Source organism: Micromesistius poutassou, assembly GCF_964030765.1.
Source record: "Micromesistius poutassou genome assembly, chromosome: 4".
Classification (NCBI taxonomy): Eukaryota; Metazoa; Chordata; class Actinopteri; order Gadiformes; family Gadidae; genus Micromesistius; species Micromesistius poutassou.
Genome location: NC_140274.1, coordinates 13,080,701 through 13,144,496, shown reverse-complemented (window position 1 = coordinate 13,144,496; position 63,796 = coordinate 13,080,701). Strand labels below are relative to the sequence as shown.

The 63,796-nt window shown below is 41.3% G+C and overlaps 1 protein-coding gene across 1 annotated transcript; it reads left to right on the top strand.

The window, feature by feature from the left end:
* The first annotated feature begins 3,720 nt into the window (after window positions 1-3,720).
* st3gal4 (ST3 beta-galactoside alpha-2,3-sialyltransferase 4) lies at window positions 3,721-43,440 on the top strand. The gene is made up of 11 exons (XM_084466296.1): window positions 3,721-3,969; window positions 19,857-19,917; window positions 20,066-20,147; window positions 20,592-20,681; window positions 21,724-21,821; window positions 22,219-22,279; window positions 22,434-22,529; window positions 30,069-30,258; window positions 36,232-36,369; window positions 41,809-41,958; window positions 42,040-43,440. Exons 2-11 carry the CDS (start codon window positions 19,866-19,868, stop codon window positions 42,127-42,129), a joined length of 1,047 nt encoding a protein of 348 aa, XP_084322422.1. The 5' UTR covers window positions 3,721-3,969; window positions 19,857-19,865; the 3' UTR covers window positions 42,130-43,440.
* Window positions 43,441-63,796: the final 20,356 nt, after the last annotated feature.

The following is a 63,796-nucleotide window of genomic DNA, read 5'->3' as shown; positions in this document are numbered from 1 at the left end:
TTGTGGGCCATCATACATGTAATTTGCGGTTCTTGCCACCTCTTCCTCATCCCAGACGCCCTAGTTCTAGTGCTACCTTCCACCACGTCTCCCCAACGTGACGTCATCGCCGAGTTGCGGTGGAAAAACAAAAGGACTAACAAAAACTGACTTTAACGCTATTTTGGAGACCTTTTATTAATGATATATTTATTTTGAGTGCTTTATGTACCCATTAATCGAAACTTTCAGTTAACCTGAAACATGGGCTTTAACCATCCATTTCATCACATCATTGAACACTAAACACTGCAATGTTGTTTACATTCGAGCTATTCCCCTGATAACCACACGGGGGAGCTAATTGCTCAAGGTCTAAGGCCGAGGTCGGCCGAGGTCAGCAACATGCGCTCTTCCACTTTCTTCAGTGGCTCCTTGTAGCTTTGAAAAAAAAAAATCAAGCTTTGAAATAAACAATGGCTGTTATTTTTTCTTTCAAAGGTAACACTTCTTATTTTGGAGATCATGGTGATACTGTGACACTAAAATAACAAGAAAATTTGTTTTAATATTTTGTCAACCAAAATAAACATCACATCCTACAACTACAAATTTCATAAATGCAAACTATAGGCTATTAGTTATTTCATATATAGTAAGACTATATATACAAATGTATTAATCAATAGTGAAGTAAGCAGACCCCTGGTCTAAGGGAAGCGCTTGAGGCTTGCCAGAAGCTTGTCTGGTCTGTGTCACAACTGATAACGACACAAACAATGTCAGTGCACTGGCGATGCCTTCACCTAGTGATCAGTAACTGATATTCAATGTATCACATTTATTATGTATATATACTTTTTATATTCATATTGTAGGCAACGCCTATATTTGGCTTGCTGTTGCACTTACTTTTGATATTGGTATTTAGGCTAGGCCTTTGTTTACAACTTGAAACTTAGTTTGAGTGCTTTGTTTACTTTATGCTTTGTATCCTGAAGGCTGGGCCTGTTTATTTTATTTGCTGTGTTTAAAGAGCACATTTGCTTTTTCTGGGTAACTAATTGAATTGGGGGATACTAGAATAGGTTTACATGCCGTGATTTTGAAAATACCCCTTATTATTCTCACAACGTTAATTTCTGCAAAGCCGCTTTCAGCATCTTTAAAAAAAATAAGTACAATTTGAAAGTAATTCATGTCATAATATTTACATTGAAAGCTATCTATCAATATTTTGTTTTTGCTTTGTTTTCTTTTAATATTGCACATTAGTATTCAACAAAATTTTATTACTGCAAGTTGAAACTTGATTTTTATTTACTTTAATTAATTAATACATTGTATACTGAAGAAGGAAAGGCCTATATTATTATTATTATTTGCTGTAACTGTTTTATCTTGAAAGCGTTGTTTCACATTTGGCATGCATTTGACATTTTAACATTTTTCGTGTGCCTTTCCCTGAGGTTGTTAATAAAAGGCAAAATTAACAGGTTGTAACTAAAAATGTTTAGATAGCTTTCTTAACAAAGCTATTAATTACATTTCCCCATAACTTGCTATATCATGATATATTGTTCATATGATATTTCTTTGTTTAAGTGGGGGAAACTATTTCCCCCACTTGAGAAATCCACACATCATGTGGTGTGCAGCAGTCTGCCATTTATCATATTATACAACAGAATAATTGAACAAAGTCAATACAGGGCTGAACCTCTCTGGAAATTAAGATAATAACCCTTAAAACATAATTAGCTTTTTATCAGCCTCCACCCATGAAACGGCAAGCATGTTAGAAGTGCAAACCTATAATGATACTTATCATTATAGGCTATCTTGGTTCAAATGTTCAATGAACGAAGTCCCAACAAGAGGAGTCAGGAATGGCTTGGAAGGAGCTACAGAGTTTGGAGTGAGGGTGGAGCGAAAGACCAGTCAACCAACCAAGTGATCTGCATGAAACTCTCTAGGTATGCAGCTACTACATATACCCAACTGATGTACTCAATTTGAAACGTTCCCTCAATTTAAACTTGTATATTTTAATATACAAGTTTAAATTGTACACCTTAAAATTAAATATGGAGCCTTAAGTTAGAGTTTCACACAAAATGTATCCAAAAAAATGCAACCCTTGTCCAAGCAAAATGTAAAGATACAGTATTCAAACTATACTGTTTATAGAAAGTGCAATATGACATTTAACATAATAGTAAATCCACAATACTGTACACCTTAGAATGAAATATGGAGCCTTAAGTTAGACATTCACACAAATATATCCAAAAAATGCTACTGTTGTCCAAGCAAAATGTAAACATACAGTATTCAAACTATACTGTATCTAGAAAGTGCAATATGACATTTAACATAATAGTAAATCCACAATACTGTACACCTTAGAATGAAATATGGAGCCTTACATCAGACTATATTCACACAAATATTATCCATCCAAAATGCAACAATCTGACATCAAACTATGTGATTGAAATAAAATGTGTGTGTGTGTGTGTGTGAGAGAGAGAGTGAGTGAGACACAAAGAGAGAGAAAGAAAGAAGAGAGTGTGTGCGTGTAACATCTGTATGAGAACTTGTAGTTTAATTTGATACCCTGGTCGCCACCCAAGCCTTAGAATTGATCTCAGTGCAGAGGATACAGCAGGTTAATCTCAATAGCGGAGTAACCGCGACAATTGGGTTCATTTTAGTTGTAACGCTAACACCTTAATTTGTTCGCGGATATTAGGGATATCTGGCGGAGTTGGACCACAATTTCGGGAAGATGAAATAGCCTAGGGCACTTTTACATAACAGCCTACCTGCCTTCCTACTAGTACTACTACTAGTGCCAACTTGCATAAACTAGCCTACTGCCAGAGACACTGAGACAGAGTAGACATGAAACGGATTTGGCCATGTCATGTGGCCAAGTAGTTAGGCCTACTACAGAGTATACAGACTCAATATAACGATATATGCTTTCCCTTTACAATTTCAAAAGGTTTCCCAGATAGGTTAGCTGTATAGCTAGCTGGTAGGCTATAGAAAATAAACCGAGTGGGTTTATTTTTTTTATATTACAGGTCAGTTAAAACGATGCTTGTTGAAAAGCTTTTGCTGGCAAACATATGCCTATACTTCAAAATGACACTACAAAACGAGATAACTGTTTATTTAGCATTATCAACTTAATGGTTTTGGAAACAACTGTCTGTGTCTGACTCTGTAGTGATCTTGCCCTGCGTTGTACCGTCTCTTAAAACAACAAGCGCATCTTGCAGGCAGGCAAATTGTGAAAGGTCACGTGGATAGCCTATGATGTCACCCAGCGGCAGCAGCGCACTGAGCGCCGGTAAACGAGGCTACAAAGTACAAACTTTACTTCTATATTATTACTTTTAGACATTTTTATTTTCGAATAATTGATTCACATGTTAATGTTTAGTTGTTCATGTGTAATTTTACAAAGCATTGAAAATGTAAATGACCACTCAAAAGGGCACTTTGGTCCTTCAGAGGGAAAAGGGCAGGGGCTCGGGCACCCGTAGCCCCCCCCCCCCCCCCCCGCACGTGCCTGCATTCAGGCTACAAACATAAGACAGCTTATGCACATTGTTTTTATCTTCGTAAACTGTGACACAAATTGGTACTTCAGAATGGCGCAGATGCGCATGCGTCAAACAAGGAAGTAACGGTGGTCGTCGAGCTTGCTTCAGTTCTTGGAAATTCCGTTCTCCGCTGAAATACGTGACTGTCGACTTGACAGTCTCACCGCAATTAAGACATGATCTGGGTGTGTTCCCTTGAGATATAATGCGTTTACAACCGTTTCACCGCTTTGTGAGCGCCTCCCACGCAGTGCGCGCTAACAGACGCCTATTCGATGTGGATCACCCTCATCCCCGCCAACATGTTCATGATCTTATACGCGTCTTCTGCTGAAATTGCGCCGTGGATTCACCACTACTGACTATACGGCTGGTAAGCACGTTTTATACATGCATGCAAAGGCATTGGGCATTCGTAAATTCGTTTTCACTCTTGCTATTGGTACCTAATGATGGATGGATGATAGGCTAGATAGACAGATCTCAAGGTTGTGGGTAAAGTGTCAGTGAAAAGTTACAAAGGAATTAAGCAACGTTTGGAAACGCTTAGAGAACAGCCTGCAGCGCACTGGGGAATTACTCAGTAGTTTCAGGGTGTCATATTTTGTACTAACGGTGTACCAATTCAGTACTTACCAATAGTTAGTTAGGCTATATGTAGGTACTTGTGAACCAGATGTGAAGTTACGGAATACAGGGTAACAATTCGGGGTTATATTGTTGTTATTTTCTAACTACCTATCCTATTTGTCTAGGGTTAATTCGACCTACTGAGCAATAATCCGGACGTTTGGGAGGAATTAAGAGAGAATTTGTAGGCCTACAGTAGTTATTATTAGCCTAACTATGGGTACGGCAAGGCAAGGAATCTTTATTTATATAGCACTTTTCAATCAAGAGGCAGTGCTTCACATAGAAACATCGTACAATAAAATAAAAATAGATAAGTAAATGAAAACAAGGCAAAGTAACAAAGTAAAGTAAAAAAATGTAAAATAAAAGTAAAAATAAAAAAAATGCATTGTAGATGCAATGTATTTAAGATTACGCAGAAAGCTTAAGACTTTTACTTTATTGTTGCAGGGTAAATACGACCTACTGAGCAATAATACGGACGTTTGGGAGGAATTTAGAGAGACTCTATAGGCCTACTGTTGTTATTATTATCTAGGTTATTATTTATAATAACCTATTATTTATTTATTATTTACTAGCCAATAACATGGAAGCGCCGGTTAAACTCTTAGGCTCTTAAGGGTCTGGAGGGCTTATTTGATGTATGTACATGCCAACAAGACCCTGGGATACATTTTCGCCGGAATTACACTTTAATAGTTTGAAATATTCACCAAAAATCTCTAAAAAAATTGGTGGGCTTTTACTTATTACGGGTCATTATTTGTTGACATTTTGCATTAAAGCGAATCAGGATGAAATTAATAGTTTGAAATATTCACAAAAAATCAATAAAGATACATTTTCTCATTCTTACAGTCATAATCGGGTAACTAAACGAATAAGACCTCAACAGGTAAAATGCATGTAAACACCTTTATCCGATCTACTTCGCACAGAAATCGGCACGTGAAAGGACAAGCTAAATCGGATAAGAACACCTAGATAAGTCATTCATAGTCTGGTCTCTACCTGCATGTAAACAGCATCGTTTCGGAGTTCACGTTCTGCGCATGCTCGAGATCTTTTCCGGGGGCCATGAGCTGGAAGTAGAAGGAGACGGTATACGTGTTGTTGTCGCCGTCGGAAAACGAGAAACTGCGATTTATTTAGAAAGGTGGAGCAGAAGATAAAGGAAGCCTGTGAATTTAGTTACCCTCTATAAGAAGTGTATCCCTGGCCGCGGGAGCGTGCATGGCATGCAACTCTGCCATGTATACTCGGACAATTGCAGTTGTCCAATTGCGGAGCATATTTGAACTATGGCTTTAATTGGATTGAGCTGTGCATGTAAACGTACTGAATGTTGCAGCCTGCTGCTCTCGCACTGCTTGCCGCTCAAGCTGAGACGAGACGAGGATACTGTCACCAAATATCCTTTATTACCGTAATTTCCCGCATATAGGCCGCATCGTGGATAAACTGCAAGCCTTTAATTTATGTATAAAAAAAACAGAATTGTGCATAAGCTGCACCCATATATAGTCCGCACAAGTTTCAAATGGGCTAATTATGTAATGAATAGGCATATTAAACCCTTCAGCCAAGTGGTCACTGCAAATCAATGTTAAACTTGAACTTGCTTTTCCCCCTTAACGTTAAGACCGACTAGGCCTACTGCTTGGCACACGCACATTTTTGTGCAGGAGAACGGCGAGAGCACATCAAACGCGCGTAGCAGCTAAAGGACCTGTCTTTCTTTATTGTCTCAGAGTGTGTGTCACTGTTAAACATCTGACAATGAGCTAGTTTACCATGATAAGACCGCCATATGAATGTGGAAAAAATTAATTAAGACAGCGAGGATGCAGGGAGTTCAGCAAGGCTACAGTTGAAGATGAAGGTAAATCGGTGCTGATTTATTTTTAACGTCAACATTAGAGGAATTGACGTGTTCCCCGATGGACATATTTAACTCACAACTGTTTATGCTGAGACTGTTGCTTGCTTTTTGCTACCTGTCTGTGTGCGGGCTTTGCACACCGTCAAGGGAAAGAGGCGGTGGTTGAAAAATTAAAAATATTTTGCAGTCAAAATATTTTGACTGCTTATTAAGTTCACGAGTTTTTGCAAGTTTTTGAAATTATTGGAAGCGAGTCGAGCTGACCTCGCCTGCTGTACCGTATATGTAGGCCTACTGTATATTGGTGAAACACAACACTGCCAATGTGGCAGTTCCATGCGCAATGGGGATTTCTAAAGGTTACTGTACAGTGGAGGAGACGAGCGTCAGGAGCTGAACCAGCACTATGGTAGAGCTAAGAAGGCTCTACGAGCGCTTCAGACCAACCTTACCAACGAACGATGTAAGAAAGAAATTCCTAGCAAAGAACGAATAACCTAATCGTTTTCCCATGTATTGGCCGCACCCATGCATAAGCCGCATAGCTTACGGAATTTTGGAAAATTTGTGTATAAACTGCGGCTTATAGTCGGGAAATTATGGTAAATGCAGTCACTAAATGTTGGAGTAGTGGCAGAAGGTCATGTAGACCACAGTTCTGTGACTGAGGGTGTTGGTTGTCATCTTGAAGCTAAACAAATCTAGTCTGGAAATAAATATATTGTTTTATCAACATAATGTATTGTGTATTTATTATATTATCAGTAAGTAACAACTCAAAATGTAAAAAAGATTCGGGACAGTTCTAGATGTTTTTCGGGACGTTAACGGGACGGTGGTGAAAAAAGTTTTAACCCCTGGCAACAACTAATGTTGGTGTGATTTTTGGTCAATACTGTGTCCTATACTGTCCTCAACATAATACACCCGTAATATAGTGCAATTGTGTTGATAAATCCGATTGCGAGATTAATCAGATTGCAAAATCAAATATCAGGCAAATATCAAACCTGCTGCTAACTTTTACCTGCTAGGATTCACCCACCGCCCCGAGGTGACTCTCCTGTGACTCAGTGGTGTAACAGGTTGAATTTGTGAGAGTTAAAGTCTTCTGCCTGAAAATAGTGTTCAACCTACAGCATTACTTCCCCTCGAGATGCAAGCTTACCTTTGAGCTCTGTAAGCGGTCTCCTTTCATCCCAATACATAAATACAAACATAGCAAGATAGTGGGTTCTTCCATGTTTTGAGGCAAGCCAATCAAAACTAACTTCTCATGTAGGTCTCTGTAGTAATATGTCTCTGTATATATATCAGGCTGGTCTCATACAACATGAGTGTTATATCTTGGTATACAACATTTTCATAAGTAAGAGTCACGTGATTGGCTGGACAGAGATGGCGGCTTAAAGTTTAGCTCCTAGCCCAACCTTGTCAAATAGTTGTTTTAGTTGGTTCCAACTTCAATATTTTACCATTTTATGTTCGATAAAGGTAGTTAAAGCAGAATGTCAAGCAAAGGCAGACCTCAACGCAACGATATTGATGCCATTGCCGAGGCATTGCTGGAGAAGCAGAGAAGCTACTTCGAGCCGCGTCTTGCTCAGATTCAATAAGTGGGGATCGACAACGACGAGAAGCTAATTGCTATCCAAGCACAGCTAACATCTTTTACTGCAAGCCTTGGCTCTATCAGGTCTGATATGGACAACCTAAAAACTACCATGGAAAGTAACTCAAGCGTACTTGATAGCCATGGCCACGCTTTTCAAGAGCTGGAGGTGAAGCTAGTCGATATGGAGGACAGAAACCGAAGGTGCAATATTCGTGTCATTGGTTTGAAAGAGGGACTAGAAGGCTCTAATGCTATTCAATATCTCTCGCGCTCCTTGTCTGAGTGGTTCCCACAACTGGCGGATGTTCAGATCGATATTATGAGAGCTCACCGAATCTACAGTGATAGGCCTGGTTCAAAGAAGAATGTCACTACTAATCGCACGTTGATTTTCAACATGCTTCGCTACACAAGCAGGCAGGCGATTTTACAGGCTGTGCGGAAATCTCCTCTCATCATCGATGGTCGGAAAATTCGCTTCTCCCCAGATTACAGCAACCACACGGTCAAACGTCACCAAGCTTTTCATCAAGCTATGGATTTAGCACGAGCCAAGGCACTTGATTTTTTCCTGCTCTATCCGGCAACCCTGAAGATCAAAGAAGGCACCCAGTATAGGGCATTCACCTCCGCTGAGGATGCTGAGGACTTCGTGAACCGAGTTCCCTTTCATCCACCTGCTGCAACAGAGATGACCGACACATCGGATTCTACTACGGGAAACGCCTTGGAGGAAGAGCAGGATTAAAACATCTGGCTGATGAGCATGGACCTTCGGTTTGTCTTAATACCCTTGTTCTAGTGTTATTACACTGTTATCTGCTATGATTACAGAGACTGAATGCCATATCGAACTGTTTTCTATGGCCTAGGTTAGTTAACTGGCTGCTAGGCATAGCAGCTAGGTTAACCAGGCCATTACTGCCTGCAATTTTGTGCTTTTTGTTTTTGACGAGAAATGTTGTTTTATTTTAAAGTTAATTTAATGTGGAACCAGTTGCCGTTGCAACCAGGTACTTATGGGCTACGTGTTCCTTTGTACTGCCCTTTATCCATTCTGGATCACAGACCTACTTTGAGTGTTAGCCCTTTGGCTATGTTTCCCCCCCTTCGCCCGCTTTCCGTCTCGTCTGTTGTTACCTGTCTTATGTGTTTTGTGTTGTGAGGGACTTAACTTTGGATGCACTGTTGTTAGGAGTTAACGAGGTGGAGAGCGGTAGCACTATACTTCTCCACATATACTTTCATTTAGAGCGCAGCCTTTTTGATAATGGGTGATCTTTCATTTTTAATTTGGAATTGTGGTGGACTGAATGCCCCTCATAAACGAGCCAGCTCTCTGGGCTTACTAAAAAAGAGAAACGTTGACATTGCATTATTACAGGAGACGCATTTGCTACAGGCTGACACCGGCCGTTTAGCCAATAGATTCTATCACACAATCAGGGTGTCTGCGCATCGTTAAAAAGTCTTAAAAAGTCTTAAATTCATGTTTCTAATTTTAAGACCTTAAAAAGTCTTAAATTCGTTAAAAATGTCATATGCTGGTCTTAAATACTGTAACTCAAGGTCTTAAATTTGTCGATAGACACGTAATCAATATCAATAGAAAATGCGTTCGATAGAAGGTTTCGATCATTTTTTTCCCCGTTGGAAGTTAACGGAGCAGAGTCTAGCTCCGCTTTGAACCAGAGGTTGCGAAGCAATGTTGGTTGCGTGAACAAAGGCACGCGTCCTCTGATACCTGTGGAGAGCAACGTATGGAGCGACACGCCAATGGCCAATCATGTAACAGTATCATGTTTGGCTGCGCCATCTCGCATGTGTGTTTCATAACAGAAACAGCGCGTGAGAAACGAAAGATGAGTACCGCAACGAGTGAGGAAATTGTAAATAATATATATGAAGATAGTTCTTCTCAGATCTCAGGCGCCGCAGCCAGCTTTGGTTCATGACAGTACTGGACATATCTCCATGTCCCATTTCCCCCTTTGATGGCATTATCATTATTCTGTTTAATGTAGGCATTTTCGTTATAACATGGATAGCAAGCATAACAACATAGCGCTAATAGGCGCTAATCCCTAGTTAGCGAACATGCTAACTAGCGATCTTTAAAACATGGATGATGGTTCATGACAGTACTGGACATATTTCCATGTCCCAACAACAATGACATCTATATGTTCCATGTTCTAGGGAGTCCAGGTTTCATTCAGACTTATGTTTATATTTATTTGATCATGGTTGTGTTGACATTCCTTTTCCCTGTCTGCCTACAATCAGGGGAAGGTTAAGTTTAAAATAAAACTGTTTACGTTTATATTTTTCTCCTGGTCCTTTAAAGTTTTTTTTATCAATAATTATCGATATCGACCGATATGAAACACTTATATCGTGATACAGTTTTCAGCCATATCGCCCAGCCCTACGTTAAACTGCACTTGTACTTACAGCTTTTGAACCAGAGAGCACTGAGTATCACTTTATGTTCAATGAACAGACAAAAAGTCAACTTGAATGAGTCTCATTGAGTGACACACATGCTATGCTTGGGTTGTAATACAGCGGGATCCCCCCACCATTGCGTGCTTTAGGTCTTAAATTTCATTCAAGGTGGTATTAAAAAGGTCTTAAAAAGTCTTAAATTTGACTTGCTGAAACCTGCTGACAATTGCATCTTCCTCAGCGAGCACAAAAACAAAAGGAGTAGCCATTGTTGTCAAACAAAATCTCCCACTTAAAGTTCTGTCCTCTTGGTCGGATGATACAGGCAGGATTGTGATCTCCACGAGAATTCAATACTAGGAAAATTGCTCTAGTGTCGGCTTATGCGCCTAATGTTTTTGATGGCAACTTTTATAATACGCTCACCAATCAAATGTTGGAGTTAATGGACTGTTCTTTTATTGTTGGTGCGGATTTCAATGCTGTTTGGGACCCACAAGGATTATTCCTTTTTCTCAGGTAGACACAAGTCTTTTTCCAGAATAGATTTTCTTTTTGCATCCTTTGCATCCCTCATTTATTTAACTCAATTGATAAAGCAGTGCTACTCCCAATGGCACTATCTGACCATAAAGGGGTCCTCTGCTCCACCACCCTAGGTCGACTGTCTCAACGTGCTGTTAGACGGCGTTTCAATTCCTCTTTATTGAATAATGAATCCTATGTCGCACAGTTTATTGCAGAATTCCAGATATTTGCAGAAATTAATGTTGGCTCTGTAGAAGATCCAAGGATCTTGTGGGACGCGATAAAAGGTTTTATTAGGAGCAATACCATACTTTTCTGCTCAAATGCAAACAAAGCTAGGTCACTTCAACTGCAAAACCTCAAAGCTGAATTCACCAGATTAGACTCATTGATGCAAACAAGTTTTACTGATCAAATAGCTTTAGAACGATCACTAGTCAAGAAAGAAATAAACAACATTCTGAAATGGAAATCTGAATTTCTAATTCATAGAACGAGGCAGCATTATTATTTCCAGGGCGCTAGACCTAGTCATCTACTTGCCATGAGAATCAGGTCCAGTGACCACTTTTCAGATATTCCTACCATTAAATCTGCAGATGGCAATATCAGAACTGACCCTGTTGAAATAAATAAATCCTTTCATCCTTTAGATAAGACACACTGTGACAGATGGTTAGATCACCTTGACTTGCCTCAATTATCAGCAGAGGAATCAGCTGACTTAGACAATTTGATCACTCTAGAATAATTAAGAATGGCAGTACAGAGTATGCAAAGGGGAAAGTCACCAGGTTTTGATGGGATCCCCCCTGAATTTTATGTTACTTTTTGGGAATGGTTGGGTCCATTCCTTCTTGACATGATTAACTTCTCTATTGAGAAGGGTGAATTCTCAAGGGATGTTAACACTGCCTTGATATCCTTACTCTTGAAAAAGGATAAGGATCCCACAGAGTGCTCTAGCTATCGTCCTCTTAGCCTGTTAAACTCTGATTTAAAAGTCTTTGCAAAGCTCCTAGCCCGTCGTCTGGAGTCACATATGTCAAAATTAATAAATTCTGACCAAACAGGATTCATAAAAACAAGATTAGCAGCAGATAATGTTAGACGCCTTCTCCACATTGTTGATGCTTCGGAAGACAGTAAGACACCAATGTCACTTCTCTCTCTTGATGCAATGAAAGCTTTTGACAGACTTGAGTGGTCATTTTTATGGTCAGTCTTAGAGGTGATGGGCTTTGGTAACACTTTCATTGGCATGATTAAAGTTATGTATTCTAACCCTTCAGCCCGAGTCTTAACAGGACGCACCTTCTCCTCTTTATTTCCCGTTTCTAGATCTTCACGCCAAGGTTGCCCCCTTAGTCCTGCATTATTTGTCCTTTCTCTTGAGCCTCTGGCTCAAGCCATTCGCCAATCCACTGTGGTGTCACCGGTATGCATTCGAAATATGCAGCATCACCTCTCATTGTTTGCGGATGATGTTATGGTCTTTTTAGAAAATGCCTCTCAGTCTCTTCCTCACCTTCTATCCTTATGCGAGGAGTATGGAAGCCTATCAGGCTTCAAAATTAACTGGTCTGCATTACTCCATCTAAACGACTCTGCTTGCAATTCAATCATCTGCTAACATCCCCATTGTTAAACAGTTTAAATACTTAGGTATTGAGGTTTTTCCTTGTTTAAACCAGATTATTAAGCATAACTATTCTGTTGCTCGGAACAACATATTGAAAGATATGGAAAAATGGATGAGTCTCCCCATGTCTATTCAAGCCCGTATCTCTGTGGTTAAAATGAACGTTTTACCCAGGATTAATTTTGTGAGCTCTATGCTACCTCTTTCCCCTCCTTCTGATTATTGGCGCAAATTAGAGTCAGCAGTATCTAAATATATTTGGAATGGGAAACGGCCGAGACTTAAAAAGTCTACTCTACAGAGGAGGAAAGAGGATGGTGGTCTTTCAGTTCCCAATTTTAAACTTTATTTTTGGTCCTTTGTGTTAAGGCCTCTCCTTACATGGTTCGACCCAGATACCTCTGTGTGCTGGCGTGCTTTAGAAAGTGCTATGACAGAACCATGGTCACTCCATGATGTTCTTTTTGCCAATATCTCTAATAAACAGTGCCAGTTGCGCTTTGGCCCCATTATCTCTCATCTTATAAAAACTTGGAGATTGGTTGAAACATATTGCCATATACCATGCAATTGGCATACACTTTCTCCACTATTCAACAATAAAGCACTCCTGATTGGTGGGAGGCCTATAACAGCTCCACATTGGGAACAGAGGGGGGTTCATTATCTAAAAGACATTTTTAGCGAGACTGGCTTGTTACCTTTTTCCGACTTACAAAGTTCATTCAGTCTACCACGTTCCTCATTTTTCTTTTATCTTCAATTAAGATCAGCACTCAAGGCATATGGTGTCCCCTGGCAGAGATCTTTACCCATCCATCCTATCCGGAAATTATTTACAATGCAGCAAAAAACCAGCGGTATGCTATCCAAGCTTTATCAGTTTTTGGTGATACCTGGCCGCCTCAGCCTTCCTATTGAGAGGGTCTGGGAACGTGATTGCCCAGACCTGGACATTGATCTCGACTGGCATGATGTATGGTCTAACATTCCAGAAGTATCACGCAATCCAGACCATCAGCAGATTCACTACAATTTCATTCATAGGACATATCTCACCCCTGTGAAAATGCATCATATGAAAGTAATTACCAGTCCATTATGCACTTTCTGCCCACTAAAAGCTCAAGGTACATTTCTTCACATGTTCTGGGAATGCTCTCCTGTTTGTCAGTTTTGGAACAATATTGCATCCAAGTTATCTGCCTTGATTAATGATACTGTACCTGTAACTATCAGTGTTTTGATTCTAAATGATTTGTCAGCGCTTCAGCTCTCTAAAATTCAAAAACGTGCTACATTTGCCGGACTTACAGCCGCTAAGAGAATGATTGCAACCCATTGGAAACCACCTCATGACTTGTCTATTCGAGCATGGACCCTTTCCTTTTTGGATGTCATATATATGGAGATCTCTACAGCTCGTATAAATGGAGCATCAGAAAAGACTTTGGACACTTGGCTCAACATTGCTGAGTCTTTGAAAGATATGCTGTAGATGTGTGCTATAGCCTTCTTACTTCTATTTGCACATATGGTTGGTCCCTTATGTCTTATTATATGACTGTTCCTCCGTCAATGTTATTTGTTTGTTTATCTATGGGTGTGTTTGTGTATGTCTGTTTCTATATGACTTATTAGTAAGCTGCAGACATCATTCTTACTGTTGTGTTTTTATTATGTCTCCCTCCCCTTCCCTTCTTTCCTCCCTGTGTGTTTTTTGGTCCTGGGACACCTCTTTTTGTCTCAGCATATTGTTTGTAATTTGAAAGTGATTATTCTGAATAAAAACATTTGATCACAAAAAAAACATTTTCATAAGTAATAAAATTCCTACGAATGTCTAGTGCGCCTACGCAAACCCCAAGAGTACAGTATTGGCGCGTTTCCACCGAGCGGTGCGGTGCTGTTCGGTGCGGTATGGTTTGCGTTTTCACTGCCAAATGTGGACGGGGTCCCAAAATAAGCGGACTGAGCCGCGTTGAGCCGTACCTTCTTACCTACCTTATCTGTACTCCTCCATTGGGTTACCAAGCGGTCTGAAAGGGTGCCGAAAAGTTTGAGCTACACACACCGTCCGTTGATTTGCCAACCCAATCGTCACTTCCGTGCGACAGATCAAAACAAACAAACAGTTCCCGCAAGCAAATCTTTTTTTCATAGGATGGTAGGGGCAAGTACCTTTTTCGCCTCTGATTGGTTAGAAGGGCTCTCCTCAGATTGGTTATTTGATTTTGCGGCAGGCTGTCGGCTAGTCTGCAACCGACAGAAGTAAACAAACTCAATCCAACAGTGATACAGTAAGTGCTTAACCCTAACCCTAACCACTACTACCCTAACCCTAACCACTACTACTACCCTGACCCTAGGGGTGGGCGATATGACCTAAAATCTTTATCACAGTATTTTTTTCCATTTTTGTGGTGACGGTTTTATATCACGGTATTACAAAAATAAAACAGATATTCCATTTTAAGTCTAGTTTTACCTCTTTCCACTCTATTGACAATGTAGCAATACTTATCTTAAGAAAGACAGAAGAAGCCTTCCCCATAATGTAAGAAGTCAATTTAGTGTGATTCATTAATTCAGTCATAAGTACCAGCCATTCTGTTATTTTGAGTTAAGTGAACTCTAGCTTAGCAATGTGGATCTAGTAAAGAAATTGCCGCGATTGCTGGCCGGCGGAATTGTTGAGGGGGGGGGGAGGGGCGCCAATATACCAATTCCCCACACAGTGATATGATCGATAATAGAAAAAATGGTGAAACAAATTGCTGGTGTTGCCACCTTTGGCTAAAACAACACGACGGCATACCTTGCACAATATCGTAATTTGCTCTTTGTCCGCTGATTTATATCCGAACCAGCTCTAAATCACAGAAGTAGCTCCTTTTTTAGGAACCAACTTTTCTGTCTCGGTCACTCCACTCCGTTCAGATGTCGCACTCATTTTATTGAATAAATTCTGTTTTATCTTAGTTTTATCCTCATTTTAACAGTATACGCTCTTTATTGTTTACTTCGCGTTGCCGCCTTCACAGTGGCCTTGTGGGTAACGTAACGTCCTGTGCGTAATCAGTGTAGGTTTGTAATGATAGTTCATTAGTGTTGTGGCCATGGATGTTTTATAAAAAGTCTTTGCGCGCGTTATATTTTTTTCTCCGTATGCACTCTAAACCAAAACGTGTGGGTTTTTATGACGTCATGCCGGTATTGCAAACTACGATGCTTATGTAGCTGCCACCGCTATCACCATCTGGCTTATACCCGCCCTACTATAAGGGTACTGTCGGCAGTGGAAACGCGAGCTGTAACTGAGCTGCCCCTCCACCGCTCGGTGGAAACGCGCCATATATTAGCAATATTACGCATGTTTTGGCATTAAAATGCGTTTTGATCAACTGGGCGTGGCGTTTTCATTCTCATTTGCGTTTGAGGGAATGTAATCGGGGTAGGTTATATCCTGTTTAAGAAATAACCAAAATGCTATATTTTATTACACAACATGTATTTCAAACATTTTGAGCAATGAGCTACATATTTGTTCAAAACCCCCCTTGCCACCTAGTTATTGTATATATATTTAAGCAATAGATCACGACAAGCTGTGGTATACGGCCATTATACCACAGTTAAGGGGCGTTGTCCCCTTAACGACCCCCTTAACTGACCCCCTTAACTGTGGTATAATGACCGTATACCACTGACTGAAGTGATCTATTGCTTTTATAAAACGGTTACGTAAGTATGGCGAAATGAAAGTCATAAACACCCTCAATTTTGAAAAAGCGAGAAAGTCGGAAAAGCTTTTTTTTTTAACAAATACAAAAAAGTAGTCCCTCCTGGCTGCCTGCAAAGTGTACGGCGGTTGCTATGCAACACACTGTAGCGTCCTCCAGAGAGAAGGCTAGAGACAGTAGCTTGGTTCGCCGGCAATTTAGCTTACTATCGAGCAGTTCACTCACTGTGTGCCTATTGCTGTACAACATTTCCACCCTCTCCAGCAATCATCATGTTTTTAGGCTTCAGTGAACTATGCTATTGCTTTTATATATAAATAAAAAACAGTTCAAGTTAGGCGCGGAGTGATACTGGACTCTGTAAACTGAACGGGCGTCATAGCTGTGTGTATACACTCATTATACAACAGTTGGGAACCAATCAGATCGCTTGATTTAAGCCACCCGTTTTATAAATCCATATAGACCTCGCCTCCGAGGCGCCGGTTCCCTCGGTCAAATGTCTATGAGAAATAACATGGGGTTTTTGAATGATCGTACATAACAAACTGTAGGTGGCGAAGAAGTAAAGACTGGGTCATGTTTTGAACTACACACTTGGGAGAGTCGTAACGTCCGAAGTCTGCGCAGATCTGCGTTAGCATATTGCTACTTCATAATAGTTAACTACTTTAACGGCACCGACAATCCAAAACTTCAGTGGAAACTAGATGGAAAAAGTGTGTAGTTCAAAACGTATATACACTTATATACACAAAGTCCTGATGCCCCCTCCCCCAAATTAAGTTTTACTAGCAGGCAGCTAGAATCATATAGCCATTTTGTAATGTCATGACGTCTTGGGCTAACTAGCCTATATGCCATAGGTTATTAGGTACACTTTATTTATCCTTTAACCTCATCATTTGAAAGTGTAGCCTATTGTCTGCTCTTGCTTTGGGTTGTCTCGTTGTCTTGTTTTAGCAACGATAACGGAGGTAGTTAAGAATGGGGTTTGCCGCATCTCCATTAGTGGTGGCTTGTTCGCGAACGAATCAGTTTGAACGAACGACTCTTTAAAACGAACGAACCGACCTGATTGGCCGCTCTCGTTCGTTGTTGTTTGTCTCGTTCGTTCTCTGAGACTCGACTCCCAGCTCCACCGCGAGTCGCCGTTCGTTCACTGACTGTGTTTAGCGGTGAAGACTCGAGGACTGAGAAGTCACGAGAGTCAGCCAGGCAACAACATCCCGATTCCGAACATGAAGTTAGAACATGAAACTTAGTTAATGTTGTGTTGATTGATGACCGTTTGCACCATTGCATGATCGTGATTCGTTTGAGAATGAGAACGAGGGAGGAGCTGAGTCTGACCGACTCGGCTGAGAACGTGCATTCGCGATTTGTTTGAACCAGAACGAGCTGAGTCTGACCGACTCAGTGACTGAGAATCATGATTCACCGCTACCGGAAATGTGAACGAACGAATGAACGACTCTTCTTGGCGAACTGACCGACGCAAACTGATTCATTCAAACGAATCATTAAATCCACCACTAATCTCCATCCAGATAAAAAAGTCTCACCGTAAGCAAGGGGCGAAGCTGTGTGGACTGAACCATTTTGTGTTTTGAAAGGGGTGTTCACAGAGTAGTCACAGAAGAAGTCTTTACTTTAACAATTTAACAATATTATACCAATTTATTAAACTAATACTCTAAGCTTGCATTTAGATCAATATTCATCATGACATTTAGTTATGTTATTAAACAACAATCAAAGAATACTTTAAAAAAATCGAAACTTCCCATGGGCCCCCCTCTGCCTTGGGCCCCCCCAAGCCTGTCCCCCTTACACCCCAAGTCCATCGGCCCTGAGTATGTGCTCTGTTGTACATCACATCGGTCTGCTTTAGTTTATTCAGCTATAGCCTACTATCACTATACTATTCATTTATGTTCTGACAGACATTTTAAATGCTGTGAAAGGGGTTGAAGAGCTGCTTCCATTGAGCAATACTGAGGTTTAGGAAATAAGTTTCTACTAATGATTAATTGCAGCCATAATATATTACATTAGGTTTTCTTTGAAGTTGTATTCCTTGTCTTGGAAGGGTCTAAGTTGAGCGACTGGAAATTATTAACCACCATTTCTCAAAGCATAGTTGGACTGAGTAGTAATTAAGAACATGTTTATTTTCAAAGCAGTGAGCAAGAAACTATTTAACTATATCACATAAAACATTGTGATTTGTAGGAAGCAAATATAAAGTAATGCAATGGTATAAAATAACATTTGTATGTATTCAATTTGAATACAAATCTATTCGACTTCCCCTTTCTAGGGAAAAGGTGGTTTTGAATACGGCATTTCAGAATGTTAGTAAACAATAGCCGTAACGACACTTCTGGGTGGCAGAACGTGAGCGGCTACCACTGACCTGAAGCCATCCAGCCGGCTGTAAACATAGTCACATAGTCAAAAAACATTTTTGTTGATCTGAAGTTGAAACGATGACGAAAACTATATTAATATAATATATTATATAATATATAACATAATATATATTCATACATATATATATATATATATATATATATATATATATAGACATCCCGTAGCACCCCGCAAGAAGAAAATCATTAATTCAAGCCATTTACTCTGTTTTCTCGATCGTGGAAGGGTTTGTTTATAGTGGTGCCATCCGAGAACGCATCGGCTTTTGCCACCCAGAAGAACATAGTGTGAGGTCATGGTGAATTGTCGTATATGCATTTTAATGATAGTTTCAGTCGTTTCATTTTAGATCTCCCATTCGATATTGGTATATATACATATAAAAAAGTTTCCTTCATTTCCTAGGAAATGTCTGCTAAAAGCCTTTTTGGAAGGATCAAAATACATAGCTTTTTCTGCCTCAGCGAAAGATATTGCATTGTACTCAGCACTTTGTGTAACAACACTGAGGAACAAGATGTCCAATGTAATGTCTTGCAAACCTAAAAGTCAGCCTGCAGTCCAGCCTAGTGACTTCTTCTATGCAGCAACAATTGGCCCATTGCATGATTGTTAAAGGAGGGGCATGTTGCAAATGTTCATGTGATGTGTACTTAATTTAGATGTGCCTTACGTGCAAACATGGGATGGCTATTAAATTATCTTTAATCCGGTTGACATCCATGGGTTAATGGTTAAAGAGTTGGACCGATAACCGGGCGTGGCTGGTTTGAACCCCGACCGGTAGGCAAAAATATGGACGGGGGAGTGGTTGTGAAACACTCTCCTACGTCTGCATCCACGGATGAGGTGCGTGCACCTTGAGCAAGGTGGATGTAGCTCCCTGGTCGCTGCACTGTGGCTCCCGGATGGGTCAAAAGCAGAGGAAGAATTTCACCAAAAAAGGGACAATAAAGGGTAACTTAACTTAATGTTCTTTAAGAAAGGGTAGGACAATATTTGAGGGGGAGGGTTGTTTTCGTTGGATACTTTCTGTCTGGCTTCTCCAAGTTGCCTATGCTTGCTATAAACCCACTGACCATAATCAGCTTCCCCTTTTTTTCCAATTCCAGCCTCTCTTTCTCATTTGCTATACATAATTATATATATAATTATATACATCATTTTCACTTCCTTTCTTTCACACATGCAGCCACACAACCGCACATACCACACCCATTTTCACACTATACCCTGTAACCTTTGTGTATAGCTGCTCAAACATGGATTTTATCAACCTTGTGGTTAGCTTCAGCAAGTTGAATGTTTTATGTCTTGCTTTTGTCAACAGATCATCATCATGCACAGTGATCTTCAGAGCCTGCAGCATGTGAAGACGTTGAAGACGAAAAGTAAGCTCCTTTCCCCAATGCCACATTCAAAGTTCTCATATAATAACCAAAAGGAACATTCAAAGGCTATATTTAATAATCATGTTGAAGAATGTTGATTGTTAACATGCTGGTAACATGCTGGCCTATGCACGTCTTTTTTCCGTAGAATTGTGGTTCAGGCTACTACTGGTGTTCCTGTTCTTCATTTCCTTTGTTACTTACTACTGCTCCTATGCTGTTATATCGAGGTAAACAAACAACCTGTCAGCGCCGGGAACAAGTTTTTTTTAATTTGAAATATTCCTTGATATTATATTATCACCTTACCTTGGGGGAAAACTTTCCCTGAAAGGTTCTGGGATAGTTATTATCCATAGACTAAGAAAGATAGCTGAATCCTAAAGCCGATATCTGTTCATTAGTTAGCTTTATCTGAATACATTGTATTCAGATAAATAAAAGTGTCTCATAGTCTGACTAAAGATCAAAATTGAAGACCACGTTGAGTAAGCAGGAAAGAACCCATGACTGTGTCATGGGCCTCAATGACTCAATCCACTGGGTGGATTGAGTCATGGGTGGATAATAGCTTCAACATGGTTATTCTACAAAGCAGCGAAAACGTTTCACAGGTTTAAATAGTGAATTGTGAGCTCTTTTGAACTGCATCTTGAATGTCTTTTTTATTTCAGCTACGAAAGCTGGGAAACGTCTCCAAACAGCAGCATGTTGCCTTGCGACGGCTTGCACATGCAGCACAAGTGGGAGAGCCTCAATCTAAAGTGAGTGAGTCATGGCATGTGGGGGATTGGCTTATTGGGAGAGCCTAGGCCAGAGTTTCTATTGGAAGCCAAGGTGCCAGCCTCCAGCTCTCTCTCTCTCTCTCTCTCTCTCTCTCTCTCTCTCTCTCTCTCTCTCTCTCTCTCTCTCTCTCTCTCTCTCTCTCTCTCTCTCTCTCTCTCTCTCTCTCTCTCTCTCTCTCTCTCTCTAACAAACTGGTGATTAGCTGGAGGAGGTATTTATTAGCATTCCTACAGGGGTGTTTGTTTATACAAAAATACCTTCTGCACCTGACCTTAGACCTGACAAGAAGTAACACGTACAACAGTTTGAATCATGTAGCTTTAACCTGAGAGTTTGGTTACACTTATATAATGCTGATTTGTAAAACAGGTGTCTTAAATCAAGCAATCTGATTGGTTCCCAACTGTTGTATATTAAGCGTATACACACAGCTATGACGCCTGTTCAGTTTACAGAGTTCAGTATCACTCCACGCCTAACTTGAACTGTTGTTTAGTTATATATAAAAGCAATAGCATAGTTCACTGAAGGACGCTACAGTGTGTTGCATAGCAACCGCCGTACACTTTGCAGGCAGCCAGGAGGGACTACTTTTTTGTATTTGTTAAAAGAAAATGCTTTTCCGACTTTCTCACTTTTTCAAAATTGTGGTCTATGACCACAGTTAAGGGGGTCGCCGTCCCTCCGCTGCGCGTTGGGACGGACAACGCCCCTTAACTGTGGTATAATGAGTGTATACCACAGCCTGTCGTGATCTATTGCTTAAACAAACCATGACTGCTAAAAGACTAAGTTAAGCAAGGTAGATCAATTAGATCAATTCATATATATATATATATGAATTGATATATGTATATTGATATATACATATATATATGCACATTTTATATTGCATTGCTATGGCACAAAATGGGTTCCATGTCACAAAAGAATGCCGTTATGTGAACTTCTCTATAAAGTTCAACCATGTTCTCTACCATGAAATGATTGCTAATACCTAGCCTTACCTTTCCTTTGCAGCATTAGCAGGCTGTCACATCTCTTTTTAAAAGTGGGGGATTTCTTCTGGAAAGAATATCCATCTGATCAGGCTTTACCCTATGGCATTAAGGGCAGTGGTAAGCCAGCTGTGCTTCATCCTCATGTCTGTGTGCTTGATTTGCTGCGCAAATCTTCTGATGCTCATATCGTGACTGGCTGTACGTTGTGCATGATGAGTGACATGATTTGTTCGGTTTATGTCTACTATGTCTAACTATTTGAGGCAACTATTTTTGCATTGCTGTTTAATATTTTCCTAATCTAGACTTAAATATAGCCGTATACCAAAATAAGCAGAAATGTACTTTTGGATACAAATATGTGAATTTAAAAATTCCTAAATTAAATGTATTTGTTTTGTTTGTCTACAATGTGGAATTTAAATAATTAAACTATAGGTAACCTAAATTGACCTAAATTGAGCAAACATTTTATTTTGTGAACACTTTAATAATAAATATTGTTTTACCCTAGAGCAACTGCTGCTGAAAATTCTTACAGTTATCAACCAAAAAGTGCCAGAAGACATTGTAAAGTAAGTATGAGTATGAGAACTCATAATTGGCATATTTAAATTTAATAAGAATAGAATAGAAAATAAGAATATTAAGTTATTATTTTTGATGAACAAAATAACAAGTGTGTGTGGTTGATAAACTTACCATTGTGTTTTACCTGTGCTTCAACAGCATGGAATGCAGAACCTGTGTCGTCGTCGGGAATGGGTTTTCCATTAAAAACACTTCTCTGGGGGGTGTGATCGACAAGTACGATGTTATCATCCGGTAAGCAGAGGCAGTCTTGGGAAACGTTGTACCCATGCTATAATGCTACATTATCATTATATAGGGCTTGTATATTGTTATGTCACGACTTCCTCCATCAGAATAGCATCAGAATTTTATCTGAAGTTATGGTTACTGCTCATTCTGCAAACTGTAGGGGGTCAAAAGTGCAAAGGAAAGAGCAGATTAAGAGCAGCTAGATTAAGCAGCCAGATTAAGAGCAGCCTAACCAAAAGGGAATTTTTTTTTGTCTAAGAAATGTGTTAAGCATAGCTCTCGTTGCGACTGCATGGCCATTTCACTGTATCGATCTTATTCAGTAAATATCCCCCTACTATTTCTGTCTAAATCAAGAGGTACGTTGTTCACTTCAGGCTGATTGTTAGTCTTCTATATGGTAGTGGTAGCATAATTGACTATTTTCTAGTTGTAATTGAATCTGTTGGAGTGTGTGTGGATGATGGCTGGTTTAAGCAGCCTCACTTGGCCTGAGTCAGACTGATTGGTCTCTAGGGCTGGGTGAGGCTGCACACCTGTTGTAATAAGTACATTGAGCAATCAGTATACATAGGTTAAACCAGCCATCTCCACAACTCATTGGAGATCTCCTCTATAGCAACCAAGCCTAGAAAATGTCCCATAGGTGGAGTGTATTATTGTCATTGTTACACTGGCTTTTGTGTGTCAACTGTGCCCTATTACGAACCTCGATTAGTGGGTTAGCGAGGTATGTTGCACTCAAAGCCTGGGTTAGCTGTGACACGAAAGTTGATCTCTTTTAGCATCGCTGTATCACCATGGTGACTTATGCTGTCAACCAAACCTGGTTGGGAGGAGGTTATCGGCTAAGACTTTTGGGTTAGATCGGTGTGCGCAGCTTCCTAGCCCCTCCTTTGACAATGGCGTCACCATTTATGGGCGTTCCCGTGGATCTCGGAGCCCATATCGTACAGGGGTCTCTCTGACAGAGGGTCTTTCGGGACAGATCCGATCCCTTGGCATTGCCTGAAAAGATTCTTTATGAGATATACAGGTTCTCATCAGAGGGTATTCAGTATTTGATCGTCCTTGTTTGACCTTATGTAGGTAATGCTACACAACGAAGCCGCTCGGAAGAACAGCTCTGAGATTCAGAAGCTCTTACCTGTCTTTACGTAAACCTTCCCTTCCTCCGAAATAAGAGCGTTCAGGAAAGCGTTCAGGCCCCTCAGAAGTGCGTAGGCTATGACATAAAATCGTTCTTGAGACTAGACTTCATAACAACAAGTATGGATGCCCGCAGGGGCCTCTTTGCGCTTCTTTGTTGAATCAGATGAATCAGTTATTAGAACTGCTTGCGATGGTTGAACATGAGCGAGAATTTATCAGGGGGTTGTTTATAATTGTAAGCAATGTATCGTAATGAAAATGTTAGAATGGGTTCACGTTCACCTCTTAATGCATGCTGCAAGTTCACTTTAGTCTATCAATGTAATGACAGCGAAATGGACTATATACTACTATCTATTGTTGTGACGTGAACTTGGAGGACTCGGGTTGCTTTACTTCCGCACGAAACTCTGAGCGAAAACTCAGACCCAACATAGTGTTAAAAGCACTTTCCTCCGAGCATAAGGTCTGAATCTTCGAAGCTCCCGGAAACTCTGGCGTTTTGAAGGCGGCATTAAGCCGGCCACACACCGGCGCCAAAGCGCCGTGTCAAACCCAACGCCCCCATTATTTCCGACGTACTGCCCCACACCGGTGGTGGCTAGACGCGCGCCAGTGCTCAGAGTGCCGCCCCGCTATCCTTCACGCCACTGTCCTATTGCCTTGTGTCACCGCCCCTGGAAAAACACTTTTTTAAAGCTGTTTCGTACATCCCAGCTTGATACAAGGTCCTGTGCATATGGAGATTGTTGATACAGTAGATGAATGATTCCACAATGCAAAAAGAATGAGCAATGGCTGTAAATGTACATATTTAATTTTTTATTATTTTAATTTTTTTAATTTGGAATAAAGACATATCCAAGGGATAGAAACAAACAGACAAAGTGCAAGCACTTATTTCCATCATGGTCCCTGGTGTTACAAGACAGGACATATATCATCACATTAAAAAAAACATTAAACATCATAGAAAATAGACTGAGAGGCTAAAAATATAAAATAATCTTCCCTAACCCTTACTTTCTGTATTAAAGTGCAATGTGCATACATAGACAAACACCAACAGACAACAACAACTCACATGGAGGAAGACATGTTAGTGTCACTAGGGATTTAAATTCACCATGAGCCAGGATTTTACCTTTTTCCTGAAACAATGATAGTTATGACAGTAATGGCCCTAAGACGCTCCCTTGTGGAACTCAAGTTACCAGTTGTTCCATGGATATATGACCTTGGAATTCAGTCTTTTGGGATCTACCGGTGAGGTAGGAAACAAACCATCTTAAGGCGGAAGGGCACATGCCCAAAGCTGACAACTTGTTGTACAGTAGGCTATGATCGACCGTATCAAAGGCCTTCTGTTAGTCAATTAGGATCATGCCACATAGTTTGTCGACATCTATTTCGTCCCTTATGAAGTCAGTTAGGTACAGTAGACATGAGTCAGTTGAATGTGACTGTCTGAACCCTGATTGGAATTTATAGAGGAGTTTGGTATCCACAGCATATTGATACAATTGTTCATGAACTACTTTCTCCAGGACCTTGGAGACTACACTCAAAATAGAAACCGGTCGATAATTTCCCGGATCAGAAACGATCACCTTTCTTGAAAAGTGGGATGACTTTAGAATGTTTCATGTCATCAGGAACAGTGCCTTGCTCCAAGGACAGATTAATAATATGAGCAATAAAAGGGGCTATGAGATCAGCTGCATCTTTCAAGAACCTGGCTGAGATATTGTCTAGCCCTGTGGCTTTGGCAGAGTTAAGTCCCTTTAGCAAGTCGCTGATTTTTTCTACCGACACAGGATTGAAGGAAAAACTATTGGGAGTCACACCTATCTTAGCATAAAAATCTTGAATGTGTTCAGGCCCGTACAATCTTGGGCTGGGTGGTAGCTTCTCCACAAGTTTATGGGCAACTGAGGTAAAATAAGTGTTAAGGTCCCATGGCATGAAAATTTCACTTTATGAGGTTTTCTAACATTAAGTTGAGTTCCCCTAGCCTCGCTATGGTCCCCCAATAGCTAAAAATTGCATTAGGTGTTTGCTGAATTTCTTGAACGTCTTCAAGTATTGTATTAGGGGCCCACTAACACCTATATTAAAGCATCCATAAAATAGCATGGGATCTTTAAAGTGATTGGCAATATCCTCCTTCTTATTTACCTATTTTCCATCAATGGAGAGAGTAATACAAGAACTGGGAGTGCTTTTTGTCTTAGATAAGCATCCTAGATTTTTCAGAACCTTCCACAAATTCTGGGGTTTGTCCTTGTTTTCGTTTATCTGTTCAGAAAAGTAGGTTCTTTTGACTCTTTGATTAGACTCTTTGATTATACGTTGGGCCTCATTCCTACAAGCTTTAAACTGTGAGAAGTCAGCTGGTTTCCTCTGAGCGTTTGTGCTTTGACATGGCTTTATCCCTAGCCCTGATGGCTTCAAGTACCTCTGAGTTAAACCAAGGCTGGGACCTTTGCTTTACCCTGATGACCTTGCCGGAGCCACTGAGTCAATGGCAGAAAGGAACAGGGTTTTAAACTTAACCCAGGCCAGGTTGATATCCATAGTGACCTAATTTTGATTGATTTGTGTCTGTTAAATGTGGCTCTTTGCAGCTTTCTAGTGCAATATATTAGTGGTCACTCAAGGAATACACAATAGATAGATAGATCAATTGTGCTCTGGGTTGATTTACAAATTCTGGTGGGGTCTTTAATTAATTGGGTAAGGCCGAACATATTGTAACATCTTGAATAACCACTATAAGTGGGGCAAGTTTTCTTAAAGACATCAGTGTTAAAATCACCTATTAGAATGCATTCCCTCTCCATCCATTTAGGATATTTATTTAATACATTCTCCAAGTGTTCATAAAAATTATTTTGCTGAGGAGGTCAATAACAGACCCCTAAAAGAATGAGATTGGTTTTGCGAAGGCATATATCTATCATCAGGATCTCAGCCTCTTCATTTATCAAATCCTCCCTTACTGAAAAGTGTAGGTCCGATCGAATGAACACACAAACTCCGCCTCCGTTCCTATTTCGGTCTTTCCTAATTAGGCTATAGTTGACATTTCAATCTCAGAGTCATTGATACTGGGATTGAGCCAAGTTTCAGAAATACATAAAGCGCCCACCTGGGTTTTGTTCTTCAGGAATCGAATCTCATCCATTTTGGGTAGAATACTCCTGGGGAGTATTCGGCTGCGGATTAACATTTGTGGATCCCCACGAATGTTGAATATGGGATCCAAACTATTTTTGAATGATTTGGGGGGTATGGGGGCAGGGGGGAGGGGCAACTTCACACAGGCAGTATCCGAGTCATTTCTGAACTTATATATTATACATATTATTATATATTATGGCGACCAAAAAAAAATACATTGAATGACACTTGCGGCATGTTAATGGAATAATTTGGGGGGAATTCAGTTTAACTAAGTAATTTAATTTGACATAATGTAAGATACCCACCTCCGTCGTGTAGGATGCCCTCTTCTCTTCTTTCAAGACTCCAGAAAGTAAGAGTTTGCTTGGATAGGTCCCAGTGTAGTTTGAAAAGTGCACCCCCTGCCGGTGACTTTCATTGGTTTATGCTGCAATTTTGTCCCGCCCACGGATGCTCTGCGTCATACGGATACAAATCACTTTTGCTACACATGTACCACCTAGACGTGTTGCAAAAGTACCCGCAGGAAAAACAACAGCTGAGACTCGTAGCAGCAGATTCGTTCAGTTGTATCGATGGACTTGTGCTCGCTCATTAAAATGCTCAATGAACATAGCGATCTATATAATTTTATTTGTGAGGAAATATTTCACAGATGTGCAACTTCTGATGCATTAGTTCACATTTGGGTTTACGAATGCACAAATGTTGTGCACGTTCTCAGATTATGAAACACGGGTGTGCGAATGTGTTTTGCACCAACTGCGCTGCAATCATTGTAGCAAAAGTGTCAAGTGCTCTTTGAAGTTGTGATGCACAGGATAGGATTTGTGCACCTGTAACAAAGGACTTGTGAACTCGTAGCCCCTATTTTGTGTTTACAATGATAGAAAAAATATTTACGCCTTCAAATTTACTGTTACACATTTGTGACTTTAGTGTACACATGTAACATAAATATCTACGACTTCAACTTTACTGTTACACATTTGTGACTTAAGTGTATGCATGCTCAAGACTTTTGCTACAATAATACCTTTATACGAGCAGTACATTGTTTCCGAATCCAAAGTGTTTACAAACTTAAGATCTCGAGATTAAAAAGGTTTGAAGTCTGAAACAGTGCATAGTGGTCACTTATGTCAGATCTGACAAGGTTAAAAACTTGTCCAGCGGCAAAGAGTTTGATAGTAAAACCGTATAATAAAAGAGCTGTCGGAACGTCATGTACTCCATGAACGCCGGGCGCCGCCATGCTCAACAGCTGAGTTGGAGAAAGCGTCAACTTCTTCACCAAGGCAAGGCCTCCGCTGAGTCCCAATACAGCCTCCTCCAGCACAGCTTCAGAACCGTAGTTTATGACTGGCAGTCTGTTCGGCATCCAGAGTCCTCCAGTCTGTGGCCGCGATGCCAGCGTATCTGTAGCTGGTCTCGCTGTGTGTGAGTTTGAATTCGTCCCTGAATGTGGCAGGAAGCTAGCTATATTATAGTATCTATAGTTATTATGAATTGAAGTGACATTATATCATATCATTGTAAGCACAAACATGATCATGGATCATGGGCATCAGGCCCATATATGTAGTCATAAAACAACTGGTATAACGTTATGGTAGCCTATACCGACTATGTTTGTTGATCTGCTTCTTTCAAAACATAATCACAACGGTGCTGCAGCGCGACGCTTCCTATTGATGCTAGGGGCGGCATTTGATGCACGTAAAATGCACTCTATTGGGATTAATGGCGAACAATTCTGCATTTGGCATAGTTATTTTATAGACAATATGCAGAGTCTTTTCACTTACGAATTTGCATGATCTGTATTTTTTGCCAGCACCCCTCCCTAGCTTTATTATGTGCAATTGTGTTGCCCCTAAATGTTATCTGATTCTTGAACTCCTCACATGAGTTCATTATGACTTATTATTATGTCTATTTTGTAAAGGTGAGTAAAATGATGTGCTAAACGCCCCTTTTACGGGAACACGCATTGAAACTAAACAGAAAACCTGGCTTGACAAATCGAATCCTAAGTGAGCTTTGTGGTACCATTTCACTCTTTAACTTTCTTACTTACGAGTTGCGTATTTGTCGATTCTGGTTATCCCAAAAAAGCCTGGGTATGTTCAGCACACTTCGTAGTATACCCCACAGGTGTGGATGTTTAAACCAGCCATCATCCACACACCCGATAAGCAATGGTCTTGTTGGGTGATGGGAGAAACTGTGGCTGTATTTCCTATATTTCTTTGTTTGAGCAGAAAGGCTATACCATATCTTTATGTATGCGTGTCTGCAATGCTAGATAGATAGGAACTTTATTAATCCGTCGGGAAGGTTCCCATTCACCATGTTACAAATAGAATAACAGAATAATAGTAAAAGACAAGTATACAAAATGTGCAAAAGTACAAAATGCTAAATGCTAATATATATATATATATATATATATATATATATATATATATGATGGATAACAAACGACAATGGTCCATGTAACTACCAAATGATTTTTAAAAATGCTGATATGCTTTGTTTCATGCATTATGTTTTTATTTGGAGTAATTATGAACAACATAATTATGAAAAAAGTATTGAAATATATTAAAGTAAGTATATATTAAAATATGGTTTAGGCCTCACCTGGCCTGAGTGACACTGATGGGACTTTCTGGCTGGGTGAGGCTGCACACCTGTGGTGCATCGGACAATCAGGGCTCGCCAGATAAAACAGCCATCACCACAAATACTCTGGAAGAGCATTGAAATATCAGCAGGTACCACCCCGCCTGTAACCTTTAACCAACTCATGGCATGTTGCAGAAGCAATTGCACGCTCCACCCAAGAGTCCTCCATCACAGTCGATTTTGTAGCACTAGTTTGGAAGGTAGATAGATAGACAGGAACTTTATTAATCCCTCGGGAAGGTTCCCTCAGGAAAGTGCACTTCGAGCAACAGCAAACACCATTTTATAAATAGAATAAGGGTTGCCAGGTGTTACCTGCCATTTCAGACATCTCCTTGAGTGTGTGCAGTGGTGGCCAGTTTAACCAGTGTGCCTTGATTGTCCAATGCCACACAGGCATGCCTGCCTAAACCAGAGGCCTTCCTAAACCAGCCACCAACAAGACGTACTCCAGTCTCAGAATAAAACCAACAATGGGGACTAAGGAGTTGTGCTGTCTGGTCCCCTGTGCAGGCTGAATGATGCTCCAGTGAGGGGCTATGAAGAGGACGTGGGCCACAAGACCACCATGAGGTTCTTCTACCCGGAGTCTGCATCCAACAACCCAGGCCTAAATAACAACCCCGACACCCTGATGGTCATGGTGCCGTTCAAACAGCAAGACCTTCACTGGCTCAAATCCATCGTCAACAATGAGAAAAGGGTCGGCCATCAGTTTCTGATATATGCACATTTTCACCCTGTTTGCGGTAATAGCAAACCGCTAATTAGACTCAACAAAACTTGGTTCTAATTTCCAGTGTTGCTAATGAAAGGTTGACCATTGGTCAATGTGGTAGACTCATGAGACCATCCTGATATTAACTTTGAATTTCACAATTAATATCAGGCCAATGAATGAATCAGTCTGGTCGGGCATCCATTGATTTCCAAATATCGCTGTGGCTTTGCATTGAGGGAAAAACTACATTGAGAAAAGCCTTCTGATAAAGCCAGGGTAGGCAACTTGGAGAAACCAGCCAGAGTAAGCTAGATCTTACTATTATAATAGTTGGCCTGTCTGGAAAGTTGTTCCTCCACACTTGGTCAAGTGAGCATGTGCCAAGCAGCCCGCAGCTCACACACACACACACAGCATGCCCGCACACACACGCCACATTCCCACACACACCGCTCCCTCTCCCCCTCCCCCACACAAGCCTGTGCTTTATTTCACTATAGTTAGGTAGGTTTCTGCCTTAGCTGTTGTTCCACTTAGTTTATTTCACTAAGGTGCTTCGGTAAATGAACACAATTTTCAGTTTCAGAAGAAGCTGTTTATTATTATTTTCAACTAACCAATAGTAGTTGCCATGCATTTAAAAAAAGTCAATGCACTTTGATCCCTGAATAACAGTAAAAGCTATGGAATAATTTATTTGCATACATAAGCCGTTTTCACACTTCTCTTAATTGAGCGAAGCACAACAAAGGTTATGCAATTAAGAGAAGACAAGAGACTGAAGTTGATGGTTTCTATGTTCAGTGTCTGATTTCTGTCCAACCATAACTCAACTCATCCAGACTCAACTATCAATCTTTGCATTGGCTATACAACCCAATCAGCTGAATTTAACTGAAATATGGTTATAGATCTTAGCAGATGGCTTTATCCAAAGTGACATGCAAAAAGATCATAAAGATCACAGGCATTTCTATGCACAGTAATCCCTTATGCGTGGGATTACATTTTCTAGTTTACACTTGATGCCCGATATGGGGACATCAGTGTCGCTCAGTCATCAGTAGAATCTCCAGCTGGTTTAGGGAGGGGGGGGCTTGCAAGGGGCGGGATATGACGTAGGGTCTCGGTTTGTTTTGGTTTGACCGCAGACAGCACAGAGGCAGAACGGGCAGAACTCATCGCGATCATCTTAAGCGATGCATCATATATCATATTCATCCACAACATCCGCATCGATCGATGAAAGATTGGAGCATGAGTTAGAGGCAAATAGAAAAAACAACGAACAAGAAAGGCATTACCGGAGAAAGAGAGCGTCTTTTTTGGCTTCATTTCACATCTAAGAAACACTGGGGAAAATGTAGTTGATTTCTGTGTTTAACTGAGAAAACAGGGAGTTGAAGGACGGGACCCTATAATGTTCAGCTAACTGTTGTCAATAATAACGTTGTTGTTACGAGAGTTAGCGTATGAATGCACGAGACTGGCTGTGAGTGGACGAGCGAGCGGTAGCGTGTGTCTGTTTAGTGAAGTAATGAACGAGTTTGGTTGTGTCTGTGCAAATGTGTACTCTAAAGTTAGTGAAACTAAGAATTACCCAGCCTGTCAAGAATTGGTGGCCCCTTCATTCCGATCATGTTCAAACCTGTAAGCAGACCCACTGCCGGTCAAAGTGAAGGGTTTTACCCCAGAGAGAACATCGTTCTTGGAGGGAAAGTCTTCCCTGTGCTCCTTGACTACGGTCTGGGAGCCGACAGCAGGAAAGGTGTAACATAATAATAAAAAACATTTCCTATATACGCGTTCAGCTGTAAACTCAAGTATTGTAATTTATTGAATGATGTGAGGGTTACGATAAGACCTATCATTTAGCGTTCACCACGAATGACTCTGAAAAGCGGTGCCACATTTAAATATTGTTTAAACCATTCAGCGAACAAAAGGCAACAGGCTGATTATCGTTTAGGGTACGGGTGCCACTCAATGACATGCAAACATATACTGAAGCGTCATCAACACGCCCACTCAACTGGTGTGAAATGCTGACATTCTATTGCTCATTCACATATAAGGTGATTAACATTTCTACCGAAACATTTCTGCTAAAATACTACCTCAGGGGTAGTCTTTTTTCAGGATGTCCAACGTCCAGATTTGTATTCTCCTGCTATTCTTTGTATCCTGAAAATCCTATTTGTATCCTGAAAATCTCCTGAATAATACTACCCCTAAGGTAGTATTTTCTCTGTAGGAAATGTAAATGACCTTATATGTAAATGAGGAATAGGAAGCAGTGGCGTCTGCTAGTCTTTCAAAGAGGGGAAGTTCATTTTCGGCCTACATCATATCAATTGTCAATTTATGTATATGTAAATTATGCTTTCTGTTCCTTTTCAAGGAAATACTCTGTCATACCAACTAGCTGTCTTTTCCAGTGACTTGACCAGTGTCCTCTCAATGGCCAGCAGAGCTAGGCTGCTTAAACTGCCTTGGCCCATTGTGTTACGGGTGTAGGACTTGAGCCGCTTTAAACAGGAGAAGCTCCTTTATACACCTGCAGATGTAGCTGCCATTGTTGCCACTAATAAGAACAGTTTGTAAAGCTGAGGCATTGCACTGTCCAACTCCAAGTCTTTAAGGAACACCAAGAAATCACACAGCTGTCCCCTGTCACTTTGCAAGTCCTGATCTGAATACAGGACTTGAAGTTCAGACCTCAGGCTCCCTGAATAAAAGTGATGGCCAACTACCAAAACAATATCAAACTTGAACAAGGAAATGTGTGAATTATGTTAAACTGAAACAAGGAATTGTGTGTATGAAATTATGTGTATCAAATGTACAATGAAAATTGTCTAGCAATTTCGCCAAGCAAATATCAAGAAATAGGTTGGTTTGTCTTTCGACTCGCTTGCAAAATCCACAATGGGACTGAGGACTGAAGAGAGCTCCGGCGACGTTTTATAGTTCAAAATCGCTGTCAATCAAATGGCAACTCAGTCTTTCGCAGACCCTCCAATCATCACGCAGAAGCCCAGAGTCCAGGCCAGCCCACTCCTCCATTCACCCCAAGAGACGCTGAGCGTCCGTGGGAGGGACATAATCGCAGCATTATCCAATGACCATCGACTTTTGATGCACTAAAAAAATCAGAAATCAATAACATTTGTCGCAGTGTTTGTTATATGTGAAATGAAGGAAAAAAGACGCTCTCTTTCTCCGGTAACGTCGTTTGCGACGCCTTTCTTCTTCATCGTTTCTTATATTTGTGTCTAACTCATGCTCCAATATTTCATTGATCAATGCTTTGGATGTTACGGAATATATGATTCATCGTTGCATCAACATTTAAGATGATCGTGATGAGTTCTGCCCGTTCTGCCTCCGTGCTGTCTGTGGTCAAACCAAAACATACTAGAATGACAGCAGCCGCACTTATCCCGCCTCTTGCAAACTTAGACCCTATGTCATATCCCGCCCCTTGCAAGCCCACCCCCCTAAACCCCCCGTTGATTCTACCGATGTCTGAGCGACATCGATGTCCGCATATGAAGCATCAAACGGAAACTCTAGTTTTGATAATAACCAACCAAAAAAGTCTGTGGATATAGGAAACACTCAAAAGAGATAACGTTTCATTGACATCTGAAACATCTTCACCTGCTGCAGGCTCTGATGATCATAAAAAAGCAGGATGTGCACTGTGTTCAACTTGTTAAGCTAGCGTCAAGGTTTATTGAAAAGGAACAGGGTGAGAAGTATGTGGAGGGTGTCTGATAATGCGGGCCTGCCTTACACACTGCCGTGTTCACACTGTACACGTCCGTCGACGGATGTCATTGACTTTGCATGGCCCGCTCTCGAAATGCATTGTGGGTCAATCCATTGCGTCGGCACCGTTGCCTGTGTCAAAAAGTTGAGAAATGTTCAACTTTGCAGTTGAACATTTCGGATCCGTCGGCCTATCAGATCGCGTACCCATACGTCAGACACGCCCTCCGTCATCCGTCGACGGACATGTACAATGTGAACGTTGTGTCACACCCCCTACCCACTGTACACGTCCGTCGACGGATCTCATTGACTTTACATGGGACGCTCCCAAAATGCATTGTGGGTCTGTCCGTCAGATCGGCTCCGTCTCTTGTGTCCAAAAGTTGAGAAAAGTTTAACTTTAACTAAAGTTTAACAGCGACGAATCCGTCACCCAATCATATCCCGTTATACGCACGTTATACACACGTTATACGCAGATCGTGTTTTACCCCATGCGTCGGACACACCCACTCTCTTCTGTCGACGGACGTGTACAGTGTGTAAGAGCCGTCACGCCTACCGCCTACACACTACCGCCGTCAACGGACGCATCTCATTGACTTTGCATGGGGCGCCCTCGAAATGCAAGTCGGCTCCGTGGCTGGCGTCAAAAGTTGAGAAATGTTCAACTTTTCGGGAAGCGACGGGTCCGTTGGCCAATCAGATTGCGGTTGTGCAAATACACTAGTGTGCCGCTACTTGGACAATGTCCAATGAAATGGTCTTTGTGATACAACCCGCCGTGGAAATGTCAAAAAGCCGGCCGGCAGCGGGGGATTTAAGAATGGATTTAAGAATTGGGCGATTGCTGTGGTACACGTACAGGGGCAACACTGTCCTTGCGACTACGGGATCTATTTAGCAATAACAACAACAAACAGGAAGACGCAGGAAAAAGCCGGCTTTATAACGCTTGGTGCAAGGAGAGCGCAAGGAGAGTGTTGCCCCTGTTGCAGGCTGAGTCCACAAAGACTACTCCCCCATATGTCAGACACACCCTTCGTCATCCGTCGACGGACGGAGGTAGTGTGCAAGAGGCGTCAGTGTGTGGTTTGCAGTGGGACATTTGTTTTCTTCCTCAAACTTAACGACCAAAATGGTATCTTCCTCTATCAGTTGTTCTACATTTGGTAAATCATGGCAGGTATTAGCAATAGGTCTGCCTTGCCTTATGGAAGACTTCATCATTTTTATTATGGGCATGCGACAGCCACAGAGAGAACAAGAGAATTTCAACAAATGAGTATTCAGTCATTTGGATTGCTTCTCTTCCATGAGTGCCACCATTGTTCTCATTTGGCAGATTGCATGTCCTTGTTCGTCATGAACTGAAATGACCTCCCCTTGATCGCTGATTGGTCTTGGCGTCTTACAATTTTATTTTTCAAAAAGGCTCATGACAGGCTCCAGGCCAGACGAATTTCCAGAGAGAAACTGAATGTGAACTTGTAAAATTGGGATGGGCTCACAAGACTAACTTCTGTGCAACCAATTATTGTGATGTCTTTTTCGTAAACGTGTACATTGTGCGCCACAACGCAGGCACCCAAATATACAGTATGTGGCCACGCGTGCTTCTGTTATTTCTTAAACATTTCTCTCCACTCTTTGGTTCTCCCACTCTATGCCTTACATTCAACACTTTTTCTTATAAATGTATTCGAGCACACTCGTACACACCCTATTCTTTCTAGAACTACCAGATTTTTATGTTTGTGGTGCCAGGGGCCTATAAGCGTTAAACATACATTTCCATAGTGTTGTCCTTCCCACGCTCTGCCCCCTCCCATTCCCTGGGGCCAGTGCTAATAGTCAGAGGGTCATTACCCCTAATTTGCACATCAGTTTCCAGTTGCTCCTAGTTACCAGAGACATGGTGGTTTGAATGCCAATCCGTTCAGTTAAATTAATTTAACAAAGTGTTGATTTCAAATTGTTTTGCTTTTCTCCTTTCCATTGTATCCCTATTGTTGTTGTTCCATTGTTTCAGAGTCTTCCTTCCTTGAGTAATGTGTGTGTGTGTGTGTGTGTGTGTGTGTGTGTGTGTGTGTGTGTGTGTGTGTGTGTGTGTGTGTGTGTGTGTGTGTGTGTGTGTGTGTGTGTGTGTGTGTGTGTGTGTGTGTGTGTTTCTCCTAGGTGAGGAAAGGCTTTTGGAAGCTTCCTCCCCTGATATGGCTGGGTGATATCAGTAAACTCAGAGTGCTGGACCCCTACTACTTCCACCAGACAGCAGACCGACTGCTGAAGATTCCCCTACCTTCCAAGCCTGGGAAGGTGAGGTGATTTTCCCATTGGCCCTACTATCCAGATGCGTTCCTCCATTACCTACCCCTTGGGTCCATTTGGGAATTGGACAATTTCCCTGTCTCATTACCAGTGGTGATTTCTCCAAGACTGCTAGGGAAGGTCACCTTCCCCTAAAATTTCAAAAATTAAATTATCAAATATATACTGTTGTGTTAACATTTCATTGACTAAAAATGTGTTAGAACACGTCCATCTCTAAGAGTTTGTTCAGAATCAGATGCTTATCGCAGGTTGACTGACTCGATTTCCTTCTCATGCATTCCCGTAGCATCACAGTGCATTTGCCTGTTGAAGCTCAGCGTCCATAGACTTCAATGAGGCTGCATAGAACAGCTTTTTTTTTTAACTTCAAGTCCTGTATTCAGATCAGGACTTGCAGGGGGACAGGGGACAGCTGTGTGATTTCTTGGTGTTCCTTAAATACATGGAGTTGGACAGTGCAATGCCTCAGCTTTTCAAACTGTTCTCATTAGTGGCAAAAATTGGAGCTACATCTGCAGGTGTATAAAGGAGCTTATCCTGTTTAAAGCGGCTCTAGTCCTACACCCGTAACACAATGGGCCAAGGCCGTTTAAGCAGCCTAGCTCTGCTGGCCATTGAGAGGACACTGGTCAAGTCACTGGAAAAGACAGCTAGTTGGTATGACAGAGCATTTCCTTGAAAAGGAACAGAGAGCATAATTGACATATACATAAATTGACAATTTATATGATGTAGGCCGAAAATGAGCTTCCCATCTTTGAAAGACCAGCAGCCGCCACTGCTCATTACATTTTTCTCACTGGTACCCATTAGTAAAAAATAAAAAAAGATGAGAATAAAATATACAGTTTACTTTATGGATTTTTTGAAGCATTGTTTATTGTGAGTCACGTCTTTATTTGATGTGACTCACTCATCACATAAATTAGATTGCATCCTGACCTTCTGTTCATCGCCTGTCGGTAGCTTAATACTGGTGTGCTCTCCTCGCGGCCAGCGACACAGAGGTTAATGTTTTGCTACTGCATCCTGTGATTAGACCACCCCTGCCTGCATGCCAAAAGACCAAACAAGCTTCTGTTGGATTGGAACTTGTTTTCCCCTCGGTTTGAGGAGGGCGTGGGGAGGAGGGGAACTACTGCTTGACAAGATGGAGATTAGCCTCCATTGTACAACTTCCTGGCATTCAGTGTGCAACAGGTCTCTTTGAATTCTGGATAAAACGGCACTATCCCGTTGTAAATAATTAGCTCTTGTTTTTTAAGGATGGCGGCTTCCCTGTCATTTCTTTCTGAATGTTTTAAACATTTGCTTCAGAATTACCATCCTTTTGTCAAAAAGAGTAAACAATTATTCACAATATTTATTTTGCATTGTGATGGAATTACAACATACTTTTCTGTTCCTGGCAGACTATAGTATCTACTTTGAACAGCGATACAACCAAATCAAAAAGTATAACATAACACCTGCGGATGCTGTGTTAGCCTTCAAGCTTAGACACAGCTTTTCTGGATGAGATGGAAAGTGAGAAAGGTATCATAAACAATGCTGCTGATGGCTAAGCTAGCAAACATAATGAAGAAAAATAACAGGTGAATACAGGATAAGTGGTTTTATCCTGTGTGTGTCATAATGAGAAACTAATGCAACACAAACTAAAGAGCACAATGGTCATGGTAACCCAGTCTCTTTTGCAGGTGTAAAGGTGTAGAGTGCAACAGGATAGATTATAACCTTCATTTATAGATATGACTGTGTTCTACATTGAGCCAGAGTTTGAGGAAGATAAGGCAAAGCCACAGGATGCAGCCAAACAGGGAGCAATTATGAATAAATCCATGTATGTGCAAAATAATTGCACAAAACAAAAGTAAAAAGTTTTGAGGAAGCTACAGAAATATTTTCCAACCTTCACTTCCAACCTTCACATCACTTAAGCTATTGTTCGCAGTACTGTCAAAGTAAGTGGCAGTCAATTCTATCAACGTCAATTCTGCATTCATGCTTTGTTACGGTTGATGGTGTAGGATGGTTACAACAGCACAGTTACATTGAAAATCTACAACCTCCTCACATACAAGCAGCACTGCGATTCCCTTAATGGAACTGAAGCTGATTTCAACAATAGGAAAGATCGTGTTGCAAAGTCTGCTTTGCAACTCGTAGGATTAGGTGTGCTAAACAATGACACATCAGAGACTGTAATTTGACACATTTATCATCTTGGCAAACCAGCTTATTTTGGGTTGGGTGGGAATGTTTTCAAACAAGGGAATGTTTTCAAATGAGTCCAGAGAATTCAGAAACTTCAATTGAAGCACATTCCTTTCTGGAGCAACTTTGTGTGTTTCCGGACACACTCATTTTTTGTAATCACTCATCATGTTGTTAATCAGGGATGCAAACCCCTCAATTTGGGTGTCTCATGTGATTTGTCTAGATCCCAACTATATTAAACATGGCACTTGTGCTACAGCCTTATATTACCAATATGCAATTGTCAAGGTGACTTATAGGTAGATCTAGTTCTTACTAAGCCCTTACTAAGTAAATATGAACACCTTACCCTTAAGAAAGTGTGTATATATTGGCAGTGTTGGACCGGTGCCAGTGTTTGTAGCACAGTGCACACCCTGTAGCTTTGTGTAAATGTTTTATTTGATGTTTTTGATGTAAAATATGTTTAAACATAGGAGTGTAACGTTTGAACACCCTTGGTCCATGCTGGATAGATAGAACATTGCAACCAGTACATTTACAGAAACGAGGGAGGCCAGGAGGCTACTGGCACCCCCATTTTGCTGCTTCACCTCCATCATGTTTTTTAAGTCCTGGAGTCTCATGGAGCCCAAGATTCAAACTATTGTACTACACTTGCAAGCTTTAACTTGTTTCCTACAAAAAATACTAATCATGCATGAAGACATTCAAACAACGGCGCAACTGACTATTGGTAACAGTTTCCGTGTGGTTTCAACAGCTGCAATTGACAATATTTCCACATTGCGTTACCATTACTGGGGAAATGTTCCAGCCGTGTGTGGGCTACATTGTTCCCTGAACATGCTATAAGCCAACTCGCTTTAATACTATAGAAGTCGCAATCCTCCATTTAAGCAAAAATCAACCATACAGTCGACTACCACCCACAGATTGCATGGCAGTGTCACGTGCAATGCATCATTTACACCACCCCCATAAATACAACGGTACCCTTTCCATTTGTTTCTGAATCTCCTGGTAAGGTCCTTCTCGAAGGTACAAGTACAAACAATAGGCCCATCTCTTTCATTAAACAAGGATGCTCTGCTAATAAAAGTAGTATTTTGCACGTCACCTGTGCCTTTTGTCACAGAAAAGTTCCCTCTGTCGGCCTCTGTTCGACGCTCACCAAAACACACACACACACAGCTCTCCATGCACTGCATTCACAGCACTATAAAACAACCTCTCTAGCACTGAATTTCCTTTGTTTTGCTTGGTCCAACATTTTCCTCCACTACATCATACGTAGTTTCCGGTCTACAACACACGTTCTCTTACTTGGACCAGTTGTCTTTGTGCCTTTCTTACTGGCCGCTGGTACAGATGTGTTCCATAACGCACACAATTCGGTCTGGTTGCAAAGTTGTCCTGGTAACGTGTTTCTCCAGCAACAAGTCCATGTTTTCGGCTTGTAGCATGCGGTTAGGGGGCTGTAACAGGGATGTAACCATCTGGATGAGGTGCGTTGTGAACTTGAAGCTCAGCTGCGTTATTGCACAAGAAGTTGATGATCGAAACAGTACACGTATGGTAATCACAGCCACCTTTAGCACTGCTCCCTATTCCCCTGACTTAAGGGATGCACCATCATAAACCTGCCCTAATATCTTGTCAGTGCCGAGTCTGACCGTTGTCACCTCATCAGTTATTGTTGTAGTTTCAGTATCAGCATCCGATTTTTTTTCGGCTGTTGTCATGACTAATAAGCGTTCCCATACTTTGTAATTGTCCTCAACGTAACACACAGCTACTGAAATGTTTTTCTTGACCTGGAGTGTCGCAGGTTCCGTCGACTTTAATGGTGTACCATGGCTCCCCAACCTCTCTGACAATTTCTTGTGTCAGTATGAAGCTCATAATGTCATTAGCTAGGGTCATTAGGGTCTGGCTCTTCAGTTGTGGTGGTTTAGGGCACCCCCTTCTCCCCCTCAGCCAGGATCCCCTGATTAATGCATGGGGGACCACACATACACACACACACACACACACACACACACACACACACACACACACACACACACACACACACACACACACACACACACACGTAAGGTTCACTGTTGTTGCAAGCTAATCTTAAGTGTCTTTAGAATAGTGTCTTTTATCACAGCTGAAGAGTGAGGGTGGTGATAGCTAGTTCAACTTGTACACATTGATTTGCTCAATGTAATGAACAGGTGTGCATCCCCATCCTCCCAGGGCGACAGGGCCTTTCTCCATCCTCCTTTGTGGAGCATGGGGCCTTGGGCGGAGGTTTTGCTTGGCCTGGGCTGCTGTGGGCTGACTCCAGGGGTGGCAGTCGGTTCCCGGTCTGGCTGATGTGCTGTCGGCGCCGGTGTGTAGCCTACCTCAGCCAAATGGTGGCGACAGCGAGTGCTTTATTTTATGAGATCCCGAAAGATTGTCCAAACATAGGCTTTGGTTGAACATGAAACGTCTCCAGCAATAGGTAAGGCCTTGCAGTCTCTGTTTGAGGCCTTCCTGGAATAACTGAGAACCAAACAGGCCTGTTGTAAACAGCAGTACACCCACCAGGAAGATGGGGGTATTTCCCCAGAGGTGACAAGGGTTTGGGACTGATGGGCGGGGTTTATCTTGGTTCTTGGTTGGTAACGGAGCTGTTTGGAACTGACTCTCTCCCTCTGTGAACATGGATAATTATTATAGTCAGTGAAGCAGCGAACAACATGGTTAATTATCTGCAGTTTTGCATTGGCTAGTCTAAGTCTCTCGTTTTCATTAAAGACAGAAATATGGTTGACTCATATAGAGCCCACTTTTAAAAAGTCCTCTTGATTCAACCGATCTGCAAGCCTTTATTTCTATCAGACAAAGCACAACTGGGACAACAGTAGAGAGTGGGCCTGGCATTGTACATCTGTAATCCTCCAGGGACCTCTAGTGGCAGAAAAGTGTGTGTGTGTGTGTGTGTGTGTGTGTGTGTGTGTGTGTGTGTGTGTGTGTGTGTGTGTGTGTGTGTGTGTGTGTGTGTGTGTGTGTGTGTGTGTGTGTGTGTGTGTGTGTGTGTGTGTGTGTGTGTGTGTGTGTGTGTGTGTGATTTTATTAATAATGTACACATACGTTCTGTAAAATAACTGGCCTTTACAATGTTTTTTAAAATAATATATTGGAATTTTTCTTTCTTTTTCCCCGAAGACATTGCAACCGACCACAGGGATGTTGGCCATTTTTGTGGCTCTAAACTACTGTGATGTGGTTCACATTGCTGGTTTCGGATACCCCTCATTCAAAAACCCAAATGATCCAATCCACTACTATGGACACGATACAATTAAACAGATGAAGGTGGGTTATGATGTTCCTTGACTGTGTTGGATGTACATATTGAAAGAATGAAGGAAATACTGACCTAGTCCTCAATTCCAGGATTCTCCACATGATGTCAGCAATGAAGCCGGTGCCTTAAAAATGCTGGAGGATTTGGGAGCCATTTTTTACCTGCATTCACATTCGTGACTCGAATTCGTGACTTTAATTCGCGACATCCTTAACATCAGAACTTATTAACTCTTTGAGCTAACAACCCTGGCATGTCAACTTTCTGTTTGATTCATCCTCGTATAATTTCATTAGCTTTTGGATAACACTTGGTTGACAGTTGAGAAGTACTCTAATGCACATCGTCTATGCAATTTAATTGCATACATTTCTTTTTTGCTTTGTTTGGGGATTTCGGGTCTTACTCTTGCCTGACCAATTCAGATAACTTATTTACATCTGGCTTTATCACAGTAACAACCTGTTGCAGGTAAGAAGTTTGATGTATTGAATGTCTGTTTAATGTATTGAATGTCTGTGAAGGCAATCAGAACCCAATCAGAATATGTTGTCAATCTGGAGTAGCTGATCTGCTTTCTGATCTTAGGGTGTTGCATTCAGATCTCACATGCTGAGGTTTTAGTCTGTTTCACTGTAAGCAAGCTAAGGTCGCACAACAATGTCCCAACTCTTCTCTGTTTTGGCACCGCAATGGTGGAACGAGCTCCCTGCCGATGTCAGGACTGCAGAGTCACTCAAGAGTCTCAAGACTACCTTTTCAGAGTTCACCTGGACTCTACAAAGCCTTCCTCCTTACCTCCCTCCTCCCTGACTCTGAAAAACACCCCTGGCACTTAAAGAACCTTATCCTATACCTATCTTTGTTGAATACAGGGAATGGATTGACCAAGCAATTGTAAGTGCTTGACACTTGTTCTATGAACATCCTTACTGTACCGACAGCGATATATTGTTGCTTCTCATTCTTGAGTCGCTTTGGATAAGAGAGTCTGCTAAATGGCCTGAATGTAAATGTACCTAAAGGCATCCTTGTGCAAGATGCCTGACCCCTACTTGCACCTTCATGACATGCCTAAAAAGACTGCACAATGGTAATAACAAGCCTAGAAGTAGTTGTGAGAATTAGCTTGAATTGCTGGCTGTAAAATAATCAAACATGTACGTGTATTTATTTGAAAAAAGCTTGACTTTCCCAACTTTCAGAGGTATTTTTCACAATTGACTTGGACTATGGGTCTCCTGTAAATGTTTTTATCAAAAATTAAATTTCTATGGTGCAGTTTTAACTTATTGAATTTGACTATAAAGCTGAAATTCCATTCATTACAAACCTCATCATTCCTCTGAATGTTAATATTTCTCACTCTAGGCTACTGAATTTGGGACGGTTTTCTTTTTTGACTATATATATATATATATATATATATTGATCTTTCTTTTTTCATGTTTGGGGGGAAATTTGGGAAATTTTACTGGATATATTACATATATATTCTAAAATAAAACTTATATTCTAAAACTTTAAACATTTTAGTTTTTTTTTCTGATGAACAAATGTTTTCAAGATCTTTCATGTCCATCTTAACCTGTCAAAATTAGACAGGTTAAAATAACCTGTCATTTTAAGGACACTCAATATTTTTATCGCCACTAGATGGAGCAGTGCTATTATTTGTAGAACTGCATTGCACAAGAGGCAGGCATGCAACCGGACCTGGACTGCCTTAGGCGATGGAAGAGCACAAAAAAAAGCACGCTTCATGCATGGGCTGGACCAGCCTGTTTCCGCACATCTGGAAAACAAGCGCATCGCTGAGTGCTGTTTATTCAGACTGACTGATGTAGGCCTTCATTTGCCACTAGCGACTGGTGTTAATGATGGTTACCACCATTGGTACACGAGATACTATAGTTATTAATGAGGATAAGTAATGGAAGTCATGCCCATAGCACCCATTAAAAAGCTGCAGATGCAGCCTCTTGCCTTCCCCATCTACTAAATAATGCTTATTGTAACACATGCTGGTAGTATGGTAAGAGGGCCATTTTAGCACCCTTATTACATTTATATAATTCATAATATACCCCAACACACACACACACACACACACCTGGCCTTTTCATGATCTGACTAACAAGGAGGCCATAGTTTTGGATTTGTTTGTGTCACCGGTGAGTGAAGTGAGAAAAAAAAAATTTGCGTCACGCCTGAGGGGCTTTGTTCCTTTCCCTCTACGCAACCTGCCCCCCAGTTACATAATGGAGCGGGAGGTTGTGAAAGGGCAGCCGTTTACAATACATACAACAGAGAGGGAGATAAAGAACAACCAGGTCAGACCGTTGTGATATGCATACTTACCGTATGCTGCCCCCTCCTTCATGTCCGGTAGTGTAACCTACCCTGAGCCCATCTCTGGCTCCGTAGCATTGCTAACCTGCATAACCTGCACTAAGTTCACCTACCAGTGGGAATGGCCAGGCTGCTCATATCCGCCGGAGATACAATGCAGGGGGTGTATGGATTCACACGCCACTGACCTATCACCAGTGTATGCAAAGCTTGCTGAAGACGAACTGGGCTCTATTAGAAATGCATAGGTTTGAACCTCGAGGGAGACCCCTTTTAATCTATGACCCATGGCCTTCCCTGTTGCTACGCTGGGGAATGTGAACAAGGCTATTGGCTACAGGGGGGGCCTCTCTGATCACACCTCCCTGCTCACCGGCGTCTCCCAGCGCAAGTAGAGGTGCGTGTGTCTGTATTTGTGTTTGGGAGGGGGAACCAGATCATGTAGTATCCCATTCTTTATCTTTGTAAACAAAGTATTAATATCAAGGGTTACTGTATGTGTGTGTTTGTGTGTTTGTGTGTGTGTGTGTGTGTGTGTGTGTGCGTGCGCATTGGGAAAGAGACTGTGTGTCTGTGCCTCTGCCTGTATGTGTGCAAGTGTGTTTGTCCGTATATATGTGTGAAGGCCTACACAGGGCCTTTTGTCATTTTCACTGTAGCTCGCTACCTAAAGAGAGGGTATCTGACCGGGCTTCCCAATACTCCCCCACAGCCACCAGAGTGGCTGTAAATCAGGTGCTCATGCAAACACACCGCTGCCATGGTAACAGGAAGCATAAGCAGGAAATAAGAGGATTGAAGGAGAAAAAAATGTAATAAAAAATCCAATGTTGGCGTTGCCGACGCAGCTTTCCTCAGCGAGGCATTGGAAGGCATGGTTCCTTGCCATTGAAACACCTTCATGTAATGTATGGCTTTACTAGTCTTCTCCATTCCTGGATGCCTTTGAGAAATGGACATGGCGTGGTTGAAGTAGCTGTGAATATTGCCAACCGGATTTTGATTTTGCTTCAACAAAAAAATGTAATTGTCATTGAATGTGAATTAATTGTCATTTTGATCTCAGGGCCTGGTGTCCAGGAAACGTCCTGCTCTGTGACTCGGCCCAAGACATTCCACTTTGTTCCCTCATGGTCCTGTTTAATGGGTAAACTTGTGCCATGCAGCTGCCACAGCAAGCAAAATGTCAGCAGCTGACCCAGCTAATTTAAAGGCTAGTGCCAGTGTTGTTTTTTCATCAACACCCTTGTTTATAATCTAATCATTATGCAGCCAAGGCCCAAGAAAGGGTACCACACATGTATTATAATATCACAGAAACAACTGGTATTAGCAAGTTTGACCTTTCTAAAAGAAATATTGAATAGTTAAATTGTATTAATATTGTCATTCTGTGTCGTCAACGCTTAAAAGAACATAGAAATGCATAGCATCACTGAGCATTAGAAACACCCATATTTCTATAGAACATACACAAAATGGAAAATGACACATAGAATATGGCATCATATTGATTTTATGTATACGATACATGTACATTTGTGTGTGTGTGTGTGTGTGTGTGTGTGTGTATTTGTGTGTTTCTTCTTTTAGTACAGATTCATGATTTGTCCTGGTCGTCCTGGTTGGTCTCTACCTGTAGGTCTGCTCTCTTTTGCAGAGAGTTCTGTCTGGCCCCTCCTCGCACGCTCTGTGGCTCTGTTGCCATGTCCCGTCCATCCATGCCAATCCACACGCACAGGGCGTAGCAATTACAATCAACAGTGACGCCAACACAATGGAGGCAGCCGACACAGTGTGCCAACACGCGCCAACACGCGCCAACACGCGCTTCCACTCACGCACGCTAAGGGGTAGGTCTAGGTCATCGCTTGAAAGGTAGGATTATCGCTATCCGTTGGACGGTGTCATGGCATTGTTTAAGGGAAGACTCTCACTGCTAAAGCTCTTCTTGGAAAACGGAGTCGGCCCGTTGGTAACCTGAGATCACACAGATCGTGTTGTGTGTAAATGCGTGTGTGTTTGACTCATGGAAGCCTGCTGCGCATAATCTGTCTATGGTGACTAGAAACAGATACAAATGACTACCCTATGTTTCCTTTTGTTGTGTTGTTTTTTTCTCCCCGACGTACCGACTCGGTAACGTAGACAACCGGAACTTGGTTTGGCCTGTTGCCCACGACGACGGCCTTCAGGTTGGTGTAAGACATGCTGCAGGGCCTGTCGTACACCAGGTTGGTGTACGACAGGCCCTGCAACAGTCTTTTTCGCTCTATTTTTTGAGCAAACCAAAGTACCCGTCGACCACCACTTGATGTGGTAATGCCCGCCTACATTTCTGACAGGTCAGCTCCACTCTCTCTCTCTCTCTCTCTCTCTCTCTCTCTGTGTTTCTCTCCTTCACTCTTTTTGCTCCCCCTCTCTCTCTCTGTATCTCTGTCGCTCTGCCTCACTCTCTCCCCCTCTCTTCGACTGCAAGCACAAGAGCATGCATAATGGCGATATGAACAATTTTACAAAAATAAAGGATTACAGCCACAAGTGGGTAGTTTCATAATGCCTTAAAGCTCTGTGTTTTTTTTTTATGTGCTCCTGATTATATTCATACAGCAACGTTTCATAAAGAGCTCCTTTAGCAAGCGGCTCTGTAATGGCTGTATTCAGTGGGGTTCAATTTACATGCAACTGTAATATCATTTGGTGATTATGTAATTAAAAGCTGTCTGGTATGAGTTGGTATGAATGCTACTGAGGATATATTTGTTTTCTGTTGTGATTCTTTTCAAAAGCCTTTCTGAGTTTATCATCTCTTATCAGTGTTACCCATGCACAGTGTTACCAATGTGTGTTCTGCTGACTGGCAGACTAAGGGTTCTGGGTTCGATCCGCATGTCCGCAGTCTACCTATCCTTGAGCAAGATACCCTCTTACCCCTACCTGCTCCTTAATGACCTGTCTCTGTACTATCTAACCCCTGCGTGCTCCTTCATGACCTCTTTAATCCCTTCCTGCTCCTGTATGACATTAAGGAGCAGGTCAACACTAACACACACACACACACACACACACACACACACACACACACACACACACACACACACACACACACACACACACACCTACACGCCACCCCACTCCATTCCCAGAGGCACAAGGCCTTCACTGTACTGTAGGTTTGGGTGTTGCTACGTTTCAGTGATGCAGGCCTGGCTGAGGCCTTAAATGACAGTGATAGATTAGGCTGTCATTAGAGGCAGCAGAGCTCATCGTGGCAGTGCGGCCGTCTCCTAGCTTAACATTTCGCTGTCCTGCTGCCTGGAAAAAGCAGCAGCAGCAGCAGTAGCAGCAGCGCGCCCATACGTCACAGCTTTTAATACACTGCAGCCATTCATTCTGCGCTTATAGGTATGGTAGACTAGGAGCTAGATGTTGCAGCCCGACATACAGAATCCATGATGCAGGCCTGTGATGTTTAATGTATATTTTTCACATAAACAAACATCCGACAATGCTGATACCAGTATTCGAATGCACCATTTTAATGCATACATAAATATGTAAGCGGTAATTTCTTTCTCCACAGTGCCGTTTTCCCCCCTTCAGCGCAGATAATATTAAAAGGCGGCTGTATCTGACACATCTGAATGGTGCCTTCCCTGTTGAACGGCCCAGGCGGAAGGGGGGATAATAAGAAGAGGAAGAAAAGTCCTGCTGTAAGCAGAGAAGGGACAGGACCTTGATGTGCAGTGCACGGAGGCCAAAGCTGACGCTCTTAGATATGATACTACACCCAAAAAAACCCTGGTGAGAGAATTCTCTCTGCTTTTCAATGAGGGCTGAGACTCTTGTACATCAGAGCTAAAGAGAGAGGGGGGGAGAGGGAGAGGGAGAGACATCCAGACACACTGAGATACAGAGAGAGAGGGAGAGCCATCCAGAGACACTGAGATAAAGAGAGGGACAGTAAGAGGGAAAGAGTTGAGCGGAGGGATCCATATATCTGGGTCTTATCTCCAGGCACCAAATGGAATAATACTGTGAGCCAGAATCCCCTCACAACTCGGTGGCCATATGAAATAAAAGGGGAACAAAAGGCGAAACACCTCTGGCATCAGTAAATTAATGATATTCAAAGGAATGTGAAATACGATACTTCTTGTGCCTTCTGGAACCCCGCTTCAAAGCCGAGGAGGAAACCGCTGCGGGTCTTAACCCGAGGGTACGGACCACCACACGTCCGCATTGTGTCCAGAACCGGATAATCTTTTTCTTTGTGCTTACAAAGCTGCCTCAAAAAGTGTGTTTTTCTGTTGTTATTATTAATAGAAAGTTTCAGAGGAACCGTGGAGGGCCTTTCATAACGTCTGCTCAACTGAACGAAAAAACAACAACACATCTAACATTTTTACAAACATTGCATTGTACGCTGTGCATTTTTCATGTGTATGAACAGCAGAAGCCAACATGAATGGTTAATGTGATTTTACAGTTATGTAACAGTGCTCTCTTTGTTTTTGAGGGCTCCAGGTGTGTGTGTGTGTGTCTCGGGGTGTTATTTAACCAGCTTGCTGTCTCTCTCACACTGATGTGCGTGCAGCAGACTGATATTATTGCATCGCAACCCTTTCTTCGACAAAAAGGCTCTTTGCAAAAGGCAGTGTATAAAAATTTGTGTTTGAAAGGCTTCATGCTCACTTTAGCTCGCAGCTTGTTTCTGGGCAGATAGGTAAAGGACAACCAAAGCCCTTTCCTATGTGCTGCTGTGAAAGTGAGTTATTCTGTTGGGCTCAACACCCACTGGTATCCCGATGAACTCATGAATAAACAGACATAATACACAAGGGGATGACTACTTATTAGTACATTAGTAAAAGCCATTGTTTTTCTCATAATATCACACCAATCAAGCTGATTGGTGCATCCTGCAAATGTCATATTTTATGTCTATTATTTTTCTACCCACTAATTTTATTTTCCTTTTCTCAGAAACGAATAGCGACTCTGGGACAACCACAAATACATATAATCGTTTTGTGTGTGTGTGTGTGTGTGTGTGTGTGTGTGTGTGTGTGTGTGTTTGTGTGTGTGTGTGTGTGTGTGTGTGTGTGTGTGTGTGTTTTTCATACTAATTAGAACAGAAACCAAGGGACAGTGAAAATCCCCAGCTGTGCTTCTTTGCATTTGTAACCCCGGGTGAGATCTCTACCCTGGGATTAACACACACAGACAGACACACACATACACAGTAACACACATACACATTAACAAACACACTTAAACACACACGCAAACACTTAGCCTTTCTATTGTCGCCATTTCGGGCCTCATTGTCTTGGTACTAAGTGGCAGAGGGGTGTTTGTTATAACAAAGTAGTTACATAACAATCTTGTGCTTAAAGGCTCGGGGGGGATTTGTGTTTGACAGTGTCAGATACATTGTACGCGAATGATATGCATGTTTGCCAACCGACCAAGTTCCCATTGTGAAGCATGCCCCACATACATCCAGCACAGTACAATCAGTATTCACCACTATTCAGGTTTACAGTAAAACGTCTCACATCCCATTCCCTGCATCTTGAGTGGACTCAGGTGATCACTGCATTTCAATGCAGAGGATATAGATGACTGAATTTGTACCTTGGAATTTGTTAGACATCCAATCACATCTTATAATATTAATAATAGAGCTTGTACATCATACAGCCTCCATTTGGGAAGTACAGGAGCATACAAGCGTTAATGGTAGTAATAGTGTTGTGGTCATTGTTTAGTAATTAATCATGAAATTATTTGTGTTATTGTTGTGTTTGAAACTGTCGCAGTGTTTCTCATGTGAGACGTGTCAGAGTTGATTAAACTAGGATACGATAAATTAACGCTTATTTAGGATTTTATATTACAAAAAAAAATCCTATGATGGATTCTAATGTACGGTATGTATGGTTTCTATTAGAGGTGCTTCCATTGTACCAGTCCCATATGGAGATTTAATATGGTTTAATCCCTGCAATTCTACAGTGCTGATTCACATATTTTGGTTTAATATTGGCCAGTTGGCTTTTATGACCATGAGTACCCTGTAATGGCACCATACATATTTTTGTCATTTCTAATAATTTCTGCCTCTCTACTTAAGATACATAGCAGCCGATTATCAGCAGGATTTTTTGTGGAGCCAAATGGCAAAGGACCATGATATGACTTGGCAGTGCTTGGCCGATCACAGCAGATGGAACAACATTATTTTAATGTAAGACCAAGTAGCAGCATATCAGCAGCAGATATGAAGTCCTACATTCATTCATCCATGCATTATCTAGAAATTCAATTGATTGAATTTAATTGGCAACATTTTACGAAGCATGTATATGTGTATTCATACAGCGTTACTGAACTGTGACCAATTGTTCTCAGATTACAAATCTTATTTTTCCTGGCTCTTGGTAAACTAAAAAAATATGTCTCTATATTTTGTCGACAACAGAAGAAAATGAGAGAGAGCGAGAGGGAGAGGGAGAGAGTGAGAGAGAGGGAGCAAGAGAGTGAGAGAGAGAGAGAGAGAGAGAGCTGGTAGTAACAGAAAATGGAGGGGTGCGCGAGCGGCCATTAAGAGATCAGTTGTGGGATTAGGTGAGGGGGGAAGTGGAATAATGAGTATGACTAAGAATGCTCCCCATGGTCACGGAGACGACAGGCAGAGTGAGCCCTAGCACAGCACACTACCGTCACTGTCATGCCAATCAAAATATGAGCAGCTAAAAACATCTGCCCCAGGGGCATCATATTCATACAGCCATCCATCAAAAAACTGGTTGCCATGCAGGACCAGGCTGCACTGGCAAGGCATTATGGAACGTACCAAAACAAAAGTGACACTGTAGGTCTGAAAGCGCTGGTCCTGTATCACAAAGTGTTTTTTTTCTTTCTCTCTTTTTCCGTCCTGCAAGACATAAACTCTTCACACTCTTTACTTTCAATTCATTATAATTCATGACATTTATTTAATTATTCGGCTGGTTCGATACACATTGAAAAACCTTTCTGTCAATGTGCCAGAATCTGCCAAAAAGGCTATTATTTTTTATTCGCAGTCCCTGGGTAGGTAGATTCAAAACATATGTTTAAATACATCACATTCATGAATATACATGATCGAGAACTGATTTGAGTTAGCTCTTTTAGAAATACTTTTTCATATGCCTGTGTGCGGTTTATCCAAAATGTTTTTGGCTTCTACTAACTAACAATAAAATTGGAGGGTCCTCTGCCATTGCTGCTGACAGAAATATTTATTGTTACAAATACTGCCCAAAAAAATCACAGCACCAAAACAAAGCTACATTTATTGAAGTGTCCATTGGATAGGATTCGAGAAACATGATTGGTAATTTCCATCCGTTTCACAACTAAGGAGATGGAAACAGACTGAACCCCCCCAGATGGTGTAGCATTATGCATCAGCATGTTATTGAACAGGACCGAGCAGCAACGGCCCCCGCACATATTTACAACTAGCCTAACAAACACCAACCTGTGGCAGTGTAAGTCAAGTCAAAAGAGGCCCCTTGTGTGTCTGGGTTGTAAGTAGCAGCTTGCTGAACACTTGGTTCGGGACCAAATTAGCATAGCGACAGTGTGAAGGTTGTATGTCAGGTTAGAGGTAGAGCATGTAAAACACGATGGTGCTACAAAGTTCAAGAACAAGTTGTGTTTGTCACATACTAATTCCTACATATACGGTAGTAGTAGTATACAGTAAAACGGTCGCTTGGACAAAACATTGCAGTTATAATAAATAGTCAAATAGGTTTTATAATTGGATTTGTTATGAGTTATTTTATGTTGTTGTTATGAGTACAAGAATCATTCATGTGACTAGATGTTACTAGCGTTGGTTGATCATTTGTACAAAAAGCAAATGCAGTACCTTCATTGTTTTAACATGTACCCTAAATGTTATTTAGTCTCACAACCTACATTAATTGTAATATAGGGCAGACGAGACACAAGAAGAAGAGAAGCCTACACACAATGTAGATAACAGTAGTACGTTGAAGAGTACATTGAGCTCTGACATGGAATATTGTGAACATGAAATCAATTTCTTGTTTACTCTCATTCGAAATGACCTTTCCTACGTCAAACAAGACTCATTGGTTTGCACCCATGTCATTTTGTTAAATAAAGAGGTGTAGTAAAATGGCAGACACATCGCTCCTCTTCCCAACCTGTTATCTAATCCAGGAAAATGACGTGAGCGCTCATGGGCGTACGTGTTAGCGTGCGGAAAACCTGTGCCACTCGGACCTTTCATATCGAGTCAGGTTCAGCGTTCTGCCAAATGTGTGTCACAAACTGTCACCACGGTCTCGCCTGCACCCTCGTCAGGGCGACAGGACCGTTTCCCTGACGATTCTGTCAGTTTGCAGATGGCAGAGGGAGGGAGAGGAAGGGGGGAGAGAGCCTTGGCCCATAAAAGAGCTGCCCGGAAGGAATATGTGTGATGGTGGGGATGCGGGGGGGGGAGGGGGGGAACATGACATTATGAGCCATCACAACACATTCATCAGATGCAACATTAGCACTGTAACTGACTGGGAAGCGATATTAATCCCTTGCTAGCTCTTGTTCTCTTACTTCTCCCATTAGTTTGACTGGCTAACGGGGCAATACTCATCCACCCCAACGTTTACCTTTTAATTGCGTCCTAATATGATGGATCACACTGAACAGGTTTACACTCCAGTAGTCGGCTTTAGTGTTCAGGACGATGTACAAGAAGCTTTGCTGTTTGACAAACCAAGGTAACGCTTGAATAAATCCTAGTCAAAAGAAGCTTCCTGTTTCTAATTCAGATGCCTTGGTCCCCTAGGAGGGCTGTCTCTGTTAAGGCTGTGAATAGCCAGTCTATGAGATGACATCCCATTCTAATTAAGCTACAGCTGAGTCCCACTCTCCCACACACACACCAACTTGTGTGCCGATAGTACGAAACACACACACAGACAACCGCAAGCTGACACAAACGCAGACACACGTGCACGCTGAAACCCACGTTAACACTTAAACACTTAAGCATGCATTCTGGCTGACACACAAACCACCCCCACTCACATGCATGCTGACCCACAAACACTGCATACATGCACGCTGAGATACAAACACAGGCGCATCAACACACACTCATGCACACAAACTGTCTTGACACAAACACATAAACGCAGTGAAATGCTCTACATGAACACCAATTTCTGGAGTGGAATATTTTGAAGCAACCTATTTTATTTGTTAGTTTTGCCAATGCACATCGCTGTTCAATGACGCAATGTCTCAACCATAACATTTGAGCCATGCCAGACCAGGCTGGGTTTGGTGTGAATCAATTCAGACCGTTCATAGCACTGCATTTGACTTGTTTAGAAATGTATCTCGACTCTGGAGTCTTCTCCTATGGGGGTGCATAATAAGGTTGGTCATTATTTTAGCCTTTTATATAAACACATGCCAGTCATGTGTCAATTATTAGATTGTTACATTTAGGAAAAAAAGATAAATGTCGACTGCACTGTCTCATTAAAGAACATATACAATATTTGTAGGTTAGGAGTCTCTCTCTAACCACAAATGTATACGTTTTAACCTTATACAAAGTGCTTCTTACTTTTGAATAATATGCAGGAAGAGGGTATATGTCTACTCCAGGGAGTTACGATTTAATGTATCCTGCTGCTTTGCTTAATAAAATATGATCCAGATTAAATCCAAAAGCTAAGATTCAATAGCAATCAGATTCTGGACTGCAGAATCAATATTTAATGTTGCCCAGGGCATCCAACACCAGTAGTTAACATGGCAGAGTCAGTCATTTCTTACTCAGCCACGCAATTAAGAGTAAGGATACAAGAGTACAAAGCAAGTAAACTTATTTTTTTCTGTTTCTGTCCAATGCAGTCAGAAAGACATGGGGTATTCAATTTTTTTACCACGTAGTTTTAGGATTTGATGTTGACCACGCAGGCCGCTGATGACAGGTCAGGTTTTTCACACTGGGACACCTACAGTTAAAGGCACAGTAGGACTTGGAAATTGTAAATGGTTTGCAAAAGCCGCCAAGTTGCCACCAGACCATGCAGGACTAATGATGTGTCTCCGCCTGAACCCATTGTTACGTGGTAACTTCTCCTCTTTCTTCGTCTGCTGGGGATTTGATCTTTTTATTTTCTGTGTTTTACACATACTACCATCATGATATTTAATGGATGCTGATCAGTATATATTGAGAATAATGGGGCACACATATTTTTGTTACTGTACAATAATCTGAAGTAAAATTGATCCCTTTCGTAATTCCCTGACTGCACGCCAACTGGCAGTATTGTCTTGAATTGAAAGATGTGGCATTGATCTGTGGCTGTCATTTTAGGCTTTGTCGATGTTTCATTTATCACCACTCGCCCCGTTTTTCTCACTATCAAATGTCTTAGGAAATAAATAAATTAAAAAGGTGCCATTTTCGCTGTATGCTGATTGTTCACAAAATAGACTCACTGAGAGTCCATTTTTTTCATCCCTTGTGTGAGCTTCCACTGAATCCCTTCCCTCTCGAGAAGATCCAGGTGGCTATACACATTCAATAACCGCGGTCCAAAAGATTATTGACCAAAATGGCCCTCCAAAACCTATAGATTATTAGACATTTGTGATCCTCTGTGGGTCAAGTAGCTATTGTTCTGTATTTCCAATAAAATGGTTATTTGACGCTTTAACTCGTATCCCATTTTCTGTGTCTGAAAGGATGACACCTTTATTAGTTTACTTTCATTTCGTTTCCTATACCACCACTTTGGTTGGAATATGAACCATGTGAATTCAGTTCAATGTTGTTAAACGAACACATTACTGCTTGTTTGAGTATTCATCGACAAATGACATATAGAGTCAAAGCCGGAATAAATACACTGAATCAAGACGAAGCACCGCCAAAAGAGCAATCATTTTCAAATTATTTTAACTACATATTTTCGGTTTTAAAGCACATTTATGCCCCCCCCCCCCATTTCTTATTTGCTCCATTGCTCATTTTATGTTAAACCACCCGTCTTAACAAAATGTTACTACCACATCATTGAAGAATTACAAAAAGTCCAAGTTGAATGGATTAAATGAATAGAACATGAGCACGTCTAGCTACAGAAGAGGACACCATGTGTTATGTCTGTTGAGTACTACAGTTTATATATGTGTGTGTCAGCTTTTTATTATTTTTCTTTTAGATTTCAAAATTTCCCACAATTTAAACAACCTAACAAGTACAAATAAAGACACACATCCTTATCCATACCACATGTCATTTTTAGCGCTTCTCCTAATATTACAACAGTGCTTTTCTTTGAGACGTATTTCTTGCGTGGCCTTCAATCCTTCAATCCCTTGTGAATAAAGCTCCTCCTGACTGAGATTGATTGAGGGACAAATAAGGTTGACATTACCTATTGAAAGGTGCTGTGTGCTGCGTTGAAAAACATATTTGAAGAAGATTGTGTTTGTTCTGTCCCTTCATGAATGTTATAACGTTACAGTCACTTTCAATTCCCCAATTTAAAACATTCATTTGAAAAGGTTTGACAAACGACATTTTGCCATCAATTCAAACGACAAAATTCTAAATGCAGTTAATTCACCTTTCCATTACCGTACCGAGAACATGGAATGCAAGTATCCGATGACGCAATTGCAACTTGCTAAGAGTGTTCCTTTTGACTTCATAAAGCAAGGCTACCATTAGCATATTCCAGTCTTCATCTAAATATAGTCTTAATCCAGTGCTGCAGGGCACTGGAACAAACAAACATCCACCCGCACCGGAGTGGATGCACCGCTTCTGCACAGCACCTCGCCACCGTCCCCCCTGGCTCCACAGCCCTGTTATACTCTATATATAGCAAACACAAACGTACGCACTTCATTCATTACATGGTAAAGAATGTAAGAATTAATAAACGGTTTGTGAATCATGTTTTACAGTAGTGCTGACCCTTTCTGGGGGGACTGAAAACGTTTTGCTATGCTGCTCATGAAGGAGCGTGCCACAAATGACTGCAGGCAGCGACATTGCCGAGGGAATCTGTTCGAAAGGTCATGGGCCCCGTCATGAGCACAGCAGGGCGGTGGGGGGGGGGGGGCATGCGGTGACATGGGTGGTGGTGGTGGGGCTGGAGGGATTACGTGTCGAAGATGCACATACTTGTTGTCTTGCGTTAAGGGTAATGTGAACTGAAACATCCCTGTAGCGTTGGACTCATAATGGTTCTGGTTTACAAACATGAGTAACAGGCAAACGTGTGTGTGTGTGTGTGTGTGTGGGTGTGTGTGTGTGTGTGTTTGTGAGTGCATGCAGGCATATTGTTGATGTGATTATCATATAGCACTTGGAAGGATACTGTGGTTCTACAATGTGCAAATGTGTTTCAGGAACGCAGGGAAGAATAGCTGCAATAGGAAGATGCAATGGAGCCAGTTAGAGCCTGTTAATCCTGTTGTTGGAAGTGCACTTTATTTCTTTTGCTGAGGACACAACTGAATGTATTGTGAGATGGGGTTATTCTGCTGATTGTGTTTTAGATCTCTGAGATGTTGTTGCAGAGGAGTGTTTTCTTGTGGCTTTCTACCAGTGTCAATAGCCTCCCTCTTTTACACATTATGCTGAATTCAGATTGACTTTGGAGCAGTGGCACTCTAAAAGCTATACTGCTCAAATGGTGTCACCACCATAACTCGCTGATGTTCTACCAGTGTTGTACACAGTACTGGGCCTGGTTTAATGACACAGGGAAGGTGTATATGTATGTATATGTTTAACATTTGTGTATAACATTTATTCAGGTCCGGATGACAATTAATTGTTTGTTTAATACAAGTTTGAGTATTGGAGCGAATTGTAGGCCTTGATCAGGTAAACAACACCAAACATGGCTGCTTAGAGCTGCTTTTTTTCTCAGTTTCAGATCTCAATAAACTGAATTATTTTGGATTGTCTATTTTTACCAGAGAGGTCTATTTTTACTCACCGCGGCTCTGGGCTCTGTGACCCTTTCACTTCACAAATACAGAGAGATGCTTTACAGTCCACATAAATGTTTTGGAAATAATGACTTCCATACACTGTCGATTCTGCTGCGTTTACTGGCAGCACATACTTTAATGATTCAGCAACCCACCATTGACACACAAATAACAGTGGTGGATATATACCGTATATGAGTTGCTCATGCTGTTGTATATGAGTGTCTGACATGAAAGTGTCTGATCTTTATAATAATGGTGAGGTAACGAACAAAACAAACTCCCAGTACATAGCTATCCTAGCACCTCAAAAACTCAGGACATTGCCTAACCTTTCAGTATATGTATGCGCCGGGTAAACCCTTTAATTCAAATGATTAGGGTATTAGCACTTGAGCAAGTATATGCGCAAAAACACTGCCTTGAATTTAGTTAAGGGCTGCTGCTCTCCACCGTCTAACAGAATAGGCTAAAACATAATTAAACAGAATTATTACAATTTCTATATTTTAATAAACATTCCTTCAGACACGTCACACACTCGCATAATGTAGACAGACCTTTGTCTCAGGCTCAGTGTATGGCAGACACCTTCGAATGAAAGTTTGAATGGAAATTTGAACATTTGATTGCTTTTTTCAACCAGCCGACACACTAAACATCTCCACCCTTACCGTGAGCCTTAGAAAGAGCGGGAGTACTAAATAAGTATGGGAAATAAATATGGAAATTGGAATGGGAGATTTAAAAAAAAAACGATTCCAATGAGGGAGAGTTTGAGATGGACAGAGACATGGAGAAAGGGATGAGGGAAACACATTGATGGTAGCCTATCAACAACCCCTGAAAAATTGGGGATCCAGTAATGAGCTTATTTGGGTTCTTCCCTCCATACAGAAAGGCTAGCTTACTGCACAGTGTACACAACAAAAATATTGCCCTGTGAAGCAGTGGAAATCACACCCCTAAGCACTAATTAATTCCAGACGTATCTGCAGAGCTTTTATTATAATCATGTAATAAAGTACCCAGATTAAGATTAAGCCCCTGCAAAGAGTTATTATAAAAAATACAGCAGGTCATCGTGTCTTTGCTTCAAATTTAAATTTTTTGAAAGCAAAGAAATCATTGATCTTATCTTTTCTCTTTTGTCGCTGCGATTAAGAATTATCAAAAGGGGGGCCCTTAATGTAAGATAAGGTTATCCTAGTGGTCATACCGTAAGAATAATTAATGAATCACCAGGTTTATTGAAATGAATCAAACCATGAAGGCCAAACCATGAATCATGTGTATTATTTCACCCTGCCCCCCAAAACATGCAAGACAGACATTTAAACAAAATGTAATTTTACTAAGCTTTCCTGTCAGTGAAGCAAGCAGAACCAATGGAGAACAGGTAGGCCTACAGCCTGATAACAGAGCTTCCAAAGCAGGCGAAACGTCATCTTCATTTAGAGCCACTGGTAGGAGCTATGGATTCAGCTTTTGATGGGGGATCTCTCTAGGGTGAGCACTTCCTGAAACTACGCAGAGATTATCTATGGGAATGCCTAATGGCAATTTCAACCCTGCCCGTTTCCTCCATGTGTGCAGTGCATTCTTCACTCACATGAGGAGATAACCATCAGCACGGAGCCGAAACCGGACCTAGAGGCTTAAGAGGCTTGCATTTCATATTGTGATGGGTGTGGGTGTACAGTGTACAGTGTTCACCACAAAATTCAAGCTCTCTCGTCTGACAGAGACGGTGCGTTGTCTCCTACACATCCAAAGAGCCTGAAGAGGGCTGTGTTTCAACTCCAGTTCAAATGCATGCGTCACTCCCGACCGATTACCGCACTGTATCATAACTCGACACGAGAAGAGGACGGAAAGAGCATAATTGGCAAAAACAAAACACAAATAGTATTTTAAAACCCGAGCAGCGGGTGTGTAGGGACACTGGGAAGAAACGTTCTGCTGCAAGCTATGCAGTGTTGCTGTGTGGAGGTCACCTCTCTGAACGTCAGCAGCAGGATATGAAGTGTTGGATGAGGAGAAGTTAAAACAAATATATGATCGAAACATCTGCACTTCAAGTATAAATAATAACACTATAAACAAAGAGAAAGCCAATCATTTCTGCAACTGCCAGCCAGGTGCCTGTTGCCTTTTACTGTCTCCATGGAGCCCGGGCACCTTGTGGCCAGGCGCTCCATGCATCACAGAAGGTATTGACAGCTGCCCTTTGAGGGGTCCGCCCTGGTAAACAAAAAATGGCGGACCTTGTCAAAAAAAAGACAGAATTCCAGAGACTGGTGTGTCGGATGATTCCACATCCTGAGCCTGTGCTGCAGTGCTGTTTCTTGCTGCAGAGTGATGAGTCAGGGATATTCACACAGTTTGAGTTAAACAGTGCCCCTACAATGTACCCTCCCCTTTCCCGCTTTCACGCTTTCACATTTGGCTGCAGAGCTAATGAAGCAGCACTCCCCCCCCCACAAAGATGTCACATGGCCATTGATGGGTTATTGTAGTACTGATTGTGGAAAGCTGTTCACATTTACTCCATTCCTTTTTCTTTGGAAGCATGTTTATTTGACGATTATACTACGTGAATAGTTTTTCATTTGAGCAATTAGAAAAAAACATTTTTACCTAAGAAAGTGGTTCCCCATTTTTTTTGTCAATAACTGTAACCGCAGTAATGAGTACTAGCCATAATGAGTCACAATATTTGTCAATGCATCCTACAGCAAAATCGTGGAGCCATTCAACACATTTTCCTCCACTTATTGTAAAAAAACAATACTTTTGAACATGCAATGACACCTATTTTGGAATTCTCTTTGGCTATTCTATCGCTTGCACGTTTGCTTTGATGCAATGTAGAGAGAAGCAAGAGTCAGGGTATACACTTTATAAAGTATGCTCCCCATGTTGGAGTGATGCATCGCAGGTCGTTGGCTCAGCGGGCTCAGAGGGAATACACAGGCCTGACCATGTTGACTTCTTTATCAAAGAGGGGAATCAGGCAAACTTCAAAGACCACACCGATGTGTTGCTGCTGCTGCTGTTGCTGCATGATATCAAAGCTCTCTGCACGCCTGTCTCTTTGCTTTACCACCTGTTTCTCTGTCTGTCTGCCATCCTCGCCCTGTGAATGAATTGTTCATGGTTTCCTTTTGAGATATGATATTCATTTTGTATTATACTGTTCTATGTGTGTGTGGTTACTCTACAATAAGGATACATTAATTAACCAGTAATTAACATTTGTCAGGGTGGGTTTAGCTCAGGAGGTAGAAAGGGTCTACTTGAAACCGGACAGTTACTAATTCGATCCCGGCTCCTCCTAGCCTCTGAGTGTCGAGGTAAACCTAACTGCTCCTGATGAACTGGCTGTCACTTTGCATGGTTGACACCGCCGTTGGTGTGTGAATGTGTGTATAAAAGGTTTGAAGGTTGCTTTGGATAAAAGCATCTGCTAAATGCCGTAAATGTAAATGTTATAATTGCAGCAATAAGCATGAACTAAGTTAACTACTGTTAATTAACAGTTAATTAACAGTTAGCTAATGGTCTACTCTAGCAAACATTTACTAATAGTGTTTGTGTTTACTAATGGTGTTCATGTTAAATAAAGTAATGGTGTTTTGTTAACTAAATGATTTAATAGCGTAAGGGTTTACCCTGACCTCTATGCTATATCATAATGTTTATTACTGCATTTACTAATGAATTAATGTACCTGATGATGAAACTGATGATGTTATGTACCCTTATTGCATATGTATATTTATAAGTTTGCATTTTGTAAGTCAGCATTTTGTATTTATCCATTAATCTCTATTTAATGCAACCGTCCTTAGACATATTGTTGTGTATCATCCGAAGCCAAACACATCCCCTCTGAAAGATGGAGTGCTTCTCCCTCATGCATTACCTGTACGCTCACCAACACTTGATGCTAGCCCGGGCTGCCTTCGTCATACGGTTATAAAGACAGATTTATGGCGATTTGAACAAAAAATAACCATAGTGACACTTGTGGTGGCGGGCAGGATAAACAAGTGGGTAGGGTGTTGGCCCCCAGCCAAAAGCTTTTGGGTTTAAAGCCAATCTTAGGTTAAATTAAACAAGATGCCTGAGCCCTACCTGCTCCTCAATGGGATCACTGTACATTGTTTGGATAAAAGTCTCTAAATATATTTTATTTCATTCTAGTTATATGCGTTTTTTATATAAAGCAGGACTATCAGCACTGGTGAATCCATTCATTCAAAACAAAGCAGAAGATAAACGGATACTCTTGGTTCCGGAAACAACAGCCAAGTGCCTCTGCTTGTTCATGTTTGTGTTTGTGCCTTATGGTGTGTCTGTGCGTGGGCTTGTACCCTTGCCTTCTACGTGGGATTTGTTTGATGGGGTTAGCCAGTCAGCGCCAGTGAGAGTGTGAGATGGAGGGAGAGAGAGAGATAGAGAGAGAGAGAGAGAGAAAGAGAGAGAGAGAGAGAGAGAGAGAGAGAGAGAGAGAGAGAGAGAGAGAGAGAGAGAGAGAGAGAGAGAGAGAGAGAACCCACTTTATGCTGATGCAGATGTTGGAAAGAAGGAGAAAAATATGACAATTCTCCCAGTGCATTAAACTGAGACATTAAGCTCTCTGTCTGCTACAAGGTTCTGGTGTGCGGACACTGTTGTTAATGGCCTGTGTGCTTTGGCATGACTCTGCATTATTTAGGAGGGAGGAAGCGGAAGCGGTGTTAGTCAGCAATGAAAAATAGCAATTGTATTATAGGAACTTCAAGGTCATGTATCCACTAATAGTCTTTGACAATCCGTTTTTTACTTTTCTCACCATAAGATGCGTGGCACAGACAACCCTGGTTGAAGCTCCTATTTTAATGTACCTTTCAATACATCCTTTATATTCATCAGCCTACATTATTCAGGTCCGAATCAGAGATTGTCAGCTGGCCGACGATCTAGGTCCCAAATTAAATAGCGTGGACGAAAATAGCCATGACAGCAAATTGCTATGAATCAATGGATGTCTATGGCACACTGGCTCCCACATGAATCAAAAATGAATCACGTTTTTTTCCTCTGACCACTGGTGTAGTTTACTTGTGAGCACTGAACAAATGGGATTATGTCTGTGAGGTTTGTGTGTGTTTGTGTTTACGTGTGCACAATGTCTTAGCGTATCAGAAAGACTCTGGGCAGAGTAGAACCTCTATTCCAAAACGTGTTAAACCGTTTAAATATTTAAATGCCTACTGCGGAAAATGGTGCATATCCGAGAAGACTTCTTTGTTTTTTTTTATTAGGTCTGTTATGTGGTAGTATGTTTCTTAATTTATTTAATTTCCATACTGCATGGGAAAATAATTACTGTCCAAAAGCTTGTGCAAGGCAAGTTTGGTTACACACTAATAGTTACCTTACTTTGATTAATGAGTCTGCACAGCAAATCGTCTTGTACGTCCCGTACAATTAGCAGTTTCACCCCAGGCCCAATGTAGTATCTATGGCTCTGTCACGCTCAAACACATAGAATGAAGCCTTGTTTGTTTGCAACAATTACCCTCACGGTTTAGGTGTGAGGGGCAATAGTCTGTCACAAACTTTTGACATGTAATGGGTCCATATGTGGACTCTCAACACACACAAACATACACACAAACACAGACCCAGACGCAGCTCACACAAACACACATGTATGTCAACACACACTCATGCATGCATAATATCTATTCAGAACAGCCTGTTCTTTTGGCCATATCATGTTTATTCCCTTGAGAAGACAGAGAACAGATGACATTCCAGCAAAGACAGGATCATCTTTCTGTAATGACAAAAGGTTTCTTATGCAAATGGACACATAAGATGTCACACAGCGCAAGGACAAAGTAAATACATTTAATGAGACAAGCAACAGTAAGAATATGCAGATAAATTTGGGAGTGGAAGAGGTTTTTTTTCTGTGTTACTGGCTATCAATGCCTTCTTTCAGAATTGTCCTATTGTGTAGAAATCTCAGATGATGCATGCCTAAAAAATACCCTGTTTTTTGTATGGTTTTAATCTTGCTATGTGAATGGGGGTGTTGGAGTGATTTGTTCATGCAAGCTCTGACACATGCCATTGAAAATATAAATAATAATAATAATAATAATAATAAAGGAAATGCGTTGGCAGAATTGGAAAACGGGGAAAGACACAGCAAAAGACTTAATAATTAATGGGCAATGTAACTGTCAGAGTGTAAGTCAGAGTAAATAACTACAAAGACAAATATATAGTGATTAAAAAGATGAGGGAATACTAATATTATCCATAAGCGTTGCTCTTGGAGACACCACTTACATCTATTTTCCTCTCCAACACTAACGCAACAGAGGAACTTGAATGTACTCATGAGCCAGTCAGGATTGAGCCATTGAT

Bases quoted from the DNA above. Each gene is read 5' to 3' on its own strand.
- st3gal4 (XM_084466296.1), top strand. From the start codon at position 19,866: ATGCACAGTGATCTTCAGAGCCTGCAGCATGTGAAGACGTTGAAGACG. The intron at 20,148-20,591 runs GTAAACAAACAA...TTTTTATTTCAG, and splicing joins TCCTATGCTGTTATATCGAG to CTACGAAAGCTGGGAAACGT. The intron at 22,280-22,433 runs GTAAGTATGAGT...GTGCTTCAACAG, and splicing joins GTGCCAGAAGACATTGTAAA to CATGGAATGCAGAACCTGTG.